The 70,631-nt window shown below is 51.3% G+C and overlaps 1 protein-coding gene and 1 non-coding gene across 2 annotated transcripts; one reads left to right on the forward strand and one right to left on the reverse strand.

Moving 5' to 3' along the window:
• The first annotated feature begins 19,957 nt into the window (after positions 1-19,957).
• On the forward strand, positions 19,958-49,982 carry DCLK3 (doublecortin like kinase 3). Its single transcript, XM_042956901.1, has 5 exons — positions 19,958-20,051; positions 23,764-25,598; positions 43,707-43,839; positions 47,141-47,308; positions 49,399-49,982. The coding sequence occupies exons 1-5, from the start codon at positions 20,033-20,035 to the stop codon at positions 49,590-49,592; spliced, it is 2,349 nt and encodes a 782-aa protein (XP_042812835.1). The 5' UTR covers positions 19,958-20,032; the 3' UTR covers positions 49,593-49,982.
• Positions 49,983-59,358: 9,376 nt separating this feature from the next.
• On the reverse strand, positions 59,359-59,443 carry TRNAR-UCG. The gene has a single exon. It is a non-coding gene; the product is annotated as a tRNA-Arg (tRNA).
• Positions 59,444-70,631: the final 11,188 nt, after the last annotated feature.

The raw sequence follows: 70,631 nt of genomic DNA on the forward strand, positions 1-70,631 counted from the left end.
GATCAGGGCAAAATCAAGACCACTTCTGTAATCTTGTCAGGGGCCATGTGGACAGGTGCGTGCACGGTGGTCCCCTGTATTCATCATGTCTCCCAGGAGGGGCCGAGCCAGTGCTTGAGGATACGCGTCACCTGGGACAGTGAGGCAGACCTGGGATACGTGCAAAGATGAGGACTGGGCGTACGGTGCTTGGAAGGGGTATAACAAGGCACGGGGCATGGAGCAGCCTTCGGATGGTGCCCGGAGACGTGAGGCTGAGGGCTGTTCTGCAGGCTGTGCCTTAGAAGCCAGGGGTGTGGTCAGAGTGTGAGCAGGTGTCCGAATCTGGGGGGGCGGGGGGGGGGAGGATGTAGGTGGCTGCAGGACGTGGGGTCAGGGTGCTAGGGAAGTGGGAGTGGGGTGGGACGGAGGGAGGGCTGCGGGAAGTCTGGACGCCGATCTGCCAGGAGGCGCGAGGGCTGCGGGGGTCCTGGGGACGTCTTCGGTTTGCCGCCTACAGAGGACGGGGGCGAGCCTCCGGCTCGAAGCAGGATCCCGCCCTGCGGGGCAGGAGCGAGCGCGGAGGGAGCGCGGAGAGGGCTGGACCGGGCGCGGGGGGCGGGGCCGCCAGGGGCCCCCCGAGGGCCGCCGCCCGGCCCTCGCGGGCGGAGCAGGGGTGTGGGCGCCGGTCGCCCGCCCGCCCCGCCCCGCCTCCAGGGCCCGGCGCGGCGCGCACGCCGGGCCGGCGCGGGGAGCGAGGCTGCGGCGCCGCGCGGTTGCTAAGCCCGGCGCCCCCGGAGACGTTGCCGGTGGCCGTCGCCGGGCGCGGCGCGGCTCGGGGCGGGAGGGGGGAGGAGAGAGAGAGAGAGAGAGAGAGCGAGCGAGAGCGCGCCCCGCCTCCCCGCGCCCGCTCGGCCGTCGAGCCGCGGCCCCGCGCTCCCACCGCCGCCCCCCGGGCGCCCGAGCCCGCCGCCCCGCCATGCCCGCCGCCGCGCCCACCCCGCGCCCGCCGCCGCCCCGGCCCGGCCCGCGCCGCCCGCCCCGGGTAAGTAAGTGCCGCGCGCCCCGGGCCCCAGCGGGTCGGGGGGCGCCGCGACCCCGGGCCGGTCCGGCGGGGGTGCCCCGAGCGCTGCGTGTGCGTGCGCGCGCGCGCGCGTGTGTGTCCGTGTGTCTGGGTGTGTGCGCGCGCGCGTCTACACCCACTGGAACTCGCTCGCCGGGGATAGGGGGATAACGCTGTCGGCTGCTGCTTTCCACTCCGTCGCCAGCCAGAGGGGGCTTCCCGGGAAACGCGTGGGCGACCTTCGAGGCGCGGTGGGGCTGCGGAAGAGTGCGGGCGTCCGGCAGGCAGGGGACACGTCGTGAGCGCCTCGGGGCGCCAGGGCTTTGCCTGGAGCTGGCCTCCCGCCCTCCTTCTCACAACCTGTAGGGAAAGTGGAATTATCCCCATTTCTCCCAGGAGAAGCAGCGGTGCCCGGAACTCTCGACTTGCCCGAGGTCACTGGGCTGGGTAGCCGTGGAGCTGGGCTTTGAACCCGGGTCTCCAGAGCTCTCCGACCCAGCTAAAAGGAAGGGAACTCCTTAGAACTAGATACAGAGACACCCGGAAGAAGTAACGACCTTCGGGATAAAGGCTACAGGCGAAGCGTCGGGGAATTCACAGAAGCAAACGAGTTCCCGAAATCCCCCATCACTTAATTTTGAATCTAGGACCTCATTTACACTGCCTTCCACGTCTGGTTCTGGGGGGCGAGGTGTTGGGAGGTGGAGAGGAGACTGCCCCAGGGCCGTGCAGAGGCGGCTGGGGACACCTTTTCAGAGGATCCCTCTGCTGGGAGTGGGGGGTCAGGAGAAGTGGAGGGAACTCAGTATTCACGCCCAAGGTTAGTCATCCCTCTGCCTCAACCTTCCCCCTGCACTCCATTTCCTTCCTTTTCTCCGTGTGTTGTCCAAGAGGACAGCGGTCAAATGGAAGCCGGTCCTGCTACCATCACTGTGTTTCTGGAAGCATCTTGGCCTGGGGTGGTCCCGTGCCTCCGCGACCGCGTTACAAGCTGTGAAGTCAGTCTGGGTTGACGTGGTCTGCTGGGCCGGTGTCGAGCTGACAGTCGCCATCACAACTAAGGAGGCAGCTCCAGCCGTAGTCAAGCATTGTGCTTTTTCTTAAGGGACAAGGTGGCAAATGGCAGGGGCCCCAGGAAGTAAAAAAGTAAAGGGATGCTGGGCGTGCGGGGCAGCCCAACTTCAAAAAAGCATTTCAACTTAATATTTGCCTTGCTTTGGGTGGTGCCGTAAAATGCCCCACTGGAGAAAGAGCAGAGAAGCACAGAAGGATTGTTCAAAGATACTCAGTAACTCTCTTCATTTAGGTTTGAAAGGTCTTTGAGCCATGTTCTTTGATGGTAAGCTGAAACAATAGGAGAAGGGGGAGAATCCCTGCATGAGAACCCCATAAGGACTCAGACTAACAGAGGAAGTCTTAGTTTAACATGGCCAGTCTTTGGGCAAAGCTTGGAGAGAGGGATGCTGGGCTGTCCGGCTTCGGTGCTGGGCTCATTGTATCTGGTACCCATGGTTCCCCCCCCCCCCCCATTTTCCTTTGGTGGCCCCCTTCAACCTCTACATTTGGCCCTTCTGGTGGTGAACCAGAGCCCCTTTTGAAGATGTGTCTGTGGGGGGCTTCTTTGGAATGGATGTTTGTTCATGACCTGGTAATGTAGGTCGGAAGGGGGCAGTGCAGGGAGAGTAGAAAAGTGGGGAAGGAAGACATACCTGTTGGGGAGTCAGGCCGTTGGGTTCCCTCCTCAGAGGTTTGTGGCTTCCTGGTGACCAGTCACGCAACTTCTCTGGGAACCTCAGTGTCTTCCACTTTCTTTGTTTTTTTAAAATATTTATTTACGAGAGAGAGAGAGAGCGCGCACACCCACATGCAGGAGCAGGGGAGGGGCAGAGAGAATCCCAAGCAGGCTCCATGCTGACAGCACAGAGCATGACTCCAGCCGGAATCAAGAGTCAGAAGCTTAACCCACTGAGCCACCCAGGAACCCCTTCAACTTCCTTTACTTAGTAATAACGGTCTAACCTCAGAGGGTTGTTTGATGATCAAAAGGGAAATATTTTCATTGGCTTACCAAACCATTACCGAGCGAGTCCGTAAGATCCTTACCGAGGGAGAACGGACAGCCTTTCTGGGACAGTGGTGTGTGGTGAGGGCATTGTGCTGTAGGTCGTAGGTGATGGGCTGGAGAGAGGCACCGGTTCAGTGGCTGTATGAAGGGGTACGGAGGTCCACCGGGGTGCTTGGGCTGGGTTTATAACACTTTGCAAATGGCAGTGCGTCCTTATGGGGGTTGGAGCTCTTGATCCATCTAGAGCTGCCTCCAAATCCTGGTTCTGATCTTCGAAGCTGTATAATCCTCAGCAGGGTACCCAGCTACTCTGAGCCTCAGTTTCCTCTTTGGTAAAAAGGGCATGATCAAATTATTCTGAGGGTCTAGTGACCTAAAGCGCTTAACGGCGATTACTACAAATGGAAAGTATTTTAAAAAAATGTTTTTTAACGTTTATTTATTTTTTGAGAGACAGAGCGCGAGAGGGGGAGGAACAGAGGGAGGGAGAGCGAGACACAGAATCGGAAGCAGGCTCCAGGCTCTGAGCTGTCAGCAAAGAGCCCGACGCGAGGCTCAAACTCGCGAACCGCGAGATCATGACCTCAGCCGAGAGGACTGACTGAGCCACCCGGGTGCCCCGAAATGGAAAGTATTATTAAAGTTACCTTTTACTCTGAACAGATGCTATTTGGGTGCCTTCGGCCAGTGCTTCTTAAATATTTTTTGGGCATAGGACTCATCTGGGGATTTTGCTAAAACGTAGATTCTGATCCGGGAGGTCTGGCGTCAGCCTGAGATTCTCCTTTTCTCACCGGCTCCTAAATTCTGTAAGTGTCACTTGTTTGGAGATCACACTTTGAGTACTAGGCCATAGGCCACTCTTAGGGCTGGGGAGATGATGGGGAGGGTTGGGGCTTCCTAGGCAGGTCTGGTCTGGTGCGGGGGGGCAGAGACAGCTGGGACGTGTTCCCTATAGGGGTGATGGGTCTAAGTTCCTTCAGGTGCCTTAGGACCAGCCCCCTGGAGGAAGCTCTTTCTGGCCGAATGGTGCCTGCTCCCCCTGCATGCTGGTCTTGAGGGTGTCGAGATGAGTAAGCCACGGATGCTGTTACAGTGTGATTGGGGGTAGGGCCGGGACAGGCATGGAAATGTGTGATTTTTACGTGGTGAGATAAACATTCTATACGGTTCATGGGTGATGGCCATGGGGGTCAGAGGGTTGGAAAAGGGAGGAAGACTTCTTGCTGGTGACGACGCCTGACCTGGTTTTGGAGGATGAATCACAGCGGGGGTGGGGGGTGCGGGGAGAGCAGAAGCGTATGAGGGGTGGCATTCTAGGATTAAGGAACAGCATGTGCACGGTGTCATGAAACAGCTTGGTGTGTCCGGGTCATTGAACCAAGAGCCGTTTGGAGCGAAGGATGAGAAGGGCTGGGACAGGGAGGCCGAGCTCCGTCGCTGGGATGTAGTGGTCAGGACGGGCTGGGCTCTCCTGCAGTAACAAATCGTCAAAGCTTAACCCGGTCAGGGTCACTTCTCACTCACACTCAGTGCCCCTCACAGGCCAGAGAGGGCCAAGGAGGCAGAGCTTTTCCCTTTGTGCAGACACGCCGTTTGGAAAATGTGGCCTACGTGGCCGCCAGCGTGGGAGAAGGAGATGATGGGAGAGCTGCCCTGTGGCTCCTCTGGCACTGAGTCGTCGCTCTGTGTGCCACAGCTCATTGGTCAAAACTCACTGCGAGGGGGCTGGGACACGATGGGGGCGGTGTGGACGGAAGTTCAGAGAACATCACTGTCTCTCCCACGTATGGCTCGGAGTGGGCCTTGAGCCTCGCTCTGCAGGCCGGAGTTTCTCAAGTGGGAGCAATATGTGAATTCCTTTAAAGGAAACCAAATGTTGGAGAGTCCTCGTGGTGGCTCGAACTAGTTTGATTATAACGACTTCATACACGTAGTCGCCTTAAAAGGGTCTGTACTCTATGCTTAGGGCTCTCGTATGACTGTAAAACCAAAACACATGTCTACGTAAAATATCAACACGGCTGCACGTGGCGAAATTCAGATCAGCTTGATGAATTTAGTGTGATGGATGGTGATTTTAGCTACAGCGAAACCACTGTTACTGATTCTAAAAACAGCTGTTCAGGTCCTGCGAATTTGGTAAGCTGTGGGCCGTGCCACATGGGTCGCCTGATGGCTCAGTTCTCCTCGGTGTTCCCCGGGTTAAGTCTGATTTGTTACCTTCTTACTAGCCTGTGACACAACCTTTCTTGTCACCTGCTGTATCGTGAATGCGGGAGTATGCGTCGTGAGACAGTGTGGCAGCTCTGGGTCATAGCACGGTCGTGCACACGATCCAGAATGTGCTTCTGTTGCCTTTCTGTGGCTCGGCTTCAGAAAGATTTTCGTGGGAATGAAACACAAAGTCACACCCGCTTCGAGAGAACTTGCAGCCGGCCCGGAACGTGTCTGAGGATTCTCCAGAGTCTGAGAAGCAAGTGGAAATGCCCGTGGGGTGTCTAATGGAGGAGGCCGGTGACCAGCTTTGGGGTCCAGAGACCTTGCTTGTTTGGGTGTGGGTGGGTGAGGGGCGGGTGGGGAGGCCAGAGGCAGGTGGTTCAAGCCAGACGTGCGAGGGTGGGCACCAAGGCAGTAGGTAATAGACGCGATGGAGAGGAGGTGCTACGGTTGAGAGAGATTTGGGGGGTGGGATCCACGGGGCTGGGAGATTGGCCGGGGGAGGGGAAGGAGGGGAAGAGGACCCAGAGATGGCTCACTGTCATGGGTTCGGGGGGCCGATGGTGCCGCTGACCAGGGTGAGGATCACGCGTGTCCGTGGAAAGAACAGGAGCGCTCTAGGCTAAGGCTCTGCGCCCATATTTATCAGCCTGCCTTTCCCACCTGACTTGATCTTTCCTGAACCAGTCTCTCAGGAACTGCAGCATCTTGCAGGATCTATTTTTTCCTCTCCAGGACATTTAATCAGTGCTCATTTGGACGACACGATTGGCTTTGTGAGCCTTTCCCTCGTGCCTGCTGCTTCTGACCCGTTGGAGTGGGTTCTGGCAACGTTCTTGCCTAATCAGGCGCATACTTTTTGCCTTCTACATATTTGAAGGAGGCGAAAACAATTTGAGAAAACTGTGGATGGTTCTGAGAGAGAAGCTGTCATACCATATAAGGGGAGATGAGTTATGTGCCTTCAGTTTTTAAGAGCACCAACTCTGTTTTTTTGGACACAGACACTCAAAATTCTCCGAGGAGAGAACAGACGTGGTGCGGGTTACATGATCTCTAGGTAATTACGTAACAAGGAATGTGGAAACTGTGCCCTTTGGGGAGTCAGAGAGGGGAGAACACGAGGGCACCCGAACAGACAGACAGGTAAAAAGGTCCCAGACTGAAAGCAGATCCCTGTGGTGGCCAGAGTGGAGTCTTGTGTTAACGCAGGTTATTGGCACAGAATAGTTGAAAAGGTAACTTGGCCTCTCCTCTTTGTATGAATTATTAACCTAATATACCCTGGTGGAAGCGCCTAGAGCAAGCTGCCAGAAGCGGCTTCCATCCTGCTCGTTCCTGCTCATGACAGACTCCCACTTGTCTCTTGGCCTCGGTACAACCATCACCTTCATGGCACAGCTTCTGAGGTCCTCCAGGGGGCGGGTGTGTAGTCCTCCCCCTCGGCTCCCCACTACATCTCTTTGGCACTCTGTAAGCAAGTGCTGACCTGTCACCTGTAGAGACCACATGCTACTGGAGGACAGGCGTTGTGTCTCTTCATCTTGGACCCCCCCCTTCCCCGTCCCTCCCCACCCCGCTAGACTAGTGAAGCGTTTCTCCTGAGAGCTGTCTCCACACCCATGAGCTAGTCCAGGGCACCTTTAAGAACCATCTTGAGACCTCAGGGCTGGGTTAGAGGAGCAGATGTCCCAGCAACAACAGCTTGGTTTGCGGAACGTCTCTTCTAGGCATGGGTTGGATGAAGCTAGTTGTTCAGTCTGGTTCAGATGCTGTGTTGATTTCACATGCACTGGAACCAGAATCCTCGGGTCTCTACATCTGTGGCAGACTGTTCATGCTCCCCAGATATCCATGTGTCCCCTGCATTAGCAGATGCCATCAGCACCCCCCACTCCTCAGTCCCCATTCTTATGGTTCCCCTGCAACCCACTGCAGCCCTGTTTGAGGGCTTTCTCTGGCTGTAGGGGAATGGTTCCCCCATTCTTGGAGAGAGCCAGAAGTGCTGGGGAGGTAATGCCCCTGGGAGCCGCCCTCAACCCCTAATGGAGGGGAATGGGTGGATAAATATCACAGTTACCTTGCCCCTTTGGTGAGACAACCCTCGGCCAGGGTTCTCCCCATTCTTCCAGAAGGTTCCTCTCAGAGCTGAGCCCAGGTTGCCCACAGCAGTGACCAGCTCACCCGTGCCACTGTGCTGCCTCCGTTCTTTACTCTTCTCCGGTGCTTTCCCAAGAGCTCTTCCCAATTCAACCCAAATCCTTATCCCAGGCTTTACTTTGGGGAGAGTCAAACCCAAGACCCTTTTGGGCTGACCAGGGCCCTCAGACTATGGTTGGGAATGCTGTGTGTCACTTCTCACGCAAAGCAGATAAGAGCCAGGGCACTCAGGTGTGACCATTCCGCTGCCGCGGCCACCTCGGAGGGTCTGAGAGGGAGCAGGGCTGCTTAGTCCACATGGAATTCATATGGGCAAGAACTCTTAATGGTAGCTGCCGAGCTTGGCATTTATCGGTTTAGGCCCCTACCTGCCTGCCACGTGGCACCAGCCCTGTCCCTTTGGGGGCCAACACTGAGGTCGGTCCACCCTCCGTTTCCCCATCCTGTACTGAAGCAGGGGAACTTGGGATCTGTTACCTGTGCTTCTAGGCTCCAAACTCGTTCCCTCTTCAGTGGTTTGATAAATACTAGAGTACAACTTATTTATGTTTGTCCACGGCTTTTAAGTCATCCGGAATTTATTTTGGTATATCCTGGAGAAATAAAAATCCAGATGTAGGGGTGCCTGGGTGACTCAGCGTGGTTAAGCGTCCATCTCTTGGTGTCTGTTCAGGTCATGATCTCAGGGTTTGTGAGATCGAGCCCCACGTCGGGCTCCATGCTGATGGCGGGCTCCATGCTGACTGCACGGGTTCTCTCTTGCCCTCTCCCTGTCCTCCCGCCATGTTCTTTCTCTCTTTCTGTCTCTCAAAATAAAATAAACTTAAAAAAATACAAATTTATGTATGTATGTATGTATGTATGTATTTATTTATTTATATTTAGAGAGAGAGAAAGAGCACACAAGTGGAGGAAGGTAGAGAGAGAGAGAGAGAGGAAGATACAGAATGTGAAGCAGCCTCCGGGCTCTGAGCTGTCAGTGCAGAACTAGGTGCAGGGCTCGAGCTGATGAACCGTGAGATCATGACTTGAACTGAAGTCGGATGCTCAACTGACCGAGCCACCCGGGTGGCCCCAAATGTATTTTACTTCCAGTTATTAACCAGTTGTTCCAATATTGAATAAAAATGATTCCCACCTTCCTGATGAGTTGGTAATGATCTTGTATTATACATTAAATGCTCCTTTCAAGTAGTATCTATTTTGAGGCTGCAATTTTCTTTTTCCTAAAACCCAGCTATTCCTGGGTAAGTACCAAGATCTTATAATTGTAGCCTTGCAATATATTTTGCTGTCTTCATTACTCATTGTTATCTCTCTCCTGTCCTCCCTCAAAAATTGCACAAGTACTTAAGTGGCATCAAACCTACAAATTATGATTAGAACTGATATGTTTCATTGACTGGGACTTCACGTTCTGGAATGGATAGCCATTTAAATGGATCTTTTATTTCCTCTCTGAGTTTTGTAGTTTCCTTACATTGCTTGCTAAGGTTATTCCTAGAAATTCTCTATATGTTGACATTATATATGTTATTACTTTTTTTTTTTTTAAATTTTAGATAGTGCAAGAGGGGGGAGGGGGGCAGAGGGAGAGAGAGAGAGAGAGAGGGAATCTTAAGCAGGCTCCACACTGAGCATGGAAGCTAGTGAGGGGCGGGATCCTACCAGGGATCATGATCTGGGATCATGACCTGAGCCAAAATCAAAAGTCGGATGCTCAACCTGCTGAGCCACTCAGGCACTCCTATTGTGTTACGTTTTAAACTGGTACATTTTCCAACTGGTTATGGCTGTTCTATAGGAAAGCTTAATATAAATATAATATAAATATGTATACTTAGAAAAAATTTCTGGCCTTATAGCTGGCCAGTTTCGAATTATATCTTGAAGTAAAAACGCAAAATCTATTTCATGAGGTTCCATGGGCTCAAATTACCTTTCCAGGTGACTCAGAATAAATAGATAGATTCTTGAGTTGAAAGAAGTTCAGGGAAGAGGGAAAAAGGGGTAGAGAGAAAAGGTATACAAAGGAATTGGGCATGTGGTAGGAATCAGGATCCCTCTGCCCCCCTGCCCCGTCTACTTGCAGAGTTATAGATGCTGTGAAAACAAATAGTTTGCATTCAGTATGTTTTCTCTTTGAGACATAATCTCTCGTGAATTTAAAAGTTGCTTGTCAGTGTCTCTGACTGTCACTGTGATCGACACTTGTTAGTAACAGCATGTTTATACTGTGAGTCTTGATGAAAAGACAGGCCTAGTTATGAGTCGTTAATGTAAAACAAGATAAAAGGACACCGCAGCCCTGGTCAGGGTCTCACCTTGTGTTGGAGTTCAGAAAACCAAAATCATTGGACTTAGTAATTTATTTTTTATTTTTTTATTTTTATTTTTGAGAGAGAGAGAGAGAGAGAGAATGAGCAGGGGAGGGGGAGAGAATCCACAGAATCCAAAGAATCCACAGAATCCAAAGCAGGCTCTAGGCTCTGAGCTGTCAGCACAGAGCCCGACACGGGGCTCAGACTCATGAACTTCGAGATCAGGAGCTGAGCTGAAGTCAGATGCTTAACCTACTGAGCCACCCAGGTGCCCCTGGACTTAGTAATTTAAAAAGAAAAAAGAGAAAGCAGTTGAGTTCATTAGAATGAAGCTCTGTTTTCTTTTGGGAACTTGGAGTCAACCAATGCCCAATGGTTCCAGACCTCCCCAGGAGGGGAGCTGCTAAGGTGTTGGCCATTTGACCCTTGGAGTGCTTTCTCTTTAACGCCATTAGGAGTAATTTAGAATTCAAAGGAGTTGATCTTTCCTACAAGGATCGCATAACTGAAGATGTTTTACTGGTTTTGAAGATGGTATTTTCCAAAGATGTCCTGCAGTGTGAAAGGGAAACAGGAGTCCACACTCACATTAAGGAGAAATAGAGAATGAATGAAAAACTCTGAGAACCAATTGAAAAACCCCCGGGGTTCCCACCTTCCCAGGAACATTCCGTTATTTATTTGCTTTCCCCCCACTCGCTTTGTCTACATTACAGAGCAAAGACAGCAGTGGTTGCCGGGGTTCTCTTTCTTAGTTTGCTTTCTTCATCATGAGCACAAAGCAGATGTTTTCTTAGAAAGGAAAGTGCAGTGTCGGTGTAGAGGTGGAGGGGGGATGGGTAAGGAGAAAGACTGTTATCTGCCCCTCTCCCCTCCCTCCCCCCCCTCCACCGCATGTTTGCGTGGCCATAAACACGTTGTGTGGGCTTTTAAGTAGTCTTAATTGAGGATGTTAACAGAGGAAAAACCTACATGAGGGGGGTTTTATTCTACTGGGAGGGGGGAGTGGAGTTTTAAATACCTGCCCATCCCAGGAAAAAAAAAAAGGAAAGTTTTATAAAAACTTATAAAAAAAAAAAAAAAAGGAAAGTCCTTGCTGCCTTGAATAACTGTTAGAAATTCTCAGCAGTTTCTGGCTAGCCGGCTGCCTCCATCTGGAGGCTGGCATTGTGTTTTCTTAACCTACAACTGACTATCACCCTCTCAAAATTGAACCAGTAACAGTCGTATCCTTTCGTGGCTTTTTAAGGAACTTTTTCTCAAAGGTTCTTACAGTTCTTTTCCTACCCTTGACAGTAATCAGTTTTTAGTGTAAAGGTTACCCACTTAGACATTGAGAGATCACTGATGGTCACCACAAACTAGTTTTTCATTCACTCACATTTAGTTGCTGAGTATCTCCTATGCCACCTGCCATAGGCACAGTAATCTTTGTTTAAGTTGAAAGTGCAAATAGCCCTTTGTTGCTGGAGGCTGTTGTATCTGTCCATAAAGAGCTGGAGCGATGGAGGTCAGAGCATCAGGTGGGTATTGCAACATCCGTCGTGGTAAGCTGGGAAGGGAGGAAGGAGCAGGAGGGTTGGTGAGTGAGGGGGATGGAACGGGTTGAGGGTCTTCATGGAGGGCCTCTTGGAGAAAGGATATTAAATGATCGATTGCAGACCTGAACAAAGGTAGGAAGTGCGAGAAACGTGTGTGCGAGAAATAGTTTGATGAACACTCTAGGCATCTCTGGGTAATTAACTGCCTTTGGTTTTTAAGGAAACACGAACGATGGAATGCCTTCTACGTGTGAATTCGAGAAAACATGCCACAAAACCCTCAGTGCTCATTCTTGTTTTGAGATTTAAAGGACTTTCATAATTCTTTAGGCGATAGTGTGGGTCCATGTTCCCTAGAAGCAGAACCTGAGATCGGGATCCCTGTGCGTGTGATTTTGAGGGGAGAGCTGCCACGGGACGGCAGGTAGGGTAGCAAGGGCAGCGGGGGACGTGGCTAAGCAAGGATGTGGTCTCAGCTGGAGACAACCTCAGCCTGAGCCCACGGGAGTTCTGGAGCCTGCACCGCACACAGACCTGGTCCCCCCTGGGTGACCGCTTGGTCTTTGGTACCCTTCCCTGTCCCCATCAGTCATTGATCATGGGCTGCACTTGAGGAGGTGGAGATGGGTGTAGAACCTCCTGGGTGAGGGACTCCAGTCAACAGAGGGTAATTCCAGAAGCTAGAGCAGCGGTGGCCCTTTAACAGCCAACGCTCATAAGAGTTGGTGGGTGGGGACCACCGCCTGGTAGGGGGATAGCGTGGGGCACCTGGCGCATCCATGACTGTGCTGGTCCTAGAGAATGCGGATGACTGGGTATCTTTAGTTAGATTTGGGGGCAGAAACAGATGGAAAGCGCAGGATTGCTTTGGTCACCCAGGACAACCTGGTGATTGTGGACCCAGCCAAGCAAGGTCCATTTTATTTACTAGACACTGTCCTTGCCAATGATACATTTTTGGCAAATGCCAGGAGAGAGCTTCGCAAGGGATCCCGAAGAAGCTTAACCGCAGAAGCTGCCAAAGTTGACTCATATCAAGGCTCTGAAGGCAACAGCCTTCACCAAGACATTTATAAATGATGCTCTCAAAAGACCTGGATGCAGCATTTGGGCTCTTTGAGGGAACCGTACGCATTTCTGCCCTCTGAGGTTGGCTTCTTAGCAGAGGAGCTGGCTTGCCTTGCTGCTGCTGTCACCAGTGTGGTTTAAGCACGATGTACTGAGTGCTTTCCATAGGCAGGTGACCTTACACCTGTCCTCTCGTTGCAGTCTTTACCGCCATCCTGGGAGGGTGGCCGGTGGTGGCCATGCAGGTTCCCGTGGTGATGAGGACCACCAGGCACTCTGCCAGCAGGGCTGAAAATGAGGTCCCTCTTGGCTCTAGCACTCGGGGTGGGTGCCGGGGCCCCCTTTATGGTGCCTGTTGGATGCCTGTTGCAATCAGGTTCTTGGCACGGTGACTTTGGTACTTTTAGATTAGAGGATAACCAAACCCAGGTTGAATTCCCTAACGGCAGAAAAGCGTGTACCTTGATCTGCTTCCCTCTTCTTTGTTTGGAATCCTAACACACTTTGGGGAGTTGTGTTTTCAGATCAGCCTGTCTACGGGGATGTCAGGGAACAGCTCTCTTGTTTATTGCCTGCTGCAGGAACACCGTGTGACTTTATTTTGCCCAGTTGGGATGCCGGCTGTGTCAACAGGGCACAGCTAAACCGAGGCTGCTTTGCTTAGGGACCGACACATGTTGATGAGTTGGTGTCCTGCTCTGTTTCCTCTGGTTGGTCCCGTGAGCTTTGTTTTATTCCATGGTTACGAATGGCAACCTGATTTTGTCTCAAGCCATCGATTGTTCTAGTTCTTACTCGCAGGCTGTGTGGCCTTGGACCCACTGCTTACCCCTTCTTGTCTACCCTTACATCTAAAAATTGAGGCTCCTGGCCTTTCAGTTCTAACATACAAAGATTCTCACTCACACAGCCTTTGCTGCCACACATCCTTAGGATCCCCTTTGCATCCTTCTTAGGATGAATCCAAGGCCAAATGCATCCAAAGGATGCATTTTTCAACAGAAGCAATTTCTGAGGAGTTTTACCAGTAAGCCCAATCAATCACATAATGGCCATGTCCTGAATATTTATGGCAAGTTATTCCTCTGGGTGGTGTACCTGAACCTCAGATAATAGCACCATGGAGCTACTCGGGTTATTTATTTCTTCCTGAGGAAACTTGGGCAAGATGTATCTTTCATGGAATCCATCCATTTTATTAAGTTGTCTTATGTGTTGGCATAGGATAATTCACAGTATTCCCTTATCGTTATTTTATAGAAGCAGCCCCAGTATTTTTCGAACACCGTATATCGCCGCTCCTGAATAAGAATGAAAACTATAAATTTTTCGGAAATGTTTCCTCTTAAGTTGCTTTACGTGCTTGCTATTTAATTACATGTTGTACGTGGTGGTTGTCTCATCAAGAGGCCAAACCCCTTTAAAAAGGGCTTTCTAAAGAATCCACAGGCTCCCTGCCTCCCTTGCGCTGTCTAGTAATGCTTAGTAGAGGTATCCCCTGGCCCCTCCGATAAGCAGCTGATACATGAGGGGTGAGAGTCTGTGGGGCCAGGCGCTTTCAGGCGGTGGGTCAAATATTCCAGCGGTCTTTAGATCAATCTGAGATCCATCCAGACCTAAGCACGAAGGCGTAGACACGAGGTAGCTGTGCTCAGTCTCTCTAGAAAAAAAGAACACAGCCTTTGCTTTTAGAATGATTTCGACAGCCTCCCCTATAGGGACGGACTGAGGCGCAGCTCTAGCTAGCCGGTGTGTTTCCGTGTTATTAGGACACAGGCCAGTGGAGACCGGTGGTCCAGGGAAGGCCTTCGGGAGTGACAACCAGCCAGAAAAAGGCTGACCAGAAAAAGGAGGTCTTGCTGGCCTTGAGTCAGCTGGAGACTATACTTCCCTTCCAAATGAACACACCCAAAGAGGCTCCCTGAAAGGCACCGAGAAGAGCGAAATTCAGCCCCAGTCAGGTTTATGGAACTGCAGCAGACAATCGGGATTAAAAATCCAGGTCATGGAACGCAACAGCCCGGCCTGGGGGCCGTGTCCCGTTGGAATTTTACTGAGCGAGAGGCGACGCCCCAGGGACGGGCTCGTGGGTGAGTTGGGGCGTGTCGGGAGGAAACATGAGACCCAGGGGTGAGACAGAAAGACAGGCTGTCCCCAGGGGAAGCTCGTGTCAAAGTAAACCAGCATTGGATGTCGCCGAGAAGGGCGACGTGAGCGACAGGGTGGCATCGGGCAAGGCTCAGCAAACGTTGGCACACAGAGCCGAAGGGGAAGAGAGGAGCATAAAAGCTTCACGTGAGGCAACAATGGGAAAGCGGGAGGAGAAGGGCTCGTCTGGGGGAAGAGGTGTTGGAGTGAGATGGCCATTCTTGCGGCCACTGGAACGTCTGAGGCCTCACGAGCCCTGGGAGCAAACGAGGCCGTGTTTAATATTAATGCCCGGCTTGGAGGCCCGGTGGCCCCACCTGCTTACACAGGACCTCAGCCAGCGTCCTCGGAGTCCCCAGGACAGGATGTCACTGTCCTCAGGTACCCGGTGGCTCCTGTTCTTTCCCCAGTGGTTGAGTCACTCCTCACTCCCCCGCCCCTGCTGTCAGTGTGTCCCCGAGGCCCCACATTGTCCTCTGTGCTGTGCTGGGGAAGGCTGGGCGGCTGCCTTTGAACCTTGTCCCCTGGGTCCCAGAGCCCCACACGGGCTTAACTGACGAATGGAGAAAGAAGATGTGGTTTGTGTATACAATGGAATACTACTTGGCAACGAGAAAGAATGAAATCCGGCCATTTGTAGCAACGTGGATGGAACTGGAGGGTGTTACGCCAAGTGACATAAGTCAGGCAGAGAAAGACAGATACCGTATGTTTTCACTCATCCGTGGATCCTGAGAAACTTAACAGAAGATCAGGGCGGGAGGGGAAGGGGGAAAAAAGTTACAGAGAGGGAGGGAGGCAAACCATAAGAGACTCTTAACTACTGAGAACAAACTGAGGGTTGATGGGATGTGGGGGAGGGGGGAAAGTGGGTGGGTGGTGGGCGTTGAGGAGGGCACCTGTTGGGATGAGCACTGGGTGTTGCATGGAAACCAATCTAACAATAAATTATATATATATATATATATATATATATATATATATATATATGTATATATATGAAGACACACAGCTTCTTTAGTGTCCTTTGTTAACCCTGTGCTCCAAGGATTGGGAGGGCAGGGGCAGATGCCATTCCACTGTCTCTCTTGTCATTGTCTCTAATCCTGCTGCTTCCTCCGGGGGTCTGATGCCTGCGCATGAAATGCCTCCTTCTTCCCCCTACATTCCCCTCCTTGCCTGCCCGTTTGTCAGCCGGCGCATGTGGATTGCAGGGGAATAAACCCACCACTGGGCGAGGCCCAACCCTGGATCCCACTTTGGCTTGGGTTGGGTCACGCCGTGCCGTGCCTTCGGGGTTGGTCAAATGGGGATGCACTAGTCCGAGGACCTCGTAATCTCTCCCGTCGTGGTCTGCATACTTTGGTTCCACTAGTCACCTCGGCGAAGCAAGAGATGGTCTATAGCGGTGCTTCTTAAGATTCAGCACGCGTCAGACCCCCCTGAGGGTGTTGTTAAGATGCGGAATCGGATCCGGTGGGTCTGGGGTGAGGCCTGCGATCCTGCACTTCCAACAAGCTGTGCGGGGGGGGGGGGGTGCTGTGCCGCGGGCCCCCCTGGGTCGTCAGAGTGGTCACCGCCTCCTTCATTTCTGTTTGCTGTGCTTAACGGAAGACCCTGGCTAGGAAATCCTGACCGGACTTTTTGTTTCACTGCACGGGTGATGTCATGTTTTAATCACCTATCATCTTCCTACTCGCATTATGAAAATAAGGGTACTGTTAGTTGTAATACTACTTTAAGGAGTTGGTGTGTGGACCCACTTAGAAATTGCCGATAGGTGACCGGCATTCCCAGAAGGATACTCTGGAACTCGTCTCTGTATCCTTGTGTCTCACGGTGGGGTCCATGTGCCAGCAAGATGGGCATCGCCTGGGCCCTTGTCGGAGAGGCAGAATCTCAGGAGCTATCCTCGACCTTGACTGGCTGACTTAGGACCTGCACGTGAACGCGGTCCCCAGGTGGTGTGTGTGCCCTCATACGAGAGATGTGAGAACACGGCGCATCGGCAGCGGGAGCTGCGGGCTTCGCCACTTTAGCGGGACGCCCAAAGGAGGCACGTCGGTGACAGTGGGGAGAAGTCCATCCCTTGGTCATTGGTCCTCTTCGTCACGGGGTGTCCCGGGGGACGTCTGGGGAGAGAGGAACACAGGCTTTCCGGCTTGCATGGAGCGTGAAGGTTCTTCAGACAAAATACAGGCAGCAGAGGAGGAAGGGAGAAGTGCGATGTGACGGTGAGATGGGTAGGTGTGCAGGATGAGAGCAGGGTGCTGGGAAAAGCAAGGGCGGGAGGAGGAGTGTTGTTGAGGGGGTTTGGGATGAGCTTCGAAAGCGAGCAGATACGGAAGCTTCACTTTCAAATCCCTTTCTAACTCGCTGCGACTCCAAAGTAGCTGCGATGGTAAAGTTCCAGAAATGTACTGTCTCACGGTTCTGGGGGCCAGATGTCTGAAATCAGATGCTGGCGGTGCCGGTTCCTTCTGAGGGCCGGTGTCGGCCCCTCTCCTTGGCTTGTAGGTGACCATCTCCATGTTCACGTGGCATTCTCCCTGCGTGATTGTCTGTGTCCAAATTTCACCTCCTTGTAAGGACACCAGTCATGTTGGATTACAGCCTACCCCAGGGACTTCCCTTGAACTTGATTGCCTCTGTGAAAATCCTGTCTCAGAATAATGTCACATTCTGAGAGCCTGGGGGTGGGGAGTTTGTATGAACTTAAGGGTGGGGGAGGGGGACACAATTCCACCCATAACGAGGTTATATAGGCAACTGTTAGTTTGCCTGGTCGGTATCCATTGCACTTTCTTCTTTTTTATTGATTTTTTTGTTGTTGTTAATTAAGTATAATTGGCACACGATGTTACATTAGTTTCAGGTGTACATCGTAGTGATTTGACAAATCTATACGTTATGCTGCGCTCACCACGAGTGTAGCTGCCATCTGTCACCGTACATCGCTATGGCAATATCATCGACTATATCCCCCGTGCTGTACCTTTCATGTCTGTGACTTATTCATTCCGTAACCGGAAGCCTGAACCTCCCCCTCCCCCTCCCCCGTCTTGCCCCTCCCCCCCGTCCCTCCCCTCTGGCAGCCATCAGTTTGGCCTCTGCGTGTGTGAGTCTGATTCTGCTCTCTGTTTAGCAAACTCCATCTTTAAATCAGTGAGCAGCTTAGGAAGCAAATATCAGGCATCTGTCAGGCGGGCTATTACAAGGACTGGCAGATATCCTTCAGTCAGAGACCAAACAGGGTTCCTGTGCCAAGAAGCTGGGAGGCACGTAGGGAAATTGGCATGAGTAGGTCAGCAGATTAAAAGACAACCCAGAGCAGGGGCACCTCTGAGATGAGAGCTGGAAAGGTCTTTTCAATCACTCCGTTCCTGGTGTCTCAGCTGACGTCCTGTTGGTAATAAAGATTAGGTAGCGACAGCACTAATTAGAGATTGAAGGGTCATCAGCAATGACAGCCAATAAATGGCACGGCACGTTCGTCGTATTACCTTACCTTTGTTAACGTCTCCAGCTTTGATCGATACAGACCTTGGCCAGGCTGGCAAGTTAGGAAACTGTGGCACTTTTGAGGCTTACTGATTGGAGGCTGCATTCCAATTTTTTATTCGTTTAGAAAACCCTCCTTGGGATGTTTGCATAATCAAACGTAAGTTCACAAATGTTTCTCCCGCCTCATAATCTGCATATGAGCAAAATGAGTTTGTTCCCAAACAGCCCCTGGAAAAAGCCCAGGACAAATGATTACTCAGTGGAAAGGAAACCGAATCCAGCCGGTCCGTCTTCAACTTCTACAAAAGGATGGAAGCGAACAGCCTCGCAGCACTGCAGCCTGGGGCCACACGTGATCAATCTGGTGAAACCACCCAGAAATACGAGGTCGATAAAAGGGAACACATTTCAGGGGAAGCGTCTCTGCTAGGAATGGGGACTGCGTGCCCCTAGATGCGTTGGCTTTTATTTTCCCATCAGTTTTTGGTGTTGCATTGCGTGTCCCCAGATGCTTTGAAACACCGATTTCCGTTTCTTTCAGCACTCCTAATTCGTCAGTGCTTAAAAAGTGATTATGGATTACTTACGCCTGACGGCAATTTGGATGCGATTCTCCCACTTCTTTTTCTTGATGGGTCATTGTAGCCTTCTAGGAACCAAGGTGAGAATTCCAAAGTTAATGCTGACCTCAGACACAGTTTTTCTTTGTTAGACATATGGGTTATGATTTAAAAATGAGTAGGAAAAGGTACATTCGTTTTGTTCTGATTAAAAAAGACAAGTAAAAGATTAATTTTAGCAGTATATATATATACACACACATATATGTATATATATATATATATATATATATATATATATATATATATATATATATTTTAATCTTGGTACCACCCAAAGTGTTATTAAATGATCACACAGGAAACTGGATTAATGTGACGTCTAGTCATTTTGGTAGCCTTGTCAGTATGATAAGGTGTAGGGCTGACCCTTGTAGAATCAGGTTATGAATCGTGGCAGCCGATAGGAGACAGGATTGTCAGGGGCCAAACCCACTGGAGGCAATGACAGCAAACTGTCTATGCAGTTGCCGCGTTTACTGGCTGATACCAGTCGGAGAACCTAGGATCAGTGAGCAGGAAGTTGGCTTATCCTCCCAGAATTGCTGTATGCTTCAGTTTGCTGGAGTGTTTCTCTTAGTATCCTATCCCTCCTGTCTCCTATTTCAGTCACTACCTGGATGACAAATTCACCCACTGAGTCACATTTAGCATCGTGTTCTCTTTGCTCTTAAGATCTACGTGGATTTGGGGGAAAGCCAGGGTTACAAGACCTTGTTTTCTTTTGGAGAGGGAAGACAACAAACACACGCTGAGCGCCTTCAGCACGACCGAGGTATCGTGGTTGGCAGATGTGGAGACTGGGGCTCAGAGAGATGCTATAGCTCTGCGAAGGTCGCATGGCAAGTAAGAGCTTGCTAGAACCAGGATTTCAATGAGGTCTCTGACTCTGTGTCCAGTGTTCTTTGCACGCCTCTGGAACGAAGCTGTCACAAACTCTGCAGAGATGTACTGCTGTCCCCTACCTGTATCAGTCCCTCTTTATAAATGCTGCATTGGCAGATTTCCTTGAAGTAAAGTGGATGTCTGTGATCGTGTCTTCTTTCGCCTTTCCACTCTCTTTAGGAGGCCTGGGGTGTGATGTCTGCCAGAGCTGAAAGGAGCAACACTCCGTTGTCTACAAGGAGAGCCGGCAGACTGAGACTCGGTGCTTGTGTTGGATGTGAGGGCTGGGAACTGACTCCCCAGATCCACAGTACTGGTGGGGGGCCGGGTGTGCCGGGGGGATTTACACAGTCTATGGTGTCTCTGTCTTTAGGGGGCTTGATTTCAGTCGAGAAGGAGAGTACACCTGTGAAGATGAACTAACAAGTAGCCGAGACGTGCCACAGAGGAGACCGGATATGGGGCAGCCAAGCGCCGGTATTGGGTCTCGGGTCTCGAGCATCCCTGCCAAGTGTTGCTTTAAGGAACGAACCGAGCTTCAGAGGAGGGAGTGGACTGTGAAAGTGAGGTCAGGGAAGGTTTGGTGGTAGCCGTGGGTCCCAGGTCTTCCGACATGGTGAGGTTTCGGTGGCTATGAGGACCGAGGGTGGTGTGGGGCTGGGATGGGCGGAGGCCACCGCGTTATGGAGGGCCTTACCTATCCAGGGGAGGGGTTTGGGTTTGGCCCTCCGGGAAGATAATAAGGAGCCACCGTAGGTTCTTGAGCAGAGGAGTGACTCGGAGAAAGCAGTGTTTGTTCTGCTGTGTGTGGGGGTTTAGATTGGCCCTGGGGAGAGACCCTGCACATATTTGTGTCTGGGGTATATGAGGCAAAAGCAGTGTATTGTCAAATCAAGGCCAATTGATGTCGCTGTAGGAACCTAGAAAAACAGGGCTACGAGAGCATCCTTTTCTGCGTCCGTTTCCGGGAAGCTCCAAGCGTGGTGACCGAGGACTGGGCCTTAGGGTGTTTACTTTTTACTCTCTGTACTTTCTTTAACTGCTTGTGGTTGACGTGGGGACAGGGTAGGGGTTATTATCCTAGATCGTTTCAGGTGAAGCCACATGACATTTCCGCTTCTTTGCCGGTCAAGATGGAAGTACTGGCAATCTCACGGGTTCCATTTTAGTCGATTCTGTAAATTGTTGGAGATAAGCAGACACAGCCTGGTCTTCGGCTTTCTGCTCGGATGGATGGGGGTGGGTACCAGGAAACTGCTGCTTATGCTTAGCCTAAATGGACCACTGTGCCGTGCTCTCGGGAGGTGAGGCTGTTGCTGGAGGCTGAACCCAGGGCCCCAAGGTCGGGCTATGTTGTTCCTCTCCCTAATGCTTGCTCCCCGTGCTTAAAGACCAGGCCTTCACAGTCTGCTGATGTTATGCTCTCACCGTTAAAGAAGAAAACTTTGCTCTGGACTAAGGATTTTTAAAAGGGGGCTTGTGGAAGAGAGGATACAAATATTTACACTTGGAGGCTGTGTTTTCTTAGCCCCCCAGTTTGCTCCTCTAGCCACCAGGAATCAGGGCTGGTTCTGAGGTAAGGCCTGCTGAATCTGGCTGGGCGTAGCCATCCCAGAGAGCATGCCCGCCCCCCCACTCCGACTCTGGGTACCACAGGGCCATACCCAAACTCCATAGTTTCACTGGGACCTTGAAGCCCCAGGTCCCATCACGACATACCTGCCTGTCATCCTTGGTCACCATTCAGTGTGTCAGCCCTATCAGCGTCTGTCCCGTTCCATGAGTACTCTTGTAGGGTTCCCTGACATCCCATCTGGACCCTTCTCTGGGACCCTCCTGAACCCCCTTCTGTGCTAAACTCTTCCCACATCCCTAATGTATTCACCAAATGCTCCCGTGTACTTCTGGTTATTCCCTGAAAGCCCCTCTCCTTTCCCTTCCCTGGAATAGAGAACTCTTTTCCATTTAGTTAGCGTGCCGAACGTGTAGAGCAGGTCCTTCTCTTTGAGAAGGTCATCTTCCTTGGCATCCTTCCTTAATGTTCCCCATGAGGAAATACAGACTAGCATTGCTTCTGTAGATCTCTCTAAACTCTCTCAGACAACAATGGAGGCAGATGACAGAGATTATGAGAAGAAATGGTATACCAGATGTCCGCAGTCTCACTGTAAATGTGAGCGCTAAACTTATAAATGCATGACATGTGAGAAGATCAGTCGGTACCAGCCACTGCTTGTCATCTTATTTGACACCTGTGTCTAGATGGAAATCATCTCAGAACAGATTGTACGTTGTAATTGAAAAACAAAAGGCATTCCGTGTAAATATGTTGGGCCAAATTGCGCATCTTGGCACAACTGGGGTTCCGGCTACAACTCAAATGCACATAGAAAGGATTATCTTTAACTTCTTTTTATTATTTATTTATTTATTTATTTATTTTTATTTTTTTACATTTTTTTATTTTTGAGAGATGGAGAGAGATAGAGCGTGAGCAGGGGAGGGGCAGAGAGAGAGGGAGACACAGAATCGGAAGCAGGCTCCGGGCTCTGAGCGGTCAGCACAGAGCCCGACGCGGGGCTCAAACCCACGAACTGTGAGATCATGACCTGAGCCGAAGTCAGACGGTTAACCAGCTGAGCCACCCAGGCGCCCCTCTTTAACTTCTTTTTAAAGGAAGCATAAATGGCAGATTCCTACATGGAGGGTAGGACATATGGATCCTTTGGGGGTAATGTAAGTAGGCCGCAGTCCACCCTCATGGTTGAAGTCCGTGACAGATTCTGTTGTTTTCCTGTTTCCTGACCTGGACAGAAATGGAAATTGAACTGCTTGTGCCTCAACTGCTTCATTCTGGCTGGGCACAATTGATCAGGAAACACAGTGTCTTGTTGTATTCATTTATGCGGTTAATGAGTAAATAGAGAATGAGCATATTTTTTTTTTTGTATTTAAAAAAATTTTTTTTAATGTTTATTTTTTGAGAGAGAGAGAGAGAGAGAGAGAGAGAGAGAGAGAGTCAGCGGGGGAGGGGCAGAGAGAGAGGGAGACACAGAATCCGAAGCAGGCTCCAGGCTCTGAGCTGTCCACACAGAGCCCGACGCGGGGCTCGAACCCACAAACCGTGAGATCATGACCTGAGCCGAAGTCGGACGCTTAACCGACTGAGCCACCCAGGCGCCCAAGAATGAGCGTATTTTCACTATTAAAGCTTTCCCTTTTTCTGAGAGGAAAAGCCATTTGGAGAAGAAAGTTTCTGTACCTACACCGAACTTGTTTCCACCTTCTTTTCTTTTCCGCACCCCCGGTGTAAGAGAATCTCAATCACAGCTTTAAGAAATACCCGCCCTGTCGTGCTGGTCCATGAGTTCTTGTGATGCCAAGTGGATTCTGCCTTCCCAGTGTAATACATTACTACCAAAATGATAATACCATACAAAAGAGATATTGAGACTCTAAGGACAGTTTTAATCACTGACAATTACTGTGCCCTCCCTGTGTGCCAAACACCCCTTTAAGTGAACCGCAATCATTTTCCCATTTGCCCCTCATAAAAACCCTTTGCATCCCCGTGTCCTCGCTGAAAAGACAGAAGCATGAGTGATTTGCCCACATTCACACAAGTAGTCAGTGGCTGTGCCAGGGTTCAAATACAGGTCTGTCTCAGAGTCAGTGGTCATCACCCCTTCAGGTACCACCTCACCTCCAGTGAGTTGAAAGTCAAGCTGAGAAAACTCTTCCTGGCAAAGAGGTGGGGGAAAGTTGGGTTCTTCCCAGCTCCGGAACGTTCTGACTTGTTGGCGTTTCCTGGGTGGCAAACCCTGGACCTTTGATCTCCGTTGTGTATCCTGGAGAGTCGGCTCACTTCAGGGGGGCAGAGGCTGCGTTTCCAGGGTCAGGCCTAGCCTAGTGAGAACTCTCCACGTGTGGCCCATTCTGGGGGTTCCTGGGAGGCATAGAGGAGTGACCCAGGCCCGAGGCTGACTCAGTTCGGCGTTCCTCGTCTCTTACAGGGGAGACTGGGGATAAGGTCCCAAGTGCACAGGCTTCCATCGTTTCAAACAGGCCCTCCACGATCACACCTACAGACCATAATAGAACCCGTGACCTTCAGTAAAGTTTTGGCGAAGGCCAGTGGGCCCCTTGAACCCATCACGACTGACACAGTGTTGTCATTTTCCTCTTGCAGGACGCGGAAGCCTGTGTGACCATTCTCTAAAATCTTTAAGCTCCAGAATCACGGTGCGGAAGCTGCAAGGCGCGTGGCTGCCTGCGGGCCGCGGGAACCTGGAGAAACCAGTCCTGGGGCCGCGGGGCTCCGTCGCGCCCGTGCTCGGCCCGCAGAATGGCCTCCACCCCGTCCACGCCGAGAGCAGCCCGCTGAAGCCCAGGGTGGTGACCGTGGTGAAGCTGGGCGGGCACCCGCTCCGGAAGGTCACCCTGCTCCTCAACAGACGGTCGGTGCAGAGCTTTGAGCAGCTCTTGGCGGACATCTCCGAGGCCTTGGGCTTTCCCAGATGGAAGAACGATCGCGTGAGGAAGCTCTTTAACCTCAAGGGCAAGGAGATCAGGAGCGTCTCCGATTTCTTCAGGGAAGGGGATGCTTTCATAGCCATGGGCAAAGAACCGTTAACCCTGAAGAACATTCAGGTAGCCGTAGAAGAACTCTACCCCAGCAAAGCCCGGGCCCTGACCCTGACCCAGCACAGCCGGGCCCCTTCTCCGAGGCTGCGAAGCAGGCTCTATAGCAGGGCTCTGAGAGGGGGTCACCACTGTGGGGAGAGCGACGCGGCCAAGGGCCGCGGGGAGGCTGGCGCGTCCAAGGCGGCCCCCGGACATCGGGGCCAGGCCCCCGTGGAGCCAGCGCCGGAGGACAGGGCGAGGCCCCAGAAGAAGTGGGTCGGGGGCAGGCGGGAGCCCGAGCCCGCCAGCAGGCCGCCCAGGGAAGCCGCTCTGGACAGACCTGCGAGCGGCGAGAAGCACCTGGGCGTGGAGATCGAAAGGACCTCGGGTGAGATCATCCGGTGTGAGAAGTGCAGGCGGGAGAGGGAGCTCCAGCAGGGCCTGCAGAGGGAGAGGCCGTCCCTGGGGACCAGCGAGCTGGACTTGGGGAAGAGCCACAGGTACGAGGCGGCGGCCGAGAAGCTGGTGAGGACCAGGAGCTGCCGGCGGTCGCCCGAGGCCCACCCTGCAGCCGGGGAGGAAGGGGGCAGGGCCGAGAGCCGCAGGAGCAGCCCCAGGAACCCCACCCAGGAGCCCAGGAAGCCCGGCAGACACCCAGACAAGAAGGAGGACAGAGACCCCGAAGGTCAGGAGGGGCACGCTCAGGCCGCGGCCAAGGCCAGGAGGGAGCCGGGGGACGCGCCGCCGGTCAGAGAGGAGGGGCTGCGGGACGCGAAGAGGGAGGCCAGGAGCGCCTGCGGGAGCAGGCAGGGCGGCTGGCCGCGGAGGGAGCAGCCGGTGGCCCCGGAGGCGCCGCCCGGGCCCCGCGGGGGCGAGCCGGACGCGCACCGGGAGCAGCAGACCTGTGCGGCCGCGTCAGCGCCCAGGAAGCCGGCCGCCCGCGGGGACCGGGAGCCCAGGGGCGGCCGGAAGCGGCGGCCCGCGGGCCTCCTGGCGGCCGACGTGCACAAGTTCTACGAGGCGGGCCGCGTGCTCGGGGACGGCAACTTCGCCGTGGTCAAGGAGTGCCGGCACCGCGAGACGCGGCAGGCCTACGCCATGAAGATCATCGACAAGTCCAAGCTCAAGGGCAAGGAGGACATGGTGGACAGCGAGATCCTGATCATCCAGAGCCTCTCCCACCCCAACATCGTGAAGCTGCACGAGGTGTACGAGACCGACGCGGAGATCTACCTGATCATGGAGTACGTGCAGGGCGGGGACCTCTTCGACGCCATCATCGAGAGCGTGAAGTTCGCCGAGCGCGACGCCGCGCTCATGCTCATGGACTTGTGCAGGGCGCTTGTGCACCTGCACGACAAGAGCATCGTCCACCGGGACCTCAAGCCCGAAAACCTGCTGGTAAGCCCTGACTGCCTGGCGGTCGGCAAGTACGCCTCCTAGCGGTTCTCCCCCGCATCCTGGGACGTGGCCCTCGTGCTGCCTTAGCATTCTCGTTCCAGTATTTAAAAGCCCGGTCGTCGGTCACAGGCTGCTGAGATGCGTTGGGGTTGATGATTATTGAAAAAGAAACCTTCCAGTTTAGATAAAATGGGACATGCTTTCTCATTCCTGGGAGAAAAATGCTTTCACCTTGACAGTGACCAGGAGGACTTAATTTCTCGGGCATTTGCGCATCGCCTGGTCTGGGGTAGGGGGGGGGTATCTACCGGGCGGCAGCTTCCCCCGAGGGCTTTGCATCGCCCTCCCACCGGAATGCCCCCTGGCCCTTTGGAAGGTAACAGCTTGTCAAGGGTATTCAAAAGGCTCAGCGCTGCGGGGGGGCCCCTGTGTGAGGCGGATGTAAGAGGCTGGCCCTGGAGTCAGATAACCCGAGTTTGAATCCTGGCTTTCTGAGTTGCTTGCCCGAGGATAAGTCTTTCACCTCTTTGGGCCTTTGCTTCCTCATTTATGAAAGAGAAATAGCAATAGTACTTGTCTGGCAGGGTTGGAGGAAGACGGGGCACAGGAAAGAGAAGAGCAGGCCCTGATGGCCGGGAGCTGGCCTCGCACGCTCAGCTCGGCCGTGGTGTTCTCCTGGTTCACGTAAATAGGCTCCCAGAACACCACCGTCAGATAAAGATGGGTTAAGACAAAAGCAAGAACCCTTTATCATCGTGTCCAAATGCACGTAAAACCAAGATTGCCCAAACCACAAGTAAGGCCCCCGTCAGCTAGTAGGAGGGGCTGCCTCATTTCATTCCTCCCTTCTCCTTGGTAAGAATTACTAAGACACCGAATTGTAGAACGACCCTCCCTTCCTGACAGTGTCCCATTCAGAGCAAAATCCTGCTTTCTCGACCCCTCCCCCAAGTCACCTAACAAGCCAAATCCTAAGGTAAGTCCTTTGAACACCCTCTTATTTGGATGCCTGGCTCCCCGTGGTGTGCATTCTCTCTTGTAGCAGCGAGTTAGTAAATGCAGTGTTCCTGAACGGCACGCGTGTTCCCGGTGGTCTCTGTTAGGACAGCATGCTTTCACACGGTCACCCTCTGGGACCCTTATCCTACTTCGTTCGTAGCCCTGGTCACCCCCTGATACATCCCTTATTTATTCTTCTGTTTTCTTTCTCCTCTTACTGGAAAGCTCGTTCTAGGCCAGCGGGAGCTTTGTTTTATTCAGACTTTACCCCCAAACCCAGAACAGTTCTGTCACATGGTGGACCTTCTTTAAATCTTAGTTAGATGAATGAGTGAACTCGGACCATAGCATGCTGTCCGCACAACAGCGAGCATGCCATCAGCGGTGCGACTGTCGTGCTTTAGAAATGACTCGGATGTTAAGGTGGATGTCAGGAGCAGGCATCCAAAGCCACACTGCTGCAGATAGGGCAGTTGGGAATGGGGAACGCGATTTCGATGAGCCACGTTACTTTTTCTTTCTGGCAGCACGTGAGCTTGCTTTCTTTCATTTCGTGGCCGTAGACCCAGCCCGGGAACATGCTGCCACGGGGCATTCATCTGTCTGTAAACTGCTTCCACACGCAACAGAAATACCGAGTCAATCCAGCCAATTAGCTGGCGAAATGAGGTCTGTGTTGACCACCCAGTCAAGCAACCTTGGTTTTGCCTGAATTTAAGAGAACCGAAGAAGCAATTTGGTCGCCTGCGAGATCTGCATTACGATCCGATGGCTCCCTTTGAAGAAATTTCCCTTCTGCATTAGGGAAGTGTTCTCCTCCTCTCTTCACTTGCTTCCTGATTGTTTCTTCTGTCTTCTGGGTCTGAGCCCCGGTGTTCTCCATGTGTGGTGTGCCGTGCGCTGTTTATAATGGACGCTTTGGAATGAGCCTCTGATGTTTTACTGAATTGTCTAAGCAGAAGAGATTCCGCTTAGAGGCCCGGGTGGGTCCCCCTGAGCTGAGCATTTTGGGCATATGCCTACTAAAGCATTCTAACGCTGATACAGGTTCTTGAATATGTGGACTGACATAATTTATCCTATAGGATTGTTTTCTTTTGGGGTCAGTCATCTAAGCTCGCGTTTTCTCAACAAGGTCCCAGAGCCATGTGCTGAACCAGCTCATCTCTTGAGCCACAGAGGCTCTTACTTGTGTCAAGGGACTTACTTGTCGGCAGTTTTTACTTTTTTTAATTTTTTGTTTGTTTATTTTTGAGAGCGAGTGAGTGGGGGAGGGGCAGAGAGAGAGGGAGAGGCAGAGAATCCCAAGCAGACTCCGTACCGTCAACGCAGAGCCAGATGCGGGGGCTCGAAGTCACGAACTGCGAGATCGTGACCTGAGCCGAAACCGAGAGTGAGACGCTCAACCCACTGAGTCACCCAGATGCCCCTACTTGTTGGCAATTTTTAAAATGGAGAAAGCAGCGGTTTAGATTTCGGGGAGAAGTTTTTCCTTGAGGAATTAGAAGACGTGCAAGGAATGTTCCGCATGGACAGGCTAACTGCCTCTGAGAAGTCGTTTGGCAACGCTTCATGGATTTAAATGTCAGTACAGGTGTGTTTTTAGTGCCCTTAAGGGTAGTGAAGTGTGTGTGTGTGTGTGTGTGTGTGTGTGTGTTCTGAGAGGCACATTTTTCAGTCTCCGTACATGACTTATTTATTGGTGTGGATTGTAACTTGTATTTAGACCCTTCTCTCTTTTCTGATTTCAAAGAAAGCCCACTTCTTTTTTTTAAATGTTTTTTTAATGTCTATTTATTTATTTTTAATTTTTTTTTAACGTTTATTTATTTTTGAGACAGGGAGAGACAGCATGAACGGGGGAGGGTCAGAGAGAGAGGGAGACACAGAATCCGAAACAGGTTCCAGGCTCTGAGCTGTCAGCACAGAGCCTGACGCGGGGCTTGAACTCACGGACCGCGAGATCATGACCTGAGCCGAAGTCAGATGCTTAACCGACTGAGCCACCCAGGCGCCCCTAATGTCTATTTATTTTTGAGAGAGAGAGAGAGAGAGAGACAGAGCATGAGCCAGGGAGGGGCAGAGAGAGAGAGGGAGACACAGAATCCTAAGCAGGCTCCGGGCTCCCAGCTGTCAGCACAGAGCCCAGCGCACGGCCTGAACCCATCAACCATGAGATCTTGACCTGAGCTGAAGTTGGACGCTTAACCTGTGAGCCACCCAGGTGCCCCCCTCCCTTTTTTTCCTTTTCTTTTCTTTTTTTTTTAATAAAACCTTTTGTGTGTGTGTGTGTGTGTGGTCGTATGGCTCCTCAGAAACTGCAAGAAGATACATATCTGAGCCATCTTTTGTGAAATACTTTAATATCTTTTCTGTCCTGCAGTTTGTCAGGTTGCATTTATCTGAAAATGAACAGGTCTGTCGCATTTCTAGGCCATATTGGTTCTGTTTCTGGGTGAGTCAAGTTCAACGTGTTGTTATGTCAGAAGTCTAAATGGTCTCTAATGCCAGTGTTTATTGGCTTTTCAGACAGAGCTCTGGATAGTGCTGGATCTGACAGTGGACTTGCGGTCTGGGTCTAGAAGGTCGTCCTCTCTAAATGTGCTGGTATGATAAACACGCCCCAAACTTGCCTGGTCTTCTAAGATTTACTCTTCCTGAATATGACCAGGCTGGCCACTGTTCATCGATTAATGTTCTTCAGGTGCCCTTCATTTAGTGTTTTGCACTTGTACGGAGCCTTGGGTTATCAAGGTGATTCTTTCTTTGTCCTTCAGCGGATGGCTACTGTCTGAGTTAAGACCTGACTTTGCCAAACTTAGTTCTAACGTGAAAGCGCTTTCCTAACTTCGGATTCCATGAGTGATTATAACTGTTGCTTCTTTTAGAGACTTTCTGAATGTGCCCAGAGCTCCTTAGGACTATAGCAAGCTTCTCATGTTATTTTAATCAACAGAAATATTTGTGTCTAATAATTCGGCCCCGGGGTACAATTTTAGGCCTGTATTACTGAGTTTATCCGTCTCTCCCGACCACGTGTCCTGATAAGACGCCTCTTCCCCTTGGGTTATCTCGACTCCTGAGATCTTGCAAGAGAAGTTTTAATTATGAGAATTTCCAGCTTGCAGAAATGTTAATTGCTTCTTCTGCCAGCGTGTGCTCCCTTGGTGGGGTTGGAATGTGCTGTGTGGTGTTGACTGGGCCCTGGGAGGAGGGGAGGGGGCACACAGGAGCCAGAGAGGTGAGGAGGCCTGGAGCAGCCCACACAGCCTAGGGGGTGGCTACTGTTGGCTACTTCCGGCCAACAACTGAGACACCTTGGCGAAGAAAGCTGAGGGTGTGGCGGGGGGGGGGGGGGGGGGACATACTGAGGGGATGTCAGATGTGAGCACAGGCCATTTGAGGTCATCTGTCCCACAGAAGGGCAGGGTTTGGCTTTGGAAACGGGCTGAAAGGCAGGGGGTAGGCGGCAGGCACTGTCGCCCTGAAGTGTTTGAAGCAGAGACCCTCGGAGTCCAGGGGAAATGGTGTGGGGACAGGTCCCAGCTCATCGAGGATAAAGGTTGTGCTCTTTCTGGCCTCTCGTGGGTTCTGGGAAGGGAACAGACTTTTCTAGATTTTCTGAATGTGGCTAGGACAGGTCAGAGACCGACATCCCCAAGGGTGGTAAGGAAGATATGGAAGGTTAAAAATAATGGCTCAGAGCCCGGAGCCTGCTTCAGATTCTGCGTCTCCCTCTCTCTCTGCTCCTGCCCCACTCACACTCTGTCTCTCTCTCAAAAATAAACAAACATTAAAAAAACGGGCAAACGCACATCTTGCCCATGTTCCCTCGGAAATAACCCTGTCCAGTCACTTTGTGTGCTCTAGTTCTCTAAGTTCTTTTTCCCACTTCTACTTTGATGCGCAAGAAGGACTCAACGATTAGTGCTCTGCTAGCAGTTACGGTGCGCAGTTCTCCCTCGCCAGCAACACGACTTCTCTGTCCCAGCTCCAGTTTCCGTCTCCTTTCCCCGTAGCATCTGAGATGGGTGTCCAGGTCCTCTCCTTAATGGTCTAGGCATTCGCACATGCATTTATACACCCGTTGCATTAATTAAAAATTGGAGGACTAGGAAGCGTATCTTGTTAAGGTATACTTAGCACCATCAAGAAATGGGGATTTCAGCAATCACACCAAGTCACTAAAGCAAAAGCACAGTGATACAAGCCTTTAGGCCATTGGCCAGTATTGATCACATCGGTGAGAAGACGGGTTTATAAGAGCTCCAACTCATCTCAAGAACCCCAGGGTGAATTCCACAGGAGACGTCAAGAGTTACGACTTCAGGTTTGTATCCATGAGAGTGGTTCTCGGCCTCCATGTGAACAGTTTCCAGGAAAATAAAAAGTGTCCATACAGTGAACCCACATATGTGACTTGACCACAGAGCCGGAAGTTTCAGGAGATTTAAGCCGTCACAATTCTAGATACTGGGTCATTTTGATAACCGCGGTTTTCTTTCGTCTGTTCCTTTTGAAAGAGTCACCTAACAACGGTCGATGTCTCCTAATATACTGCAGACCGTAAATTATCAGTAATGGAGGCACCTTTAAAACCTGATTCATAGTTATCAACCTTGTTGAATCTCTTCTAAAATTGTGACTTCATTCCCCCCAAGGAGTCCTGAAGTGCAAATCATTTAGTAAAGGTAAATATTACAGCCGTCTGTTGTCCTCTCAATACTTGTGTTCATGTGTGTTGCTGTCACTCCAAGAGACTGATGGCCTGTGAGCCATTTGAGGGTCTGGCGTGAAGTTTCTTAAAAATCTCTGTTTTCGAAATGCCCTTCCCCTGGGGAAGCAAGTTGGTAAATCTCTTCAGGACATTCTGTGTGCGTATGGATACTGTTGATCCCTCCCCAACCTTTCATTGGCAAGGAGAGTCCACTTTTCCGTGTCTGGACAGAACCCTTCGAATCCTTTCAGCCGGTTGGATAGAACATGTAGAATCAGGTTAAAGGACGATGTGTCTAAGAATCTATGAGGGCAGCCCGCCCAGGCATTTGGCCCCAGGTGCCTTCTCAAGATGCTAAATTGGCCCTCTGGGAACCGTCTCTGATGTTTTGACCTTGTCAGATCCCAGGGTACCCCTGGAGGCCCATGAATAAATAATGGCGACCATGGCAATAATAATTCTGTTTCTGATAACTTTGGCTTTCTTTACTGGGGAGGACCTCGACCGTGCGAAGTTTGATCAATTACGTGCGTGGCCCTGTCATTGTGGGCTTGGTGTTTTATGTCGGTTCATTAGCTTTTTCTGGGAGGGAGTTGGAAGCAGGAACACAAAGCTGTGTGCCCATGCAGGTACTGCCTGCGTCTGCGTCCAGGGGAGCCAGACACGTCGTAAGGGCCGAGGAGCGGATAAAGAGACGGAGAGGACCCCCTGACTGGCTCTCCTGGTGACAGCGGACCTACCTTCCGGCTGTGGCAGGACCACCTGACTACAGTGGGCTAAATCAGCACTTCTCAACCCGTCTTGTGCACCGGAGGCACCTGGATCTTGATGAGAGGCGGCTGCTGATTTCGTGGGTGTGGGGAGGGGCTGAGACGCTGCAGTTATAATAAGGCCCAGGGGATGCTAAGGGTCCACAGAGCACACCTTGCGGAGCAAGGGCTCCAACAGCGGAGGCCTCTAGTTGTCTCACGTGACCAGAAGTTTGGAGACAGGCGGTTACAGGGATGGTTAATGGAGCAGGTCAAGCACGTCCAGGCCGTTTTTGCCATTTCTCTCAGGGCCCCCAAATGTCTACCGCTCTCCACGGATCGCGTTGTCACAGCCACATAAACGGCAGGAAAAGTAGGGGGTAGACTCTTGCTGGCCTTCTCCCTTTTGAAAGTCGAAGAGAATCTGCCCCCTGGGCACACCCCCCGTTCTAGCTCGTTGGCCAGGACGCATCACGGGGCCCCCCTTGGAAAAGAGGCATGGTCGCAGTGATGGACTTGGGCCCAGTCACAACGGGCCCACCTTTCCTCGCGCAAGTTGCCCGGCGGCTGGGTGGAGTCTGGGTTCTGTGGGAAGGAAGGGGAGCCTGCGGGAGGAGCGGCACGAGCCGTGGCCGCCCTACAGCTCAGAGTGGGCCTGGGAACCGGCGGTGCCTGGAGACGGGGTGCACACACGGTGCGTTGCCTCTGCAGACTTCTGTGTCTTCTAGAGCCGGCAGGACAGATAGGGAGGAGGTGACCCAGCCAGCAGGCCCTGCCGGCCTGTGTATCTTCCTGTGCCAGCCAGTTAGGGAAGGGCTGTCTATGTTTCCGTGTCACATGGCCCTGCCACGTTTCCACCCTGTTGCTTACGCCGTGGCCTGTGTTTTAGCCTCACCTCGGCCCCCCGACCAGGTACAGTGAATGGGGCATGAGAAACTTTCCAAACGCCCATTTTCCTAGCCTAGGACACTTTGGAGATGTTCACTTGTGCTTTCTCTTGGGGACTCTGCCCAGTGGCCCGGCCCTTAGGTACCCTTCCCTGTTTGGAGGGTTTGGGTGGGGACGTAGAAACCACCCGCCAGCTGTTTCTTGAGGTCACTGAAGACAGTGTGCTCCTGGAGTGGGTGGGGGAGGGGGGACCACCCACGTGGGCCCCTCTGGGTCCCTCCGCCGCTCAGCATGGGGCTGGCTCAGGGCCATTTTTGGGGTGGCCGCCCTCACTCTTTTCTCCATCTCTATTGTGGGATTATAGGGATGATTCTGAGTCCTCTTAGGAGGTCTCGGGGACTGCTGGTTGTAGGGCAAATCTGGGAGACTGTACCCTTCAAGAAGCCGTAGATAAGACGTGCCCACCAGACCTGTGTTTCTAGAATCACCCAAACTTCGTGGGTAATTTCTCTGGATCTCTTGGGAGGCTCCCAACTTCATGGAAAGTTGGGCCTCCTCATCCTGTGGGACAAGGCGTCTCTCAAATGCTTTCCAAAACTTCCTCTCAGCCTGCTTTTGTTTAAACGGGCTCAGCAAAAGGCAAGGTGGAGGCCATCTGGCTCTTCTGGCGGGAGCAGAGCTAAAACCGAGACCCAGGTAGTTTCAGTCCTAGTTCTGAGCTCTTCCGCAAGATGCGTGCAGTCTCTCGCATCTTTGCAAGATCTTCGACGGTTCCGTTGCTTGACTTTGGGTTGAATGATTTCCTTGGGAAGTTCTATGCCCGAGTGTGGACTTTGCTCCTTGAGAGTCGGGGAGCTGGGTGGGTTCCGGTATCGGGGAGACCGAGAAGCTGGTGGGGAGGAGCACAGTCTTCGTGTTTCCATACGAAGAGACAGCAGAGTGTGGAAATCACACGCTAGTCCGGGCCTTTGTTTGAAAACATCCTGCTGGTTACCTCCGTCGTGTCCTCTACCAGGGCGTAATCACTCTAGTCTGAACCTGATGCTTGTGGCCCTATTTCTGTCGTTCTCCACCAGGATTCTCAACTGTGCCACTGTGCCTGCGTTTGGGCAGGATGACTGTGCTGTGGGGGCCCGTCCTGGGCATCGTGGGTTTGGCAGCCTCCTGGCACCCGCCCGCCAGAGGCCAATAGCATCCCCCGAGTTGTGACAAGCAAAGATGTTTCCAGACAGTCAGGCATCTCCGGGGCGGTGGTGGTGGAGGACCCCCCTGCCTGTACTTGTTACGCTGTGACGTTGACTCTTCGCTCTGTGCTCCCCCCCCCAGGAACCCACACCCCATTAGAACTTTCCTGTCACGTGATTGTAGCACATTGCTCGCTGCTGTCTGCATCTTGCAGTTTCACAGAATTCTCAGGTCAACTCTGAGGAAGGCTTCGTCACTTGCATGTACACGTGGGGAAACTGAGGCTACACTAAGCTGAGGGGCTTGCGGGAGGTCCCCCAGCTGAGAGCGTCTGGCCGCGGAACCTGGGGTGTGGTCCAGTGTCTGGTTCAGATGTGGCCCGCCCCGCTGGTGAAGGAGTGGCTGGTGAGCCGGAGATGTTTCCTGGGTCACACGGGGTGGGCTCCCATTTAGCCGCTTACTTCAGGTCACCACCTGGTTGTCTGATGTGATGGGCGTCTCACTCCCAGGATGTCAAAAGCTGGGTTTCACCCGGAACCTGCTTCTCTCCGGACTTCTCTGACCCAGAGGATGGCTCCGTCATCACAAAAACATACGTAATATTCTCCCAACTTAAGAAAACGAAACCTTGTCTTCTTCACATCCCCCTTCAGTTATTACCCCACTTTATGAACTACACACACACACACACACACACACACACACACACACACCCTGAAACATGTGTCTGTACTCACCATTTGTAGTTTTCCACGTTCCATTCTGTCCTGAGCTCCAGCCAGGCTCTCACCCCCTACGGTGCCAAAACCACCCTTTTCTGTCACAAAGATGGGGCCTCCACCCACCCAGCTGCTCGTGGCAGGAACCTCAGAGTCTCCCTGGAGCCCCTTTCCCCACCCTCCCCGTTCAAGTCTTCTCTCCACCCTTAGGTGGGACATTTCTCCCCACCTCCCCTCTACCACCCAAGACCAAGCCACCATCAATCATCTCCTGCTGGGACTATTGCAGTAGCCTCCTTGCTGGTCCTCCTTCTTCCTCTAAAGGCCACCTTCCTCAAGGAGCCTGAGTGATCTTCTCCAAATGTAAATCGGACCCTGTAACTCCTCTGCTTAGGGCCATCACTGGCTTTCGGTTACACTCAGAAGAAAAGCCAAGTTCATTTCTGTGGCCTCCAAGGTCTTGCACGATACGGCTTCTGGCTTCCTCTTAAAGCTCCACTGCGAACACTGACGCCTTCACTCATTCTGCTTCTGCCCCTACTTGCTGTCCCTCCTTCAGGCCAAGCATGCCCCTGGACATTTGCGTTCGCTATTTCCTCCACCCAAAAAGCTTTCTCCTCGGATTATGGCTCATGCTTGACTTTTTTCGGACGTCCCTTTCTCAGTGAGTTCTGCCTTAACTCTCCTATTTAAAATACCAGCCCCTGTCACTGTCAGTCCTAGCACTGTCCAGTAGAACTTTCTGTGATGATGGAAATGTCTTATCCCTGCACTGCCCGGTACAGTAGCCACTACTGCATGGGCACTTGAAATGGACCTTGGGTGTCTGAGAAACTGAGCTTTAAATCTTCTTTAAAAATAGCCACATGTGGTTAGTAGAAACGACACTGCACAACACAGCCTTTAGTTCACTTTTTCTTTTTCATAACACGTATCATTTCACATATCACACATATCATAACACGTATCACATATTCATTTGAACATTATTTATTAGTAGAAAGAAAGCTTTATGAGAGCGAGGACTTTATCTGTTTCGTTCCCTATTCCGAGTTCCTAGAACAGTACCTGGCACACAGTAGGCATCCAGACAATTGTTGGATGCATATCAGATGTTAGTTAAGTAGAAAAGAACTAGGATGAAGGCCTATCATTGGCCTGTCATATGACAGTTCCCAGGAGAGACTTTGTTTTCACTAAAGTTTTCAGTCACTCTTTTGTATTGCTGTTGACACGTAAATTGATTTTAGGCATTGGTATTTCAGTGTGAATTGGTTCTTAAGATTATCTAAGTCCACACAGCCAGTCGAAGATGGAACCTTGGAGGGAAGAGGCCAGAAGGACCCTGAAGGATCAAGAAGAAGATAAGTAGGCTTACCCCCCTCTCAGTTTTTCTTACTTGCTGTTTACCATCTGTACTCTGCTGCCACCTTCTGTTCGGAGGTGAACATTACAACATCACATTTAAATGGAGGTACCATTTTGAAGGGGAGGAGGCTGTTCATTGTTCGGAAAAAGAAGGATTTCTCTTGAATCTTTGAGACCATCCAGATGGTTTATGGCTGCTTATGTAAATAACATGGACCACCCGGATTCAAATCGGGGAACCTTGGCGTGGCTGGCAAAGGAGGTGACGGATGCAGACGGATCGGCAGTCCAGATGGCACCGTGCCATGTAAATTCATCCCTAACACCTTGGCGGTTGGAGGGCGGCTGAAAACACAGCCCAGGAAGGAACACGACCCGGGGCCGTGGGTTTCGATGGGCCAGAATACAGGGAAATGGAGATGTGGGTGAGACAAGTTCAGATGTGCGCACTGGGGCTGTGGTGGGCCCTCAGCCAAACCTCGCCCCCTAAGGTGTAGGGGAGGAATAAAACCTTTCTTCCTCCACCCTCCTGGGTTCTTTGGCAGGGCCCTGGAAATTAAGTTGACAAAAGACAGATTAACGAGAAAAACAGAGGGCCTGTGTGCATCATTCACACGTGGGAGAAATTCAGTGATGAGTAACCCAAATGGCGAGTTGGAACTAGGGGCTTTTAGAAGCATCTTAAAGGAACAGTGAGACTTCAGAGAAGTGCCAAGGTAAAGGAAAAGGGGTTTTTAGGCTTTTAGGAGCAGCAAGTTACGGAAAATAAAATCGTGGGAGAACTAGTGGAAGACAGGAGTTGTTTAATAAGGTTTCTATGCGGAGTCTTCTCTCAGCGCCTCTCCGGCCTGGCCAGAGCGTCTGGTGATTTACAGTGGTCTGCCCTGGGGCAGGGAGGGCACCTTCCTCACCGGAGACTTTGTGTCCTGCTTTTAAGTAGAAAGGGGAAGGTCAGAGAGTACTTCTTGCCTGCCCCTGCTGTTTCTCAAGGGTCTTCAGCTCAAGAGAATCAATATGTCAAGGTGGCATATTTTGAGGTAACATGTTCTGATCCACTGCGAAGGCTTTCTGAGGAAGGGGCATCAGAGAGGGACACTGAGTGGAGTCTTTGGCTGCCTTTTTTTTTTAAGTTTATTTATTTTGGAAGAGAGAGACACGCACACACAGAGACAGAGAGAGTCAGAGAGAAAGGGAGAGACAGAATCCCAAGCAGGCTCTGTGCTATCAGCAAGGAGCCCTACCTGGGGCTTGAACTCCTGAACCATGAGATCATGACCCGAACCGAAGTCGGATGCTTAACCAACTGAGCCACCCAGGTGCCCCTCTCTGGCCGTCTTTATGGCAACCCAGTGTCCCGTCCACTGAGAGGCCTGAGGGCCACTGTCCTGATGAAAACACACCTGGCATGTAGTGTTCATTCCTGGGTGTTCTTTGTTAAAAGAGGCATCGAGGAAATGGGAGACGATCCAGAACTTGACTGTGCACACGAACCGCCCTGGGGTCTTGTTGACATGCATGGATCTGGGGCAGCTAGATTTCTAACCAGCCCTCAGGCAATGACAGTGCTCTTGGTTCAAGCAGTGAACTTAGTGCGGGAGGGAGCAAGGAAGGGGTGATGGCCAGGAGGGTAGGTCTTATAAGGATCAGGTGAGGATCCTCGGATGTGAAGTTAGAGAAGGCAGAGGTGACCTGGGGATCGTGATACCGGTTTCCCATCTTTGGGAGGACCGTGCCCTTCTTCAGCATCACCCCCGAGGGCAGGCTTAGAAAACAGGGTAGGGGGTGAAATTTGGAATCAATGTAGGGGTGAACCTCTTCACAAGTCACGCTGGCCATTAATGGGCTGAACTGCTGGGTCAAGTTGTGGAATCTTTTCCGGGTGGAGATTTCAATCAGAGGCAAACAGTACTTGTTACAAGCTCCTGTCTGGGTGGAAAGATCTGGTGGTTTCAGAAGTCCCACAGAGGCCAGGAGGAAGAATTATCCTGGGAGGATGTCACTCATTTGATTTCGAGATTATGATAGGTCTTGCTCGGAAGCCAAGAATGGTAGGTGCCTGTTAACAAAACAAAACAAAACAAAACTCACACAGTCAGTGCATGATCTTAAAGGCAATTAAGCTGCTCATGTAGGTGAAATAAATGAGAAGCCTCGAGTCCCACTGAGGATGTGCGACTGAAGGATTGTGACATCCCTGCTGACAGCAGAAGCTGGAGACTGGAGAATTAAAACCACGAGTGGTCCCGAGCCACTTTCTGGAAGGGACAAGGGGCCCCACAGATCTTAACCACGCTCGGGTCCCAGCGCCTGCTATTGGTGGTGCTATGGGCATGATCCTTGCTGTGGCCAAGAGAGCGGCACGAAACCGGGAAGAGGCCAGGGGCAGCATAATATGTTTCAGAAAGGCCACGGAATAATGTAAAACACAGATCTGGTGTATGAAACTGTCGGCATCAGCATCTGGACATCTAATATAATAAATGTCCAGAATAAAAGATGGCCTCTCCACCATGTTGGATCTGGTGGGTCCTTCAGTTGGGCCAGGTTTTGGAGTTGGGGTGGGGGGGATAGTTTCTTTCACATGGGGATACATATTTCATTGTGGGCTATTAAATCAACCAAATGCTTTTATTGCTGATCATTTGGTTGGGAATATTTACAAATGTTTGTGAGGGATGTATTTTTCTCAGCGATTACCCAGCAAATGTGATTAATGTAGATGATCCATCTGGAAACTCTCGGCACCGCACTATGTTTTGTCCTTCCCTTCCAAACTAGATTTTCTATTCTAGGTTACTCTGATAATTACCTCCCTGTCTCCTTCCGGGCTGTATCCGTCTCGATACGCAGAGCAAAACCGAATCGAGTTTTTGTCTACGTCTGTGACTTCCCCTTCGGTTAGGTTAATTATGGAGGCATTGATTAGGCAGCCCTGGGGTGACTCAGGCTCAGTAATTAAGACACACATTCTGCTTACAGAGACGTAAGCTCACTGGCAGGATCCAGAGCAAGTTCTGAGAGCTTACTCAATGCTGGCGGAACCGGGGAGCGCTGCCTGCCCCGGATTTTTGGGTGTTGCCTTGCCCTTGGCTCTGTTGGGGCTCAGGGAGAGCTGGAATCTTCCCATTGCCCTCGGCACCCCCCCAAACACTGCTGGGAGCACTGGGGGCCTTCGCCCCTATTCCAGTAGAGATGTGCGAGCCTGTGCCCGCAAACAAGTTGATAATTGCTCTTACAGCTCCTATAGGTGGCGTCAAGGAGCCTCTTGCCTGGGGTGATACCAGCCAGGCTTGTCCCTGTTTTACTGTCGCTCAGTAATTAACTGCTCAGCTGGCCTGTGCCCTGAGCAGTCAGCTTCTATGTAAGAGTGGGGACCGGGGATGGAGCAGAGAATGGCCCAGGGCCGTGCCTGGTTTGGAGAGGGAAAATATCAAGGACGGCTTCTGGCACTTCGATTTTGCCGGAAGTCAGTCCTGCTCTCCAAGAGGTCACGAAGGCGAAAACAATAGGGTTTACTTCACAAACACTCGTGTCGTGGTTCTGAGGAGCCAGGCGCTGTTTTTAACGCCTTAGAAATATATATATATATATATTTAAATTTTTATTTATTTTTGAAGGAGAGAGAGAGACAGAGCGTGAGCTGGGGAGGGGCAGAGAAAGAGAGACACAGAATCCGAAGCGGGCTCCAGGCTCTGAGCTGTCAGCACCGAGCCCGACGCGGGGCTCGAACTCACGGACCGCGAGATCGTGACCTGAGACAAAGTCTGATGCTTAACCGACTAAGCCACCCAGGCACCCTGCACCTTCGAAATATGAATTCATTAAGTTGTCATTACACATCCCATTCACCCCTCACTTTATAAATGAGGAAGTGGATGCACAGAGAGGGCAGGTTGCTTAGCCAGTTACACAGTAAATGCTGAGCTGGAGTTGAACCCTGGCAGGGGGGCTTCAGAGTCTGTGCTTGTGACACTGACTCTTCCCGCCAAGGGTTATTTCCGTGCAGGCCATGAGGAAGCCCGCCCAAGCCTTACCTCTGCCTGCCTGCCATCACCCCCCTGCCCGCCATCGCCCCGCAGAACCAAGAAGCAAGGGGACCAGAGGCACACCTCTGCCAGGAGGGGGCAGAGCTAGTCTCTCAACTCTGAATTTTACCAAGTTGTTACAAAAAAGGGCTTTTGCCATGGACCCCTTAGATGGCGCTGGGTCCAGGAAGGGTGCCTCTAGGGGCTGTGTCCCTGGGGCATTTCTGCTGTGTGACCAAGATCCCCAGAACACTGGCTGGCTATCTGGGTTTCAAGACAGCAATAGGGGCCATAAATTTTGTTTTGTTTTGTTTTTAATTTGAGAGAGAGAGAGAGAGAGAGAGAGAGAGAGAATGCATGCATGTGAGCAGGGGCAGGGGGAGGGGGAGAGAGAGAGAGAGAGAGAGAGAGAGAGAGAGAAGGAGAATTGCAAGCAGGCTCCACAACTCAGTGCAGAGCTGAACACAGGGCTCGATCCCACGACCCTGGGATCATGACCTGAGTCAAAAATCAAGAGTTGGAAGCTCAACTGACTGAGCCACCCAGGTGGCCCTTTAATTTGTTTTTTAAGTGGAAAATGAAAGTTTTATTGAGAACTTGCCTTGGGAAAAAAACCCCAAAATATAAGTGTATATAATCTTATATTTAATAAAACTTATGCTTTAATTAAAACTATGCATTAATTTCTCCCCCCAGCTTAATTGAGGTATAATTGACAAATAAAATAGTAATATTCTTAAAGTATTCAACGTGATGATCTGATGCGTGTATACATTGTGGAAGGATTCCCACAATCCAGTTAATTCCCACATTCATCACCTCATAGACTTACCTTTTGTTTTGTTTTGTTTTGTTTTTGGTAAGGATGTTTATTAGCAAATTTCAAGTACATGATATGGAATTATTACCCACAGTCACCATCCTGTACATTGGATTCCCAGAACATATTCAACTTTTTTTTTAAGTTTGTTTATTCATTCTGAGAGACAGAGAGAGAGAGAGAGAAAGAGAGAGAGGGAGAGAACAAGCAGGGGAGGGGCAGAGAGAGAGAATCCCAAGCAGGCTCTGAGTTGACTCGGGGCTCGAACTCACAAACCGTGAGATCGTGACCTGGGCCGAAATCAAGAGTCAGACACTTACCCGACTGAGCCACCCAGCGCCCCCAGAGTATATTCCTCTTATGACTGAACGTTGGTACCCTTGGACCACCTTTCCCGGTGCCCCAGCCCCCCCACCCCCACCCCCCCCACCCCCGCCCTGGTCCCTGGCGACCATTCTACTCTTTGTCAGAGCTGGACTTCTTCCATTTGTTTTTCAAGACTCCACTATTCTCTCTTCCCTCTTATGGATGAATTCTCCTTTGGGCCTGAGACCTTGACGGCCCCAAGTATTGTCCTTTCTATTGGGGGGCAGGGCGCCAGGCAGGATGTGGTTGTGCGGGCTGCTGGCACCTTTCCCAAGAGGCAGACAAGGCCGGAGGAAAAGATACCACGCTCGCAGAATCCGCCCTTCAAAGCTCCCCGGTTGAGGCCGTGCGGCCTTCTTGCCGTGACAAAATGAGGTCAGAGTGATCGCTGGCTGGCAAGGCTGCTAAAGGGGCTCGGAACACCGGCCTGAGGTGGAAGCAGCGTCTTCCAGGTGTGCAGGGACAGGCGGCCGGGGGAGCCCCAGAGCGGGGCCCATGCGGGGCCCCGAGCCGCGTCAGCCGGAAGAGTGGGAAGCAGGCAGGTATCGCCCAGGCGTGCTTCGCTCCCCACCTCCTGGGAATGAGGGGCTGTGGGGACCCTTTGGCTTGTGCCTTTATTTCTTCGTGGCCTGGGACTTCGTCGAGGTGAGACTCCTATGGGGAAGGCAACCGCTTGAGTCTTAACATTGTCTGATGTGTTTGTCGAACAAACCTGCTGCGGGCTGCCTTTCTGCATTGCTTATTTGGGTACCAGCACGTATGGAAGAAGGTTGGAGTTTTGATGTGCCCGATTTAACCCTTCCGCAAAGTGGAAAACGGCCTCCATAGCATGGAGGGAACCAATGCATCGTTTACTTGCTGCGAGATAGGCTAGCTTTGCCCCCTCACACGACGTCTGTACCTTTATCCGGTCCTGCGGGGAGGTCCAAACACCGGCTATGCTCACCTGTTGAGATTCATTTCTTCTAGGTGAAGCCCCGCCTCTTCCTAACACATCATCTAGCACGCATATGACCTTGAGGGTGAAGGAGGACAGGACTCATTGACCTGGCGGTGGGAATTGGTTTACCAAGCCATCAGAAAGCCAGTCACCAGGATTTGTTTGAAAGAGGGAGACTCAGGCGGGATCCCCTTTGACGAGGACAGAGGAGGGCAGCGGTTCTCCGCACTCATTTCAAAGTGGTGAGGGTGGCCGTCTTTTCCGTGTTCTCAAAATGACTGATTCTGCCCGTCTCTAAAACCCGATGGAAATGGGGTCTCAAGGAAGAATCAGAGCTGACTTCTTTTGCCTTCGGGAAAAACGTTAACAGAGCCCAGTGTATCAGTTCACATACGCAGGAATAAATCACAGTTCAGTAGCATTAATTCTGTATTACGTGCAGACAAGGACAACCACCTCATCCTGATTTGCCCGAGGCTGTCCCAGTTTTAACATCCTGGGGACCCTTCAGCCCCCGGCAGCTTGGGACCGTTGGTTACTCTAGATGAGAACTTTGCAAGGTAGATTATGGACACCGAATGGAACTCCTGACATAAGCCTTCTTGCTGAAAACGATCAGCACCCCCCCTTCTTTTTAAACAAATGAGAAAACAGAGGCTTTGATTAGTAAAGAAATCAGTCCACGACCATCCAGCGGCAAGTCTGGGATTCGGAATTGAAGACTCCGGGTCTGTTTGGTCCTTGACGCCTCCCGCTGCCCCCAAATTAGGGCCTGTACTTAGCCTGTTCCACTGCTTGTCTACTTCTCTCCTTCCAATTCTTACTTCTTTCCCTTTCTTTTTTTCTTCTGCCCAGACTCTGCATTACCCGCCAGGAATTCTCTAGTCCTCCCTAAAGCTAGTCGGTGCTCAAAAAATCATTGATCCTTGTGCCAACTCAGTGGTGCCCAATGGAAGTTTCTGTGATGATGGAAATGTTCGCTCTGTATTTGCACCGTTCAATATGGTAGCCATTAACCATCCGTGGCTCTTGAGCACTTGAAAGGTGGCCAGTGCATCTGAGACACTATATTTTCAATTTGATTTGATTTTAATAGCCATCTGTGGCAATATGGTACTGCCCTGTTGGACAGCACGGGGAATCTAACTCCTTCGTTTCTTAGTTGAAAAGGTGAGCGAGCACCTGTCACTGCAGTCAGGTTGGGCTTATCAACGATGAGCTCCTCTAGGTTTATTGTTTGCTTATCCTGATCTTGCACGGTTGTTGTCTCGTTCACTTTCCTTCTTCGCTCTCATCACAGTTTTGGTGATTTGGGGTTTTGTGTTCTGACAGGTTCAGCGAAATGAGGACAAATCTACCACCTTGAAACTGGCTGATTTTGGCCTTGCAAAGCATGTAGTGAGACCTATATTCACTGTGTGTGGGACCCCGACGTATGTAGCTCCTGAAATTCTCTCTGAGAAAGGTAGGTGTTATGCATTGCTCCGTGGGATGCTAGCTCCCTTACCAACAAATGTTTTATTTTTAATATTTCATATTTTCCACTTTTCAATACGGAGCAGTCGAAAATCTCAGCGTGTTGGCACCCAGCTGGCACTTGGATTTTAACGGGAATATTTGAAGCTGATCTTGACCAGAGCACGTGGACTTTTTCCTCATCGGGGCAGCCCTCGTAGAGGAGGGATTCGTGTGTGTGTGTGTGTGTGTGTGTGTGTGTGTGTGTGTGTTGTCAGGATCGTGAAATGATGGAAAATTGGCTGGGGAACTCAAGCGAGCAAGGCCACTTATGCCACTGGCCCCAGGATATCTCTAATGGGAGAAAATTGAAGTGGTTCTTATGGTAAGCAGCTTACAAATTTCTCCACCAACCTTGCATTTTAAGGAACAAGGTGTCCCATTTCAAACCCCGTGAGTAATATTTATTACCGGTTTGTATATACAGTATGAAGATCCAGTGAACGGTTTTAGTGACACATTCTGTAAAGTGTATAAGAGGAGACTGTTATTATTATTATATGGCTCCAAATACGTGAATGACCATTTAGCCCCCATGGCACTTTCAGAGAGATCCATTTAGGCCCCGTATATAAGATGGGAAAGCTCGGGATGGGTTGTGGGGTCAGTGCGGAAGATGGGGAAACTCTGGATGGGTTGTGGGGTCGGTGGGGAAGATGGGGAGACTCTGGATGGGTTGTGGGGTCGGTGGGGAAGATGGGGAGACTCTGGATGGGTTGTGGGGTCGGTGGGGAAGATGGAGAGACTCTGGACGGGTTGTGGGGCCGGTGGGGGAGATGGGGAGACTCTGGACGGGTTGTGGGACCGGTGGGGAAGATGGGGAGACTCTGGATGGGTTGTGGGGCTGGTGGGGAAGATGGGGAGACTCTGGACGGGTTGTGGGGCCGGTGGGGGAGATGGGGAGACTCTGGACAGGTTGTGGGACTGGTGGGGAAGATGGGGAAACTCTGGATGGGCTGTGGGGCTGGTGGGGAAGATGGGGAAACTTTGGATGGGTTGTGAGGTCGGTGGGGAGGAGAGAGTTTCCCAGCAGCAGCATGGGGAAAAGGTAAGACAAGGAGATGGGAATGTGCATGGGGATTGGTGGTAGGGACATTAGGAAGACTGGTCTTCTCAGTGTTGCAAAGGGAAGTTCGGTTGGCTTAATGGGGTGGAGCCTGGGGTCTCCACAAGCGGGGAGGCTGAGGAGAGGAATTTGGACTCCGCGTGGCCAAGCAGAGTAGCCATGGCGGTGTGGAGACAGACAGGAGAATGCTGAGCAGAAGAGACAATGTGAGCGGAGGTGTCGATGAGCTGGGTAAGAGAAGAAGGGAAGCGGATAGTCTGCCTGGACGCTTAGGGAAACCTCGGCATTGGTGCTGGTACCAGCTAAGATCAGGTGTTAGAAAGAAAGCTGCCTGGGGAGATGGGGGTGGATAGGTTAAAATTTTAAATGCACCGACTTGGTAGCGATGTGAGAACGGACACTGGGGTTGTCCACTTGGCGGGGAGGTCAAGTCCTGGGCTGACCGTGCCTTTTTGAGACTCCTCGACTCAGGAATGGCAGTCCGAGTGGGCGAGGTAACGAGCCCCTCATGGTACCAGCAAGGGCATCTGGGGGAAGAGTCTGGAGGGAGGCCAGGAGTTGGGGGATGAGCGAGAGAAGGATGGGTTAGCGGGGGACAAGGCAGTGGAGGCAGGAAGAGGAAGAGGAAAGTACTATGTCATGGAGGCCGGTGGGGGGGCGGGGGGCAGATTTCAAGATGGGAGGCTGAGCCGAACCAGACCCTCCTGAGCAGGAATTCTAGAACAGAACTGAGAAAAGACCAGTGAAGTGGGCCAGAAAGAGGTCAGGAATGATTTGTTTCTCTAATAATTTTCTGCTGATTTGTCTTGACAACATTGCTCTGGGGCTTAATAATGAATTCATAAGAATTATTAATTTGGAATAACTTCCAACCTACAGCTGCCGACAGTTTTCCTTTTCCAAAGGTAAAAAGTTGCAAAGTGTTTGCAGATGTATATACTGCTGTTTACGGAGTGTTGTGACGACGATTGGGCAGTTCTAGCAAAAACCGTTATTGTTTATTTCTTTGCGCATTTAGTTTGCAGAAAGTTATTTCAAGCATATACTAAGAGAGGTGCATAAATATTTAATAGGTAAGGATGTTCGCCACAGAATTACTTACAGTGTAAAAAAATTAGGGAACACGTACATTACATCAGAGAGGATTTATTATATCAAGGGAATACTAACAGCTCTTAGAAATCATATTCCTTAAAGATTTTTAAATGTTCTTTATGGGAAATTCCTATATGGGAAATACCATGATCTATTAAGTGTGTGAAATAAGGTATAAGATATGGACAAGGTGATTTTAATTTTATTACAGAAAATATAAGTGTGAAACGTGTGTTCATGGGAGATACAGGTAGTAATGTCAGTCTTTTTATAATCATAGAAGAGAGTCAGTAAAAAAATTTATATTAATACATATTAAATTTTTTCCTAATGTTTATTTTTGAGAGAGAGAGAGAGAGAGAGAGACAGTGTGAGTTGGGGAGGAGCAGAGAGAGAGGGAGACCCAGAATCCGAAGCAGGCTGCAGGCTCCGAGCTGTCAGCACAGAGCCCGACACGGGGCTCGAACTCACGAACCGTGAGATCCTGACCTGTGCCAAGTTGGATGCTTAACTGACTGAGCCACCCAGGCGCCCCAGTAAAAGTACTTTTTAACTGTGAGGAGACGATGAATGCCTAGGACGCAGAGGCTGCTGGTGCAGACCAAGCCTTCTCGAAACATCTCTGGTGAAGGTTTTAACTTTTCTAATAGAATGGGGACCCTGCTACAGGGTGACTAGATCAATGCTCGTGCCACATGCGAGTTACCACGTGTGTTCGACAACCCCCGAACTCTGATGTCTATACTCTCTTCATGGAGATGTGTCCTCGATCATGCGGTTGGACATCACAGTCGTGCCAAATTGCTCTGAGTTTCCAATTATTTTCAATTTCTGTGCCGATCTTTATCACAGACCGGTAATAAAACATCACAAACTGCTGGTTGTCCGAGGACCAAACGTTGAGTACCAGAGGTGCAGACCCGTGTTTATAGAAGCTGGTAGCAAAGCCGACCCTCCTGTTTAGACGTGGCTGGTGCTTATCGAAAGCTGAGGTCTCTGTGACCTTGAAACCCCAGTTCTCCACTCTTTCTCCCCTCACATCTGACCCAGCCTGGCCTCCGTTTCGCTTGTGTCTCTGCCTGTCGCACAGGTTACGGGCTGGAAGTGGACATGTGGGCCGCGGGCGTGATCCTCTACATCCTTCTGTGTGGCTTCCCCCCCTTCCGCAGCCCGGAGCGGGACCAGGACGAACTCTTCAACATCATCCAGCTGGGCCGCTTCGAGTTCCTGGCCCCTTACTGGGACAATATTTCTGACGGTGAGATTGGGGCTTCCCCGAGCAGGAGGAGAGGGGACGTGGGAGCTGGAGCCTGTCCTGGGTTCTGACCGCAAAGCAGGTTTTAGGTGTGGAATGAGACGCGCAGAGGGCCCACTACAGAACTGGGCACAGCCGCGGGCCGTTGACAGGTGCCTCCTCCTTTGTCTCCTGGAAGCTTCCTGAAGATTTCTTTGTGTGGCACTCTGAAAACATGACTTGCTTTAGGTTCAGGGAAAAAGTTTGACCGCTGGTTGCAGTCACTAGATACTTTTTCTTAAGGCAACGGAGGACCCTTAGAACGGAAGAATGTTGACAACGCAGATCCCTCATTTGGAAAGATCCAAGTCCTCTCGTATATAGACGTGCTGTGAGTTGAACAGACTAGGAGTGCATATCTCGCTCGTGAACAGCCGGGGGTCCTGGAGGGGTATACGTGGGACACAGGGGCTCTGGCACGTAGGGCGTGAAGGCCTCAGCTACTTTCAGCAGAGCAGAAGCACGCGGGGTCTTTTTGGCCCTTTCAAATGCAACTTTCCCCCTTTTTGCTACTGATTGGTTGGTATCGCCCAGCGCCCTTGTAGAATTGGGAACTAGACATTCAGGGAGTTTGAGTCTTTGAGTCTTTAGCTTAAAACGTAGCAGTGATAACTTTACTTTGCCTCGATTTTCCTCCACATCATCTAAGATTAGTTATCAAACTGCCCTCACCCCCAGCCTCAGTCTCCTTACTTGGGGTTGGGAGATGAGGGAAGGAGAAAGCTTCATTTTTTCCTGAAAAAATGGTGGAGTGAGGGTCTTGAGCTGATCAAGCCAACGGCGACTTGGGAACTGAAGAGCTGAAAATCATTTTAGAAGGTTCTGTGCATCAGTGTCCTTAGATTTGGGTATGGTGGCCCCTGCCCTGAGCCCCATACCTTAGAGGGCCCTGCTCTGGTTACACCTGACCCACAGAGTGAGGAGACTCTGGAGTCAAGGACATGTGTCTCCCCAGAGCCCAGATTCCCCCCGCTTCTAGATCCCTTAATCAGGACCCCAGAATCCCCTGGCCAAATGGCTCAGGCCCACTCCCAAGACTGGGGAGACCTCTTTTCCCAGCCACTCCCCACAGTGAGCCAAGGGGCGCCTGTTCAGAGGGGTAGAGAGACCTTGGACATGTGGCCAGGTGTCCAGTGGTCCACACCTGTCCATGTGAGTCCGAGAATTTCCAGTTTAAGCCTGACCTGCTCGCCGTTGAGTCCTTTGAGGACCTTGACGGAGTGACGCTGGCCAGATGGGTACCAGGGCACTTTGTTGGCGGAGCTTGAAGTGGGTGGGGCAGGAGAAATCCTGCGGCTTCCATGCCCAAGAGGTGGTTGGACAGGGGTGTGGAGGCGGGGCTGATTGGTGGCTGAGCAGCTGATGGAGAGCCAAGGGTCATCCCCCGAGAAAGGTTCTCACGTGTTTGAAAAGGAGGCTCAGGGAGCTGGCCAGGGAGAGCCAGCAAGTCCCAGGAGGAGAAATCTTTTCTCCTGGTCTTGGGCAGAAAATGAAGTGCATTTTGAATTTGTGCTCTTTTTTACTCCGGTTTCTTTCACACGTTTCTCAGTTTTGTCAATGCGAAGGCATATTTACCAACCTAGGAGATTGAACATATTTTCCTTAACAGCCCGACGATCGATTTCACAACTTAAGATCCATGGACATATGGTAGGTGGCCCCCATTTGTTCCCTTGCACTGGGCGCCGTGGCTATCACGGGTGGGGCCTGGCCTGTGACTCTAGAAATGAACAGTCGTCCTCTAGAGCTGTGCTGTCCCAACATGGTAGCCCGTAGCTGCACGTGGCTCCGGAACTTTACGTGTAGAGTAGCTGAAGGTAAACGGAAGAAACGTTCGGTTCCCCAGTCTCACTAGCCGGATTTCAGACGCCCAGTGGGTAGTGCAGACCTGGAAGGTTCCCAACGTCACGGAAAGTTCTGCGGGACAGCGCGGCAACAGCGTAGCTCGCGTGGTGCTGACACGGATGTTTGTGCTCTTACCTCCTGCGTGGGGAGAATCGTTTCGGAGGCACCCGCATTCACTTCTTTCCCCCCTCCTTCTCTCACCTCAACAGCTGCCAAAGATCTGGTGAGCCGGTTGCTGGTGGTGGACCCCAAACAGCGCTACACCGCCCACCAGGTCCTTCAGCACCCCTGGATTGAAACGGCGGGAAAGACTAGCTCGGCGACCCTACCAAGGGAGGTGCCCCCCAGCAGTGAGGGGCACGCGCGGAGCCAGCACAGGCGGTCTGCGGAGAAAGCCTTGTAGCCCCCGCCTCGGGTGCCGGTCAGCCCCCTTCTCCCCCAAGGGCAGAGAAGGAGCTAGAAGTCCAGGAGACAGACAGAATCGGGAGAGGGGGAGAAATGCTTCGTATGTTTTAAAGCGTATTTTACAAAAACAAACTTGAGTCTTAATGCTACATGTTGTACCATATTTTTAGATTTGTATATTTGGAGACTTTAATACATTTTGGGGGTGGGGGGCGGGGAGGCCGTCGGTGAGGACTTTTTGGTAATAATGCTGTGTTTTGCCTCCTCCTCGTAACCCAGTCAATGGTATACTACCTGAGTGGTGCTTGCCAGGATCTGAACTCCCCCTGCGAGGTTAACAAGGCAAATCGTGCTCTTTCTCTGTTAATAAAACGTGCTCTGACTGACAGAAGTGGGTTGTATTCTGCTTGCTTCTTAATGCTGGTGATGGGAGCCTGGGAATTCTAGTTTAGACATGCTTCCTAAGACCGAGGTGACTACATGTAAATGTTGTGACGGACACTTGACTACCTGGCAGGACGCGTTTATTTGGGATGTGCTCGTCTCGCTGTCCAGCGTGTCCTAAAAATCCATTCTGGTGCTTTCGGAGAAATGGAAAAAAAAGAAATCGTTGATTTATTCTTGCCCCTTCAGTACCCCTTTATTCTGTTTTTCAGCCGAGTGTACCTGAGCCTGAGTCATTTCCACAGGAAGTTAGGCACTCAGGCTGCGACTGTGTTAACATTTTCAGATCACCTGGGAGCCATTTAGTGCATTAATATGTCAGCGATGCAGTCAGTGGATTACACTCAGCCTCGAAGTTGCTCAGAGAGTTCAGGCACGTTCCTACCTGCAGGGCAGACACACGGAGGGCACGGGATGCGTGTGCTCTGATTATTTCAGTCCAGGTTTCTGGGTGGAAACGCTGGGCTTTTCAGATGACTCGGGGGCGGGATACGCATGAGCTGAAAGCAAAACGTACTTCTCATGTTTCCCGAATGGACCTTTCTGGGTTATATGTAACTCGGCCGGTGGGACACAGAACCGGCCCCCAAGTGTGGGTTTCGCCCCCTGCCCCCTCCTTCCCTAATGATGCTGGAGTCATCTGGTGAAGGATGCACATCGGGAAAACGGGAGGAGCCAGAGAGAGCGTTTAGTGTAAGGAATCGCTCAACCGGGTATTGAAACCTACAAAAACACCCGGGAGACTCTGAAGTAATTTGGCAACGGTAACGGCAGGAGGCGGCTTCCGATCCTGGGTGGGGAACCGAAGGAAGAGCCTGGGCCATGAGAACCTGGCAACTTGGAGGAGAATCGCCTTGCGGGTGCTGAGTAGGCCGCCCTGAACCCCCTTGAAGACCGAAGGGAACCAACAGGTTGTGGGGCTGGCAGCCCTCAGCCGTCACACCTCCCTCCCGGGGCAGGCTGTGTCCAATGACTGGTCCACGCAGGGGACGAAGGCTCAGCCCCCACACCCCCGTGGGGACAACGCCGAAGGGCCATCCCAGCCTCAGGGCTCCTCGTGGGCATCGGCTGAGCCCTTCGGTGACACTGCTTCCCAGCCCAGCATCCGCCTGGCCCAGGCTTGCTTCTCTCTGTCCTCGGAGGTGACAGGGGAGACCACGCCCTGATACAACGTCTGTCCATCTCCGTCCCACGGTTGGCTTCCCAGGAGACGGGGCTCCGAAGGGCGAGCTGGGACCCACACACCTGAGGAGGGGATGCTGCTCGGTACATGGACTCTTGTTCCGCAAACATCGAAAGAGGCTGGAAGCTGGAGCCCAGTTGCTCCTGGAAGGTCACCAGAGGCGCTAAGTCCAAGTGAGAACGTTCAGTTCGCGTTAGCGTCGGTTGATATCAGGTGGTTCTCCTGACCACTGTCTCTGAGCCATTTCTCCTGTTGACTTCTGTGATGCCACGTTTCTCTGATCTTCTTACCCGCTTCTCTGTCTTCTCCTTTGGGCCTCCTGAACCAGGTTCAGCCTCCTTCCAGTTGCCAAAAGCTGTTTCATCATCAGCATGAAACATCAGGAAAACGCAAATTAAGACCACAATGACATAATACTGTGTACCTATGAGAATGGCTAGAAGTTAATGGCCACAGTGAAAAGACTGACCATACCAAGCGTTGGTGAGGATTTGAAGCAACCGGAACTCTCTCTCTCTCTCTTTTTAATATGCACTTATTTTGAGAGAGAGCGCATGTGGGGGAGGAGCAGAGAGAGAGAGAGGGAGACAGAGAATCTGAAGCAGGCTCCGAGCCGTCAGCGCAGAGCCCGACGCGGGGCTTGAACTCACGAACTGCGAGGTCCCCATGGCCTGAGCCGAAGTCGCGCGCTTAACCCTGAGCCTCCCAGGCACAACCGGAACTATCGTAAGGGGCAGGGGAGCGTTTTCAGTGGTCCTCCCCCTCTGGAGAGCAACTTGGCGGTTCCTTTAATCGTATGCCGACTGTGTGATGCAGCCATTCCCCCTCTGGGTATTTTTGAGAGAAATTACAGTGTGTGTCCGCACAAAGGCTTACGCACAAATAGTCATAGGTGCTACGTTGGTGGTAGCTCGAACGTACAAACAGCCTGAATGTCCGTAAATTGGAGATGTGTACACTATGGTGCATCCATGCGGTGCCTACAGGTCAGCAATAACAGGAGTGAACTCTCGAGACGAGCCACAACACGGACAAAAAGAAAGACGTGAAAAGTGATTAGACTGAACGGACGAGGCCAGACCGAAGCAGCTTATGTTCTCTGTGATCCCTTCTGCCTACAGTTCTAGAAGCTGAAAACTAAGCCACAGAGCAGATCGGGGTTGCCCGGGGACAGGAGGGAGGAGGGGTCCCCAAGGAACAACACCAGGTAACTTTGGGGGTGAGGGATACGCTTGTTGTCTCGAATGTAATGATGGGTCTGTGGGCGCATACACGTCGAAACTTAACACATTGTGCACTTTTCACTTTGTGCTGTATATTGTGTGTCACTTACACCTCAATAAAGCTGTTAAAAAATATAGTTGCAGTTGCTTCAAGACCAGTCCTAGACCCTCTTCCTTGCCCCCGTACTCTCTCTTGGCAGTTTCACTGGCTGTAGATCTGCAGGTGATCGTCTGCCTGCCTCCCCCAGGATGTCTCCAGCCCAGGCTTCTCGGCTCAGACCGTCTGTGCTACCGGCCCTGTGACACATCCACGTGTAGGTTCAAGTTCCTCCAGGCCAGAATGTGTGATCATCACCCCACCCACACCTGGCCCTTCTCCGTTGCTCCCTATCGCACAGAACGGGTCTGCTGGGCAAGTTCAAAACTCTGGCATCATCCTCGATCCCTCCATCTGCCACCTCGAATCCAGCCCATCCCCATTGAATTTACTTCCTTAGTGTTTCTTGAATCTAGCCACTGAACCTCCTTGGTTCCCCTCCTGATGGGCCCTAAGGTTGTTTCTTGTTCGTTGTTTATTGTTACAAACACACTGCCTTCACCACTGTGTATACGTGTCCTTGTGCCCAGAGACACGGGAGAGATTCTCTTCTTACACACAGAGGATACTTACACTTCTTACGTGTAGAGGATATGGCCACGTTGATTTTGAATTACTTTACCTTCTCACAGAGATGCATGAAGGTTTCCTCTTTTCCCTTAGGGATTCCCACATGACTTTTGTTTTTTAATGCTAGAATGTTACTCTCTGGCCATACCCAAAAAGTAGGAACGCAGAAGCTGCTTTCTATTCCGGCATTTGTGTAGCACTTCATGGCTTCTGAATTCAGCATTTTTTTTAATGTTTATTCATTTTTGAGAGAGAGCACGCATGTGCACGAGCAGGGGCGAGGGACAGAGAGCGAGAGAGAGAGAATCCCAAGTAACCTCCATGCTCAGCATGGAGCCCGATATGGGGCTTGATCCCACGACCCCGAGATCATGACCTGAGCCAAAATCAAGAGTTGATGCTCAACTGACTGAGCCACCCAGATGCCCCAGCACTTTATAGCTTTTGGCGTGAATGCCTTTTAAGTATCTCGTTCTAACCTTAAACCAGTAGCATGGGGAGGTATAGTTATCAGCCCCACTTAATCATCTGGGAGACAGTGGCTCAGAGAAGTGACCTCCCTTCCTCAATGTCACTCGCCAGCTGCCAGGTATGGACCCCAGGGCCATCGCTTTAGTTCCCAGCCTCCGCTCTGCTCTGATCCTGCAAGGCTGGGTCCTCAGTGCCTGCGGATGAGTGATTCCGGGCAGATTCGTTTCCGCAACAGAGGTACTCATCCAGAGGCTTCACGAACCCCTCCCACTCCTGCTTCGTGAGAGCAGAAAGGCCGCGTTTGAAACTAGTCCCTGTATCGCCGGACCTGGGGCATCTCACGAGACCCACCCCACCGGCAGGTTGGTTGAGAGCTGATGGTGGGTCTCAAGGTGGCTTAGCAGTCATGGTCGGTCCTTCCAGGGAGGTGCCTCTGGTGCAGAAGCCCCCGGGGCGGGGGGGGCTCTCAAGTGGCTTGTGCCCTCTCCTTAGGGCTTATCATGAGGCAGGTCACTCTGTGGCCCTCATCTGCTCCGGGTGGCAGAGCAGTCTCTGAACGTGCCGCCCCCCGAATATTCTAACATCGGTGTGATGGATGCGGTGTGGCGTTATGAGCCCTGCTCCTGGACTCTAGCCCTTGCTTTTCTAGACTTGCCCTCGGCTGAACTAAATCTCCTCACTTACACTCATGTGAGCCCTGGGGCAGCTCGTGTCCAGTGGCTGGTCATTGTGGATTACAAAGGTCCAGACCCGTTGCTTCAACTCAGGACAGCCGTTCAGGGCCTTCCCATATCTCCCTGTGGGACCACATTTTTTCTTCTACTGGGTTCTGTGTGGCTTACACCCCTTCCCTGAAATGTGTCGATACCGAGAACAGTCCCCGGGAAGCTTCTCACACACCCATCTCCCCTCAGAGCCCCCGCTTTCCTGGGAAACAGTCTGTGAGTTTCTCGCACCCAGTTTAGTAAGAGCAGGGGGCAGCTGCATCGGGGGACCTTCCCCTCCAGACCTGGAATGGAGCCCCCGATAGTTGGCTGCCCGCGTTGAGGCTAACCCCAGGGGACCAGGGCAGAGAATGGCTCTGGGTCCAGGCGTCCCGGATGAGTGGACCCTGGTGACTTTGGCCGGGTGATAGAATCCAGGGACCGGCAAGCTCAGAGCGGGGTTACAGACTCAACTGTGGTTTCCCTTCTTCCAAGGGGGAGATTAGAACTACTTCCAGTGTGTCAGCAAGACTTTCAGGGCCTGTGCGAGTAACTGGGCTCCAGCCCTGGGGCCGTGCTGTGGAGTGAAGGGAAGCTCAAGCAGGTGGTGAGGCTTCTGGCCTGGAGAGGAGGAGGCTAACCCCATCTGGGAAAATTCTGGGGGCATGGGGTTCCCGAAAGCAGAGGCTGAAACCAGGATTTAGATGGATAGTTTATGGGAGGCCATCCCAAGAAATGTGGGAGTGGGGGAGGGAGTCTGGGAAGGGAGAAAGGTCCAGAAAGCAGGTGTCCATGCCTGAGGACTGCTGTGGGCAACTGAGGCTTGTCTACTAGGGGCTCCTCGAGGCACCGTGTAAATTGTGTCAGAATCAGTCCATTCCTGGGCAAGACAGCTGGGGTTTTAACCACCAGCTCGTGTCTTTTGCTGGTGGGGGCATTTTCCTGATGTGTTAACTCCCTGCCACTTCTGGCCTGTTTGGGGCTAAAGCTTCCACGTCTGGGGGATGCCTTCTCGCAGAGTCCCAGGAAGCTGGTGGCATCTGTAGCAGCCACTGTGGGCGACCTGTGGGTCGCTGACAGGATGCTGTGGGGGTGCCGCCACACACAGGAACCTGGGAGACAGGACCTCCAGGATTTGGGGAAGGCGCTCGTGGTGTGGGCGTGAGGTTGGGGGGATGCGGAAGCTGGTCCACTGGCTGACATTTCCCTTCAGCCCCCAGAGCCGTGGGGGGTGGGGCAGGGGCATGGTAAGGGTGACAAAGATGACCAGAAAAACTGGATCAAAGTAACTCTGGAGAGGTTTTATGGCTCTTGTGAGTCCACAGCGCATTACAGTGGAACTTGTTTGTGGCCTTTGGGGCTTGCTGTTGGTTGCTGTTCAGTTATCCCCCGGGACTATTGCTTACTGGGGTTCCCGTCTATTTCCACCGACGTGTGGAGTCAGAGCACGTGCGATCCCCAGAGGGGAGCCCATTTGGTGACAGCTTTCACGTGGCCCAGAGAGACTGAGTCCCGAGGCTTCTGCCTGCATGGTTTTTGGAGACTGATTTGGGGAACTTGGGAAAATGATGGCTTCTATCTCTTCCAGTCCAGGGAGGCGGGGGAATTCTGGTCGTTGTGATGGGGAATAAGGGCAGATGCCACCATGGACATCTTAAGATTGATAAAGCTCAGGCGTTTATAGACGAGTAGGGAGGTAGGAGGGGCCTGGCAGGGCACTTTGCTGTAGAGGGACAGGTTCTTGGCCAACTGGACCAGTCACGGGCACTGGTGGAGAGGATTCAGCCATCTCAGCGAAGCAGGGGGCTATGAGGACTTTCTCCATTCTAAAATGGTTTAGGGTGGTGTGCCATTTGCATTTAGGAATAAAAGAGGCATCGTGCTCTTTTTTTTTTTTAATGTTTATTTGTTTATCTTGAGAGAGAGAGAGAGCACACGAGTGGGAGAGGAGCAGAGAGAGAGAGGGGAAGAGGGAGAATCCCAAGCGGACTCCATGCTCCGTGCAGAGCCCGACACAAGGCTCGATCTCACTACTGTGAGGTCACGACCTAAGCTGAAATCAAGAGTCGGACTCTTTTTTTTTTTAATGTTTATTTATTTTTGAGACAGAGAGAGACAAAGCATGAACGGGGGAGGGTCAGAGAGAGGGAGACACAGAATCCGAAACAGGCTCCAGGCTCCGAGCTGTCAGCACAGAGCCCGACGTGGGGCTCGAACTCACGGACCGCGAGATCGTGACCTGAGCCGAAGTCGGCCGCTCAACCGACTGAGCCACCCAGGCGCCCCAGGAGGAGTCTGGCATTTAATTCATGCTTTGGAGTTCACTGCCTTTTGTATTTTCTCCCGCTTTTAATTGGCCTTTCTTCCCCTGCTGACTTACCCTGGATTTCTACCCCAAGTCTGCTATATTAGTTAACACTTGCTGCGAAACAACCAAACTCAATGGCTTTGGGCTGGGATTGTGGGCTGGGCTGGGCTGGGCGGCCCTGACCTAGGCAGTGCTTTGTTGTTCTTGGTTAGAGTAGGTGACATGGCTGGGTCCTCCTCAGTCCGTGTGGCTGCTCCCCCTCCCGCAGGCCCACCTGGGCCTGGTAACATGGCAGCAGACGGGTCCCCAGCACGAGGTTGGTAGCTCTCAGTTCTCTTCAGGTTCAGCTTTGGAACTCCGTGCGATCGCTTATACTACATTTCTGGCTGATGCGATTCACACAGCCAGCTCGGATTTAAGGGGCCAGGAAACAGTCTTGACCTCTCAATGGTGGGAGCTTCCTGGGGGGTAGAATCTACGGCCACTATGGCATTCTACCACATCTCCCGTGCCCAGCATGGAGGACCAACCGTCCTTACGGACCACTCACCTCTGCGAAGCTGAATTCCCGCCTCTTAACACTCACGGTGGAAGGGCAGGAACGATGTGGGCTCCTTCCTCAGTCATCAGGAAAAAATCATGTGTGCATTCAGGTCTTCCTCAGCTTGTCAAGATAAGGGTGCTTGTCCTGAGTCCCGCCCTGTGCCAGGCCCCGGGATACAATGGCATCTTGTGCAATATGGCATCGTATCAGCTGTCAAGAAGCTCCATCTTGTGGGGGAGACAGGCCCCAAAGCCGATCATTTCATGCAGCGTATTAAGTGGAACAAAGGAGGTATTCACAGAGTTCCATGTGTGTAATGAGTAACGGTGGGCATTTAGGAGCACGGACACAGAGCCGGGATCTGTGACAGGCCCTTGATATCTTCTCAGCGAATCCCAGACAATCACAGGATAGAGGCTTTATTATCTCACCCTGCATCCCTGGCCAGAGCGAATTTTTGAAGCAGGGATTCAATCATGTCACCGCCATTTAAAAATGGCTTCCTACTATGTTTTGAACCGAGCTCCTCACTGTGGCCTGTGGAAGCGGAAGGAAACTAACCTCCCGATTCCCTGCCACCCCTCTCCCAGGGGCTAGCGTGGCTGTCCTCGCACAGACGTCGTCTTGCCTTCTCAAGCACAGTCAGCACCTTCTGGGCCTTGGCACCGGTTCTTTGCTTTCTCTGGAATGATCTTCCTCCAGCCCTTGAGGGTTCAGCTCAAATGCTCTCTCCTTGAGAAGCTGCCTCCCCGAGACGCCGTCCCATCCGCCTGTTTCGCTCAAGTTCACTAAAGGAGCTTCTCAGTGTCTGCAGCGCTTCGTTTGTCTACTCGTCTGCGCCTCCCCGACCTTCGCACCGCGAAGGGCGGGACCTTCTCTCTTTTGTTCCCGAAGGTATCATCCACGTCTCGACCAGTGCCTGGACAATTTGAAGCTCGTAATAAATACTTGTTGCATGAACGAAGAAACCCCTGATTTACCGATGAGGACCCTGAGGACCCCCGTCACACGGTGGTAAGCGGCAGAGCTGGGATCTGAACCCATAATTGTGGAAGCCATGGCCGTTCCCTCCATGCCATCTTGCTTAGAGAACCTGGGAACGCAGACCTCTCCCCTTTTCTATATTTTGATCCTACGTCCTACGACCTTGCCTTTGGTGTCAGGGTGGGATCACCGTGGCCGTCCCTCTAATGGCAAATACCAAGAGCTGAGTCGCTGTGAGATAGAATCTCCATGGCTGTTCTCTTTCATTCTAAAAGGGATACTTTTCCATATGGTGACATTTCTTTAATTGGAGTGCATTCTACGCTTGATGAGCACTTAACATAGGCTCCTTTGCCCCTTGAAAGCTCTTATTAAACCTAGGGTATACCCCAGAGTGATGGTGTCCTAGAATCTGGAAACGAATTGCAGTGAAAACTCTAATTGTTTTCAAGAAAGCAGCGGTACTGGAATAAATAGCGGAGATTTCTCTCTTTCCTGTGGGTTATCTTCTTTCTGTTGTACGCAGATACCATACAGAGCAGCCTCAGATATTTCTTTTGTTGTTAACGGTATATTTTTTCCTCCTTGTCTACCTTCCTGATAGAATCTGGGAATTGAATAATACGAGAACATAAAGATATATCTAGATTTGTTCTGACAAGTTTCATATCACCGAATATACTTGGAAAAGAATATTTGACCTTAAGAAAAATTACGTTGAGAAACCCAGCTGCTGTTATAAAAACCGTGCAGCACAGAGGAAAATGATGCTCTGTCTGTTGTGGTATCCGTGTAATTTATGTCAACAGAAAGCCAATAGCTTCATCAAGATCTGAAAGTAGATTTCACTTGAGAGATCTTGGGCCCTCCCTTGATCTGATAAGAAGGAAGCATGTGTATACATTCTCTGCTCTAACTCCCCAGAAGAACTTTGGTGGGAGGAAGGTGGGGGTGGGGAAGACGGACGGTTCTTAGATTGTCCTCGTTTCATGCCAGCCCTCACCAGGGCTCCCTGGCCTTTGACAGAGAGATTTATACAGGAGCATCATGGAGGTAACTCTGGAAACAGGAAATACTTTAATAAGCATTCTTGCTAAAACTAAAGAAGTCATTTTATTTTTTTTTAACATTTATTTTTGAGACAGAGAGAGACAGAGCATGAACGGGGGAGGGTCAGAGAGAGAGAGGAAGACACAGAATCTGAAACAGGCTCCAGGCTCTGAGCTGTCAGCACAGAGCCCGACGCGGGGCTCGAACCCACGGACCGCGAGATCATGACCTGAACCGAAGTCAGACGCTCAACCGACTGAGCCACCCAGGCGCCCCAGGAAGTCATTTTAAATTGACATGTTGAAATCGATATGTTTCTCCATCAAATGTAGTTTCACGCAGTCTTTTTTTTTTTTTTTTTTTTTAATCTGCGCGTAATGCAAGTTGCTTCATTAACCTTTTGACCTCAGTTTCCCTATCTGGAGGCAGCTGGTATGAATATTAGTCTGAAACAAGGGATGTGCATCATTTTATTTTCTGTCAGTTGAATGACGTTTCGACCGTGTCCTCCCAGTCTGCTGGCTGAGGGTACAGTGGGCAGTGACCTCAGCCATTCATTCCGCATTTGATCACAGCCCTGGGGGCTTGTGAAATGCCACGTCAAGGGCGGCAGCCTTCAATGATCAGTTACTGCTGACACACCTCTGTCCCAGCCCACCTGTCTGCTGCTCCCTTGCCACCCTAGGGTTTGGGAATCCTTTGTTCAACAGTCCATAATCTTCTTTGGAGTCTTGACCCGCCAGTGGCCCTCCACTTGGGTCCCTGGGGCTTCTGGAGCCTATAGGATTCTATTTCCTCAAGCCAGGAAGGACCACTTGGAATGGTTGGGGAGGGGGATTCTCCTTTTCTCTCTGTAAGCGCCTTTCTCCTTCCTTACACCCTCCATAGATCTTCCAAATTCTCCCCTGGGCAGGGCTGGGATTAAGGTGAAGTGAACGGGGATCTATCTCAGCTGCTAAATTTAAGGGTGCACCTTAAAAATTGCAGATTTTTTAGGGTATTAATTTCGAGTTTTTAAACGATTGCATTAAAATATTAATTATCCTGATTTCCAAGTTTTTTGGGTTTTTTTTTTTTTTTTTGGTTGACTCCTTAAATTTTGCAGCCTCACCTGCCTCGCCCTACAGCTGACCATGGCTTTTGGAAACAAAACCAGAAGATCGTACGGTTTACTTGTCTTTTCTGTCTTGCCATGTACCTTGAGAACCAGCTTGAATTGAAGGAAAGAGGGAGGGCAATTCAGGGAGGACAAACCATCAATTAATATGCCAACACACATGTAGGGGTACCTGGGTGGCTCAGTCGGGTTAAACATCCAGCTCTTGGTTTCGGCTCAGGTCATGATCTCATGGTTCATGAGTTCAAGCACCACTTTGGGCTCTGCGCTCTGCGTGGACAGCATGGAGCCTGCTTGGGTTTCTCTTTCTCCCTCTCTCTGCCCCTTCCCCGCTTGTGCGCTCTCTCTCTCTCAAAAGAAATTATAAATAAATATAAAAAAAAAAAGGCACATCTAGCCACACAGAGGCTGAGGGTGGGTTTCTATCGCAAAAGCGTTCCAGCTTTCCCGTCTGTGCTTCCAGACACACGAAGCTGGTGGGCAGGTGTGCACAAGGAAGATGCTTGATCCTCACCCACCTCCGCCCAAATTGTTTTCAGCTCAGATTCTTGGCTGCGGAGATGCGGCCACTTGACAAAGCATCCCTGGCTAGAAACATGACAGCAAGATCGAGCGTGGACCCTTCCCTGCTGGAAGGTTCTTACTTCCGTTTTCCTCATTTCTTTGAGGCTCACCTGCTTGCTTTCTGGCTGTGGCTGCGCTGCCCCTTTGCCCTCATTAAAAAACAAAAACGCAAACCCTTTTTCCAGAAGCGTCTCCGTTCTCCAAAATGTGATCGCAGGAGTTTGATTCTGTTTTTATAAAAGGCCTGCCTTTGGCCCAAAGGCACCAGCATCTTCAGACCGGAGGGTGATCCCTTTGATGGTGCTTCTTTCTTTAAACTTGCCCTCGGGGGTGGAAGCCAGTCCCAGGGAAAGCGGGGAAGGTTGTGAGAAGTCAGCAGAGCTGTTGAGGCAGCCGCTTTCAAACTGCCCTGCACGGCTTTTCAGCCGTCCTAAGAATCATTCGAGGGCTGAACATTGCTGTTTTTTCTCTGCTTTGCCTACTCCCTTGAAAATAGCAGAAGCACCGTGGGACGTTTTGTCCTACATTTGTGGCTTCTGAGTATTTTCCGTGGCCAGGCTGTGGGACTCGGGCCACCTTCTGCGGGCTCTGAGTGACTGCACGTGGGTCTGGTCTTCTCAGGCTCTGCCTCCATTGTTCGGTCTGATCACCCTCAACGGAATGGAGCTGGCCGTGACCTCTCCTCCCCCCACTTCCCTTAGCTCTGACTTGGTCCTTCCTTCCTTCACGGCAGCGGGTAGCATGCACATCCGTGCAAGGTGCATCCCCAGCAGGAATCGTGATGTCGCAAGGGCACTGCGCCCCCCAAGCGACTCAGGGAGAGAGGGCGCTTACCGCAAGGTCATGGGGGCCCCACCGAAAAGGTCGCATGGGAACCAGAGGTCACCTGCACAGACTCTCCAGCCTCTCCCCGTGGACCAGGGGCTTCCAGCTAAGCCTTGGCTGGGTGTCCTCTCCTCCCCTGCGTACCAGCCCGCTTCACCCCAGCTTCTGGGGCTTGCTGGCTCACAGGGGTGCATGTGCTGTGTCAGCTCTGGCTCCGGACTCTCCGTGACCTTATAGCGTGTCCCCTCAGAACTGGCTGACTCAGCCACAGGGATCTGTCTCCAAATTCCTGGGAAAGGAATTCTGGTAGCCTGCTTAGGTCAGGTGTCCACCCCTAGCCCCGTCAGCTGTGTGCGATGCTGGGGCAGGCACATGGCACCTTCCGGAGGAGGAATTGAGGGTAGATTTTCCAAGAGGACGGTGTGGGCTGGGCAGGAGAGAACTGGCACTTCCAGGGCCATCGCTGAGTGTCATCTCCTGCTTGCTGTCCGGTGCTCGGGGGCACACCCGTGGTGAGCCTCCCTTTCAAAGAAACCTGATGGTATTCCAGTGCTCTGACTCCCCGATCTTGTGATCTTGTCTGTTTCGGGTTCTGATGTTGACACATTGCCTAGAGGGCACCCCCACCCCAAACGCCAGGATTAAATATTAAAACTATTTCCTATGTATATCTTTATTCAACTCTTAAACTATAAATATTTCATCTATCCAGAATTTGTTTTGGCGCAAGGAGTTAGGTAGGGAATTCGATTTTATTTCCCACCCCCCCGGTGGCTAGCCAGCTGCCCTGACATAATTTTTCGACTTACCCCATTCAATTACTGTTTTTATTTTTTGTGTTTTTTAAATTTTTTTAATATGAAATGTATTGTCAAATCGGTTTCCATACAACACCCAGTGGTCCTTCCAACAGGTGCCCTCTTCCATGCCCATCACCCACCCTCCCCTCCCTCCCACTCCCCATCAACCCTCAGTTTGTTCTCAGTTTTTAAGTACCCCATTGGATTAAAGAAATTTGTTTTTCTGATGCATGAAATCAATCAACAGATAAATCAATATATGTCGACTATATTGAGTTTCGTTCACCTGTTAACCCATGTACCCTATTTTATTTTATTTTATTTTATTTATTTATTTATTTATTTAAAAAAAAATTTTTTTTTAACGTTTATTTCTTTTTGAGACAGAGAGAGACAGAGCATGAACGGGGGAGGGTCAGAGAGAGGGAGACACAGAATCTGAAACAGGCTCCAGGCTCCGAGCTGTCAGCACAGAGCCCGACGCAGGGCTCGAACTCACAGACCGTGAGATCATGACCCGAGCTGAAGTCGGCCCCTTAACCGACTGAGCCACCCAGGCGCCCCGCATGTACCCTATTTTAATTACCACGGGCCACTGCTTCTAAACTGCGGAGTCACTTTGTAAATCCAGTGAGGTTTTTTTTTTTTTGATTGAAGCGCAGTTGACCCAATGTTACGTTAGCTTCAGGTGTACAATGTAACGCGTGGATAAGACTGTACATCATGTTGGGGTCACCACTGGCGTAGCTCCCATCTGTCACCCTGAAGCGGGGCTACAGTACCACCGACTATATTCCCTATTTTGCGCCCTTCGGCCCCGTGACTTACTCTCTCCACAACTGGAAGCCTGCACCTCCCCCTCCCCTTCACGCTTTGTTGCCCCTCCCCCGCCCTCTCCCCTGCCCTCTCCCCTTCTGCTCATTTTCCCCTTGCTTATCTGCACAGCTCAGACCCGTCTCATTTGTACAACACTGGACACTGGCTGAGAGTCTTTCTGTCCATAGAGGGAGCCGTCTCGCCATGGGAGTGCCTCTTTTTTGTTGGGCATTTCCCCATCACTTCCCCTTGAGCAGACCAAAGCTGCCAAGGTCAAGTTCTCCTCCCCAGCCTGCAGGGTGCCGTGGCGGGAGCCTCTGGCGGGAGCCGCGTACCGTGCAGCCGTGCAGCTCTCCGCCCACGCCCGTCGTGCACGGAGGGGTGAGGGGTAGAAATGAGAAGAGCAGCTAGAAGGAGTCAGAAGTAAATCATTTTATTTAATTTAATAAATATTTCAGACAACGCTGGATATCCATTTCTTATCCTTATAATTCGTACTCAATCATAAAAGCAACACAAAATTGCAAATTAACTTCAAATAAAGCTACGTCATAATTTATGGCAACCTGTTGGCGTGGGTGATGTTTTGCTTCCCCTAAATTGCCTTCACTGCAACTACGGTCCTTACTGTTCTGTCCACACTCTTTGGAGTTAGGTGTACTTACCATCGTGAACCCTGTGATGCCTCTGTTTTTACCCCATTTTTCTACCATCACTATGGAGCTCGAAGCTGAGCCCTTGGGCCCTTACTTAGTATACACACTTCCTTGAGCAGTTAGCCCACCATTGTTCTGTTCCATGAACGTGGAGCACCGGGCACAAACTTCCCAGCACTATCTTCACGAATGCAAAACAAAGGCGTCTGTTTCGATGATTTTATCAGTCCCCTGATCCGGCATGAGTTTGCTGGAAGTTTTTAGGCCATCATGAAAACATACAAACAGCTCACGGATATGGGAGAGAGCCTTCGGATCCTGAGCATCCCATCCAGTTTGAGATGAAAGCAACTTTCGGTTTGACGTTGCTGGACAGACAGGCAGACAGATAAACCAGACCTTTCCCAGTCTTGGGCAGCAGGTGGCGCTCTTGACGTTTGGAATCTGCAGCGCAGGGCGCGTCGGTCAGCTTTGGATAGAATTTGCTGGTGTTGCATTGCAGTAGGTTTGTTGTCTTTTTATCTTTAAAAACACTCTCCCTGGGATAACCTTATCTGGGCCACGTTTAGCCTCATGCAGCACAGGCTGGTGACGGGGCTGGGGTTTGGTCGTTAGGTTGCATTCAATTTTTTTCTAGCCTATGAAAGCAGTCCTGGCCCTTCCCTCGCCGCTGATGGTTTTGCTAGGAGATTTTTGGACCCTCTTAAGCACAGGCAGCCAGCTACTTGGCCCTGGTCTACTCCAGAACCCCACACCTGTAGGTTGGCGGGTTAGTTCTAGTGCTAAGGAAAAGGCGCGGGTCTGCTCTGGCCCTCCACCAGTCTAGGGAGTCTGTGAAAATGCAGGGGTGGTGATTCCCCCTTAGCAACATGGAAATCCAACACGTGCGTTTTTCTTCACGGGGGTGGCGGTCATCAGGCACTTCATTTTCAAGTTGCTACGTGGCCTTGAGTTTCCATTCAGAAACTTGGGATAGCAGCATCTGCTTAGGGACGGTCGCTTACAGGATGCCTCACTTATATGATTTTTAATGCAAGCCACGTGAGCGCTTCAAGACAGATAAAATGCAGACTCGATCATAAAATTTAAGATGCAGAGATCACCTTCTGTGTCTTAACTCTTTTACGTTTGAACATCTGATGCCCAGGGAGGGGAAATAAACTTGCTCAAGGGGGCACGGTGAGCGGGTAATGAGCTTAGCTCTTTCCCGTCCCCATCAAGTTCTTAAAAACAAAAAAAATGAAAACATAATGAATCTTTTCCTCCACGATAGCCCCAACTGTATGCCCAGTACCATCCCAGCCCTGTGTTCTGGGCTGCTCACCTGCTCTCTCCTACCCAGGTAATTCCTAGTGCTGAGAATGAGGGAGCCCACACCAAGAACGAGAATATTACATAGGTTCGGTGTTACTTAACCTAATCCAACTTTCCAGTGTCCTAAAGTGTGGCAGTCGCATTTTTATAGACTGAAGGCGTCTTTGATGACATATATATTTGTCCGTTTCCAGATTTTAGAGATGCCCATAGCAAGTGTGTGTGTGTGTGTGTGTGTGTGTGTGTGTGTGTGTATGTGTTTTAAGTCGAGGGCTATTTAATATACAATAAAATGCACCAGTCTTAAGTATTCAGCTTGATGAGTTTTGACAACCATGTAATTGCTTTTGGAGGACAAACCTGACTATAGATCTAAGTCTTAAGGAGGATGGAGTCATACAATTTGTATCCAAGGGAAAGAAAATCACCGTCTCAAGGCTTGTCTGGAAAGGGACAAAGACTTACATGAGCGACCCTGTCAGTTCTCCTGGATCTCTTAAGAGGGGCAGCCCCTGGCTGTGCGACCCCAGGAATTCACCGTCCTTCCTACAGCTTGTAGGAGACGATGCTCTGGCCGGCATCGCTGAGATCTCAGGAGACAAGGGGGCCACACCAAGCACCTGTTGCTGCAAACTGCAGGTCTGGTTTATGCCTCCAGGCGGCCCTCCCTAACAGCCTGGGAGACACCCTCACCTGCGTGGTCCACACCAGGCCTGTCTAGGTCCTCTGTGGGCACTGCGTGTGGCCCTGGGTTTTCAACGCTTGGATTTTAATCCCATACTTCTGAGGCTGTGCCTCCAGTCCCCATTTTCGATTTCCTCCTGGGTCTCTGTAATGCTGGTGGTAGGTTCCTGCAAAGCTGCTTCCTGTCAGTATGTTTGGAGGGGTTGAATCTGAGTTTTTAACTAGGGTGTGTGGGGAGGATCGCCTTTCTTCTTTTCTTTTCTTTTTTAAAAAATGTTTTAAAGTCTTGACTTATGATTTTTGAGAGACAGAGTACGAGCAGGGAAGGAACAGAGAGGGAGACACAGAATCCGAAGCAGGCTCCAATCTCTGAGCTGTCAGCACAGAGCCCGATACGGGGCTCAAACCCACGAACGGTGAGATCATGACTTGAGCTGAAGTTGGATACTTAACTGACTGAGCCACCCAGGCGCCCCACCTTTCTTGTTTTCTAATGCTGAACTCCATTCTGCTGGGGTGACTGGAAGTTTCACCCAAGTGTTACCGTGGGCATCTCTCTATCCTGGGGTTGTGTCAGGGTCCTGGGGTTATTCCCAAGGGTAAAGCGAAGGGGGGCCTCTCCCATCATGGGTCATGGGTCCACACTGGTTGATGCTGAAACATGCACTGTCCCAGCCCATTGGGCCTGTTCAGGTTCAGCCTGGAACACCAGAACCTTTGGTGAGGCTTTGAGCTTTGGGTCCTTGGGTCTAGCTTCCCCTGTCCTAGTATCCCCTTGAGGTCTTATGACTTACCCACCCCACCTCCCTGCTCACCTGCCTCAGAGTGCTGTCCCCATGACTCAGGCATTCCCAACATCATAAATGTGGGACTCATAGATATTCCCACCCTTGCCCTGCACTCTCTCCTCGCTTCTCTCTTTCCACTCCACGTCTGGGACACCTCGTATTTCTTTATCAGGGGTCCATTATAGAGCACTGGAGGAGGACAAGCTTCTAACCTCAAGATCCATCTGTACCCTGTTCTGTAAAAAATCCCCCAAGAGAAGAACTACAAAGGCTACTTGCATGAAATCCAAGGAGATAAAAACAGCCCTAGAAAAACATAGGCTAATATCTCCAAAAAAAAAAAGTACCCTGCAAGTGTTTACAGTACCCTGATGGCCTGTTTTGCTTATGATGCTCTAGAATTTTCTCTCATGCTCACTCTGCAGAATGTTCCAAACCCCCCATTGTTTGTGATTTCTCTGGCACGATCAGGATTCTCATGGCAGGGGCATAGGGAATATTTTTACCTGGAAATAGTCACTTCCCGAACCCAGTTGAGCTGAAACAACACGCCCTCCCAGCACCATAATCCTCTCTGGGGCATCTGTCTTCAGCCACATTACTGTTCAGTTACCCCCCCCCCCCCATCTCCTCGGGTTCGCAGTAAGATTTTTGAGGAGAGCTGGGTCTTGTCTCCTTGTGGCGTTTTAACCCACAATGCGCATGAGTTGTAAGGAGAGGTTTGCTCTCACGTATTTGAAAGAAGCCTGGAAAAGGTAAAAAGAGAACTCCAAGCTGTGCCACTGGCCAGGGAATAATTTGGCAGCCGTAGATTTTCATTCTGGGTTGAGGATGGCCCTTGGAGATCGCATCCGAAGGGTAAAAGGACCCTGCAGTCCCCGGGGGGCAGCCAGGTAAGGCTCTCCAGCCTTTGCAAAGAGGGGGAGGGCCAGTAGGAAAGCCTCACACAGCGCAGCGTCCACGTGGGCGGGCACCTTGCAGGGTTGGTCTGGCTGACGGGGTGTCTAAGGCACCCCAGCAAAGAAAATGGGTAAATGGCTTTATTTCAAACGGAACCGAGGTTTGGCGGCGTTTTTTTCTCACCGCGCCCATCACCAGAACCAGGAAAATCCGGACAATTAAACAGGAGTGAGCAGGTGGGAGACATAACTGAAGACAGAGCGAAGTCTGACTTTTGTGAGTCCTCCTTGAGGTTTCGCTGGTATGTTTAGCCTCTGCAGCCTGGCCCATCGTCAAGGAGCCACCAGGTGGCGTTGTGAGCAGCGTCGCTGTGGGCCACTCCGCGGGGAGGCCCCGATGGGCCCGTGTCCCCAGGGCACCGTGTGTTGGGCCTGGGGAGCCAGCTTGGCTCTGATCAGGAATGACCTCCGTTGTACAAAGCGCAGTCTGGCTGCTGCGTCCTGACCCTGTACCTGAGGGATCCGTGTTGTATCGGCTCCTGATAAACGCTTCCCCAGACAATCTGGGTTTGGTATCTTTCTCATTTTCTGCCCTGCTGGGTTTAGTCTCTCAAAATGGGATGTTTCTGTCAGGCGAGATAAGGACGGTGTCACTGTAACAAGATGTTCTTGCTCCTGGCAGTGGAAAGCTTCGTGGATAAGCTCTAAAGTGTGCATGTAGCTCTGCCCTGATCCTTACCTAGACTCCCCGACTTTGCTCACCCTGCCCCCCCCCCCCCCCCGAGGTCGGGGTGGTAGGGAGCGTGGATGGACAGACCCAGGCATGGACTGGAGCTTGGACAAGGGACCATGGGAGGGATGAGCTGAGGCCGTTGGGGGGTCAGAGGAAGGGTCTGTTAATGGGGAAAGGTTCAGATTCCAGGACACCGAAGGCTGGGGTGCAACTGTGGGAGGGGCCCGTGCACATGCTCTGTAAACATCCAAAAAGGAACACTTTTATACTTTTATAAAGTCCGTGTTTCTATATACGCCTTAAAAGACCAAAGAAAATCATCCTAAAGGTTCGAAGAGCCCTCCAGATCGCTGCCTTGAGATGTCCTGATTCATCACATGGGAGACTCAGGGGGACCGTCTCTTCCTGGGTTGCCTGAGACACACGCAGGTGGGCTGGGGGCAGGAGTCAGGGCTGTGGCCACACTTGGAGGTGCAAAGCAGTCTGGGTTCGTGTCCACCTAACTCTCCAACCGTGAGAAAGAAACAGGTGGTCAGGGTTTGAATGTCAGTTCTGGGAACAGCCATGTCTCTCTTTCAATAGGTAACCGCGCTGACTCCTGGCTTCGGGAAGCAATAAATGTTTATGGCTACTTTGCCCAAGCCTGCCTGGAACCAGCTGTCACGGAAAGGAGATAAGATCTTGGGCTGAAATGTTTGAATTGTACCATTGTTTTCCCCCTAATAACAGAGTTGCTAACAGTTGTGAGGCTTATACCATTTTAACCTTCTGAAAGAGTTAAGGGTCAGCCAACATTTTCAAATCGGAGTTAAATTGTGTTAAATGTACTCACGACACACTTTTGGTTATGGGTCCAGAAACCTGAGTTTTCGTATGTTGAAGAAGACAGATTTGTTATAAAATAATTCTCTTTCTATGGCGAGAATGTGTTTTTTATCCCTGTGCAATGCAAAGCCATAGAAATATTTAGGTTTGAAAGGTGTGTGTGTGTGTGTGTGTGTGTGTGTGTGTGTGTGTTGGGGGGAGGTGTGTGTAAAAGAGTCTAAAGTTTTGGGACTCAGGATGTTTAGTTTTCTGGAGAAGTTTTTGGCCAACTCCCAGGATTGGTTGAAGGTTTCTCAGAATCTCCTAGAATGCTTCTCACGTCTAGGAAAAAGCATTGCTTTTTCTAGGTAGGGACAGTTAGGCCAAATCAAATACACAGGAGGAATGTGTACATATTATCTTACCTAGAGACAGGCCTTTTCCACATTTGTCACCAGCACTGTCCTGCCCTTCTTTCCGTGAGGAGAAGAGAGACATAATCCTCAAATAATTAAGCTCCCAGGTGCCCATGGTTGTCCACAAATTGACAAGTCTCCTTGACAAAATTCCCTGAGTTTTTTGGAGAGAGAAGCATGGTGAGTGCATCAGTCAGCTATCACTGTGTAACAAGCAACCACAAACAAATCTCAGTGGCATACAACAGAAAGCATTTTTCGGCTCCTGCATCTGTGGGTCAGCTAGATGCCTCTGTGGATCTCAGCCTGACTTGTTTATGCATCACCAGTTGGCTGAAGGTTGTCTAACCAAAGCGGGGCATGGCTGAGCCATTAGGCTTTGACCGTGATGGCTAGGGAAACTCCAGTTCTCACTCGAGTCTCTGGGTCTCTGGCAGTGTGTCTCATCCTCTCTGGACCAGCAACCCACCCAGGGCACGTCTTTCTCATGGCAGGGGCAGAAATACAAGAGGGAGGGCCCCCCAGCAAAAGCCGGCTTTGTGTCCCATCTCCTAAGATCCCATTGGCCAAAGCAAGTTTTGTAGCTGATCCCAAAGTCAAGGGTCGGGGAAATGCACTCACTCATGCTTACACAGGGGAACTGCAAAGTCAGATGGGAAGGGGTGTGGCTACAGGAAGGTGTAAAAAATACCCCCCCCCCCAAATGTAATCTACCACAGTGTGAACGAGACTCTTCTGTGCATTGTATAGAAAACATCGCTGCTTCTGCATTACCCTAAGCTTGGCACTCAGATGTAAAGGGACTCCTTCGGTACCTTTCTCTGTAACTTTTTATAGCCCTCCTCTGCTCACCCCCTAGACAAATACATCTTTTTTTTTTGCTTTGTTTTGTTTTAATTAATTAATTAATTGGTTAATTGATTGCAGAGTGGGGAAGGGGCAGAGAGACAAGGGGAGAGAGAGAGATTCCCAGGCAGGCTCCACACACTGAAGTGCGGTTCGAACCCACAAACCATGAGATCATGACCCGAGCTGAAGTCAGA

This window comes from Panthera tigris, chromosome C2, assembly GCF_018350195.1.
Source record: "Panthera tigris isolate Pti1 chromosome C2, P.tigris_Pti1_mat1.1, whole genome shotgun sequence".
NCBI classification, from domain to species: Eukaryota; Metazoa; Chordata; class Mammalia; order Carnivora; family Felidae; genus Panthera; species Panthera tigris.

What these genes read in the sequence shown, in the direction of transcription:
- DCLK3 (XM_042956901.1), top strand. An exon ending in TCAAGCCCGAAAACCTGCTG is followed by an intron (nt 25,599 to 43,706) that starts GTAAGCCCTGAC and finishes GTGTTCTGACAG; the next exon opens with GTTCAGCGAAATGAGGACAA. An exon ending in CTGGGACAATATTTCTGACG is followed by an intron (nt 47,309 to 49,398) that starts GTGAGATTGGGG and finishes TCACCTCAACAG; the next exon opens with CTGCCAAAGATCTGGTGAGC.